We start from the raw sequence: 72,089 nt of genomic DNA on the forward strand, positions 1-72,089 counted from the left end.
TAGATCCTCTGGAGTTGAAATACGAAACGTTACATTAATCAATACACCAATTGCAATTAAATTTGTTTAAAGGAATAATAGTGGTCCTCTTTACCTGATTGGGGAACATCACCTTCCTGATGTTGTCTACCCGAATCATGCTCCACTTGGTCACCACTGACTACATGCTTTAAAATATTAACAATAAAGGTTACATTAATTACTACACTAATTTTCAATTTAAGATGTTTAATTTTATTAATAATTACATAAAAATTTTTGAATAGAAAATGAATACCTCCACTACTAGGATGCACATTCGGACCTTCATGTACAAGTTTTGTTCCATGATTATCATGCTGCATTCCAATGTCATGCGCAGTGTTATCATTGCTTGCTTATTTTAAAAAAATATAGTCACTTTATGTTGAAACTTAACATCAAATAGATTATTGGTTAAGTATTAAATTTGAAATAATTTTCATTTAGCTTATTTACCATTGTGACAGATGCATCAGAATCTCGTGTTTTCCCACTCAATTCTCGTAGTCGTTCAGCCACGACTATATAGCCTTCCTAGTAGCCAATTCTCTTGTCATCTTCTGTGGGCGCTCTATTGAATTCAGAGCCCTGCATTTTTGCTTAGTATTGTGAATTTTGCTTGTATTGTTTGATAAAATAAAAATTGTTTACAATTTATAAATATTTTGATGTGATACTTAATTTACTGATTCTTACAATTTGTGCGGCAAGTTTCATATAACCACCAGAGCCGAGTTTGTGTTGCCCATGATTTTCTTGTCTTGCCTTGGTTGCCTTTGACCTGTCACTCAATCTATGAAAAGTTTCAAATATGTTAAATTATATAAATATAATGAATAATTAGTACATATTCACATTCTTAATAGTATCACATACCTTATTCTGGCGTCTGGTGGTGTATTTCCTTTTTTCCTTTCAATTCTCTCCTTTGCATCCAAAATCAGGTCCTTTCACTCCCTCTCTGGAATCATGGGGGGATGCTCATACTTTACGTTCTTCTCTAAATGTGTCCTGTATTGGTCCCACACATACTTTAGATATGTGCCAACATTTTCTAGGAGCTTAGTCTTGTCGAATGTGTCATTTCCAAACAACCCTACCATACAGTTTGTGAGTTCATCTTTTAACTTTTTTTCTTGGTCATTCCACCTTTAAAGCAAAAACAAACCTGTTAGATTTAGAAATAAACTGAAGCTACCTTTGATATAGTTCAAGAAATGGATAAAAGGAAAACTATTATAGCAATGATATGAAATCAAAATAGTGGATAAGGGTTAGTTCACGTATGATGTTCCACCTTTTACGTACAGTGGGCCCAAATATCTGCAATGTAATGTCATTAAGATTTTTATAAAAAATATCATTTCCTGCAAAAAAAACATGGGATCATTAGTCCAAAATGAGTGACTAGTAAGTAAATTATAATTAGACTATATATAATAATAATTTTAAAGTACCTGGAACCTTCTATATCTTCAAGGGAATCAATTCTTTGTCTCTCACCACCAATGTGGCCTGCAACGTTCCTGTACTAGGAATACAGGAAGATCTAGGAAATGTTGGTATGTTATCACCAATGGTCGCCTCTGGCGCATCCTCATGTGCATCTTCTACCACAGTAAATGAATCCACTATGAAATGCCTCCAAGAAAGAACACTTCAAGGGTAATAAATACATAATGAAAGAGAGAGAAAAAGAGGGATCTACCACCAGTGGGCGGGTCAACATGAGCTGGTACAACAGACGATGTGTGCATGCTACGTGTTGCCGACATTGCAGTCAGCAATACAGTTGGGGTTGACCTCAGAGCCATGTCAGCACCTGAAGAGTAATACATTAAATATATAAAACATTAAAAAAGCAAGTTCACAAGTCCAAAGGAGTGGTTTTAATATATAGAACATGGTCATCACCTGAACTAACCATAATATCCTAATCATCGCCACCAGGATGATGAGGCCTTATAAATTTCTATAAAAACAACACATACATATTTTAGTTAATGACATAAAAGAGAAAAAAATATAAACCATTATTGAACTTTTGTTATGATTAAAGTTTTCATTACTACTTACTTGCAAGTTTTCCACTGTCCACAACAATAGTTGCACCCTCTCTATTATCTCATTATTCTGAGGGCTTATGGTTGCCAAATCAACAATCTCTTGGCTAATTTTTCTAATATTCTTTTGTACCAATTGTATAGGGTTTGTGCTAAGTGCGATGTCATCAGCGCATAACACTGTCGAGCGCCCTACATCCCTATGGAGGTGCTGAGGTACTGTAGGATCCTTTCCCTTATCTTGAACATCTGTCTATGACAAGAATATAATTAACACTATCAAAATTACTTCAAAACACTCAAGAAAAGATCATAGTGTAACAGTTTGCTTCTATCTAATTTGTACAATTACAATGAGGTTTGACTGCTCTGTAGAAGTGTCAGGACCTACACCCCTATCTATGCTATGTGGTGGATCCATGTGGCCCTGTGACAAAGAAAAAATATAAAAATGTTAGTGAAATGAAACCAATAGACTTAGCAAAAAAACTTAATAATACAATGGTTTATTGGATTCATTAATTGGAAGTTGGCTTAAATGGTATATATATAGTACGTACCACCCCCATGATAGTAACTTTGTTTTTATCTATACGATTCAAATTATAATCGATTAGCAGCTCTTCCCCTGCACTTATTGATTTCATCGCACATACAAACACACAATTTCCCTCACGTGCCTCACATATGCAATTGGGTTGCTTATTAGTTGACCCGGGTCGTGTACTATTTATAAAACCTGCAATATTCAGCCACTCATTTACTTTGATCATTATCTTTTTGTTGTATATAGTTGGCTGATAGTGCATGCCTACGCATACTTTTTTTATATCAAACAATCTGCATCCAATCATTATAATTGTAACAAGGTCCAACAAACTCCATCAATTCAGCAACTTTGTTGTAACAGACCTTTATGCTGTCCATGGAAAATAGGCCCAAACCATGTAACGATGAAGGTGCTATGCCATATATCCTCTCATTAACACATAAATCAGTGTTTATTGGAGGAAGTTCCTTGGGTACACATTGTTTCAGTAGATGTTTGTACCTCAAGGGCACCTTAATATCGCCTTTGGTCTCATCATCATAAGAACATGACCCCCCTTGAGCAAGAAAAAATTCCATGCATTTATTGAATTTTCTTCTAATCTTTTGACCTCTAGTTGATCTCCCTATTTGAGATCTACTACATGTCTCACTTTCCTCTTCTATTCTTGCATTTCCCTCACTCGAGGAAGACACATCTGACAAATACCTATTTGGTGATACCTGTGCACCATCAAATGAGAGAGTTAGTTGGTAATGAGAGAGATATTTTGCAAATGAGGGTAATATTGACGAAGAAGTCGGCCATAAAGTTGATGTTGAGATTAAAATTTGAGTAAGTCCAACTAGGGCCTCAAGTTTTGATAACTGTATTAGATTTGCTGCTAATGTTGAGGTTTGAAAAACTGCGGAAGTTTGTTTTTCTTGTAATTTTTTTAAAATATATTATTTCTATAAGGTGTATTGACTTATACCTGTCAATCCATGAGACTGTGTAGGATCCTCGTCAAAGGGGTTCAGGTTCCTGCACCAACAATTAAGCATCATAAGCATTACATTTGTAATTTGATAAACAATAAATACTGCAGTATCATAAGCATCATAAGCATCACATATGTATCATCATATATGTAATTGAGCACCATAAGAATCACATATGTATCATCATAAACATGTAATCCATCACATATGTATCATAAATCACCATCCATCACATAGCTAATAAGTAGTCCATATTCCATAAATAAATGCAAAGTTCAAAAAATGTCACATGTATCATCATAATCATGTAATCTATCACATATGTATTTTAAATCACCATCTATCACATAGCTAGAGGTGCATCATGAATTAATTAAGTAATGGCATTAGAATTCAAAACATATGAATTATTTATGTAACCATATAAGTCAAATCAATTTCTATCAAGATATCAATATTAAATAGATAATATAATAATCGCATCTCATACATTTCATTCATGTCATTGATCTTCTTCTTCATCCAACTCATCATCATGACCATCATCATCATCATCATCATCATCATCATCATCATCATCATCATCATCATCATCATCATCATCATCATCATCATCATCATCATCATCATCATCATCATCGTCATCGTCGTCGTCATCGTCATTGTTGTTGCCATTGTGTTCATCATCGTCATCATCATCACCATCACCATCACCATCACCATCACCATCACCATCACCATCACCATCACCATCACCATCACCATCACCATCACCATCACCATCACCATCACCATCACCATCACCATCACCATCACCATCACCATCACCATCACCATCACCATCACCATCACCATCACCATCACCATCATCAACAACAATGGCAGCATCATCATCATCAACTTCTTCTTCATGTACATTTCCGTCAGGAACATTATCGACTAACTGTCAATCATAATCATCATCTATATCATCTTCTACTTCTTCAGTATCTTCTTCTTCCATCATATTATACATTATCGGCCTTCCTCTTGGATCATGTCTAACAACAAATGACCAACCCGGTTTATGTGGAACCTCTGAGTAAAATATTTGCTCACATTGACTTGGAAGAACATAGGGCTCATCCCCAACTCGTTCAAATGATCTTGTATTAACCATTGTAAATCCATTATGATGTTCGATAACAGTTCTATCAGGATCATTTTTATTCAATTGTAGCCTATACCATTTGACGACGAACATAACTAATTTGAAGGAATTAAAGTCACACTCAAGTATATCATCCAAAATGCCATAGTATCGATTTTGAGACTCTTGAGGATGTATGTTGTTTCTAGATGAAATATTGGTCACCTCAAAGACTGCAGTTATCCTAGAATCACAAGTTTTCTTCGTGTCATCCAACTGTTTGATGCGAAATTTATGATCATTGTAGCACATAGCCTTGTGGTGTTTGACCTGCAATATGTCTAATATATTAAAATTATTGCATCATGAGTTGATAAACATACAGGTGATTAATAAAATTATACGTACCTGTTGATCTCTTAAACCATATGCTAAATCAATTTCCCTTTGTGTAACATTGGAATCTCCATTACGATGAGCTTCTTTAACCAATGAAGCGACACCATCCCATGTTAATGTGCGACCAAAATGTTGACATCATTCAATCCACACCATCATCCAATCAAGATTGCTTGCAATATACAAATGTAGCGCATCCCACTCCTGACCAACTATACAAATAATTAATAGACCACTTACAATTGATTTATTTAGAAGATGAAGAATTAATTTACTACAATAACATCTTATAATTACCTCACATTTCTTCAATCTACCTTTCCCCATCAAGTGCTCCCCTTCGAATTTATTAATGGGGTTGGGATCCCAAATGCGATCTACGTGGATTTTGGTATACCATATATCCCTCCACCATAGAACCCTCAGGATGTGCTCTTTGTTGAACCAAAGCCTTCAAAAATTTCAAGTGCCTCTCAACCATCCACATTGACCTAGTGTGTACAAGTGCACACAATTCGATCTCCTCAACTTGGTGTATGAAGTAGTGTTCTTGTGCACTGAAAAAAGTTGAAGGTAGACACTTTTGCATTTCACACATTAGATGAGGGATTTTTCTCTTCCAATATTTTATATCTTCCTTGTGGATTTCTTTAGATGACAACCACCTAAAAGAGATTGAAGATGCAAAAATATATAAACGAGACTTTACAAAATAATATACAATATATTGCATAACAAGTAAAAAAAATGGAAAATATAATATCTATACAACAAATTGAACAAACATCACTACTTACCTCATGTATTTTCCAAGATCATATATGACTTGCTTGATATTATTGTCGAAGTGGTCTGGGAGAGATAGAGGTAAAACATACTGCAACAATTATAAAATGATCTTTTCATTATTTTCTAACATAATACAATGAAAAGTACATGCACAGTATACAAATATATAGTAAATACACAAGAACGTGAATTACCTTAATGAAGGTATGCCAATCATGCGTTTTCATCCTTGGCTTAAATTCACCCTTCTTTGATATGAGATTGTTAATGTTCGCAACAAATCCTGTGGGAAATGAAATTTTTCATATGACTTCTTTTATAGAATTGCTTTGCTACTCTGTTAATAACCAAGGAAGGGCACTTATATTAATCTGATCTCCATTGCTATTTGATTGAATGACATTTTTCATTGCATGATTGGATTCCATAATGTCACTACAAATTTTGACAATTTTTTCTTTATCACACCTTCCATCCAATATTTTCCATAATGTCTCTGTTATATTCTTTCCAATATGCATTGTATCAAACAAATGCACAATTTGTAGCTGTTCGTGGTAAGGCAACCTACTAAATTATCTTGGTAACTTTTTATTCCCTTTTGAAGGTGGCCATCCATGCCTTGACGACCTTCAGTATCATCAATTACATCATCAGTAAACAAAACACGATAGAAAAATTCAAATTCCAAACATAAACCATTAGATGGAATGACATTACCTTGATGATTAATTCTATTATATTCCAACTTCCATAAGTGAGGAGTCATTCTTCATGGCTTTGATGTAGTCTCTTCTTTCCGATTGAAAAGATGTTTTTCAGTATTCCGGTACTTATGATTTTTGTGAAGGAAGTGCCTATACTCATCAAACACCTGCTTTCCTAAACTTTTTGAATGATGGGATTTCATCTTTGGACCACAAATTGGACATGCAAATTTTCCCTTTGTTTGAAGACCTACAAGATAATGTATAATTTTATTAAATCTATTAATTTTTATACTTATAATTATCATGCGCAACTTGAACACTATAACGTACCACAAAAATGTGTTAGCCCTGGGACATCATGTATTGTCCATACAAGCATTGCATGGAATTGAAATTGTCTTTGTCCTATTAGTCTAGGGATGTCATACATGGTCACACCATTCCATAACTTCAGCAACTCATCGATAAGAGGCTCAATATATACATTCATATCTTTAACTTGGAACTTGCCTAGTGGAATGAACAAAAACATTACATAATTATTATGACCATTTTACTACAATATTTATAATTAAATGCAGATGACAATTAAATGATAAAATACCTGGAACAATCATTGCCAACATTATGTGCTCCCTCTTTATTGACATCCATGGAGGAATATTATTGTTGATAACAAAAATAGGCCACACCGAGTAAACAGATCTCAACTCTCCAAATGGATTGACACCGTCCACTGCCAATGAAAGCTTGAGATTACGAGGTTCTTCTTTAAAGTGTGGTCATTTTTCCTCTATGTCCATAAATGCTAAACCATCCGCAGGCATTTGAATAATGTCATCTTGACTTCTATTGCATGCAGGGTAATCCATAAATTGTGCCAAGCTAGTGCACCTGAAAAATCATTGCATACGTGGAATAATGGGAATATAACGAAGAACCTTGCGAGACACCTTTTTTGTTATTTGATCTATTCGATATCTACTGATATGACATTCAGGGCATTCTATTCCAAATTCATGTTGCTTATGATATATAATATGATCATTGGGACAAGCATCTATTATTTGATACTCCATTCCAATATCTTTCATAATGATAGATAATTCTCGGTATGAGCGAGGTAGAATATTTGATGGTGGTAAGAAAAAACTCACCTATCAATCTATAGCAAAAAAAAAGTTTGAGGTGTTAATATAAAGAATATTAATGGTACATGATTCACCATTTATTAACTATAATGACATGTATGACACACCTTAACATACGTGAGATTGTTATGTTGGATAAACCATTCATAACCTTCAAGTTCCCCAACAACAATACAGAAGAGAGAAGAGTTGTTTGGGAGCCTTTGTAAAGGGGCTCATATGCCTTCTCAAGAAGAGGTAAGTCATGAACATCAAGGTCATCCTGATCATCATGATTAGCTGTGCTAGTACTAAATGTGTCATGGATCCATGTATTTGTACCATCATCTTCAATTGTGTTTTCTAGTGCATGATCGTCATCTTCCATGGGATCATTATCTTCAGCTTCAATATTCACACCTCCATGTTCCTCCACTTCAAAAACCATATTCTTCGGGTTGTGTTGGTCCATATCATGTGCCTTGGGGTACTCGACCTATATAAAAATGATCAACATAAATAAACCATGATCACGATCTCATTATCAAGTGATTTCTTATGTATATAAATTGTTAAAACGATATAATGAACAACTTACCAGTGGATGATAATCATGTCCCCCTTCAATGTGACCATGCTTCCTACAATGTTTTTAGTTGTTTTGATTAGAAGTCTTCTAGTCTTTAAGCCCTTACAAATTTTGCAAGGACAATAACATTTCCCATCACCTTTTCTTTTCAAGTTTGACCATAATCTAGCAACCATCTCCTTATTTTGTTCTTTGCTGATATTATCTAACATGGTCTTCCTTCACAAGCAAAAAAACCAGGCTATGGAAACTTCAGTGCAAAAGCTTCACAAAAATTGCAAATCGAACCAAAACCATTTAACTCTTCTTTTTCATCTTAAAACATTGAACTTAATAGAGAACATATTTAATGTAGTTGATTGTGTGAATTTCTAAGCATTGTGTCTACAAATTCTTACTAAAAGTTTTCCTATTGCAGACTTTCTGAGAGACATTTTTGAGTATTCTAAGCCTTGGTTCTTGTATTTTCATTGGTGATAAGTTGGAAACTTTATGGTAGACATGTAGCCAATCGATCTAATTTTGACAAGTTATACACCAAGCAAATAGGCATCTAGAACTAGCATTGTTTGCAGCTCACCGCTACCCTATGCCATGGGTATATGAGTACCTAGAACTCTAGTTTAAGCATCAATCCTGGAAATGATCGGTATATGACTACCCAGAACTCCAGTTTAAGCATTAAGTTACATCATTATTGACCTTACTTTGGGATGCTATGTATGAGATTGGAACCTTTTGTAAGGTGTGATCAATGTGCTATCATAAATGCAAAGCTAAAACCATTTTGATGAGATCATGATTCCACTAATACTATTTTGCCTTGTTAATTTGCACCCACAAAAATGATAGAACTAGATATAATATGCCATCAATGCCCATATACCGACAATGCTCAAGATGAGCCACTTAGAGGTAGAGTTTAACCACTTTCCATATAGGTATATTATCTCTAACCTCATTTTCCCTATAGGCAACTGATTAGGTTCATTTTAGAGTCTTATTTCCAAAGATGTACCTCTATATTAGCTTTTTACTTTATTATTTGCCTATTTATGCTTAATCTTGTCAATTTTCCATAATTTTACTTAGTTCTTGCATCTTCAATGAAATTATATCTAATCATATCCAATCACATCAAAATGGAACAATTAATCATATTGCTGGTCTCTCGTAGAGGAATTAAATTGAACCAAATTGACTATTCCCAATAAAATGTTTTGAAATGGTGAATGTATAAGTTTGTAGTTTACTTTCCTAGACTAGGACCCCATTTCTTCAACATTTCACTATGAAAGCATAAATATTTTTTCTTGAAGAGAACATCTTACAGATTATGCTTCAATGTATAACACATTTTCATAATCAATCATTCGACTTCACATGGATAAAAGAATTCACATATTCTAAATCATGATCTGATGATGTGAACAACTCATATGCAACTATATGGCATGCAAAGCATTTATTTTAACATACACTTATTCATCCACATTGCAAGGATAACAATACAAGGCTCACATATTGGTCTAAGAGGATGCCATGGTCTCACAAAGTAACCAAGAACCATATTAAATGATGGTCTTGAATCCACACACAACTAGGGAGGATCCATACGATTATGTATGACTTCCCCCTTGTTTGTTTAATGGGATTAGCCTCCAAGACATAGCCATCAATAATCACTAATAATGTACAAGTGGATTGTAGCTACCCATACAACAAACACGTACCCCTATCCTCAAATTTTCCCAATGTTTGATTCCTTATATACACTCATCCAAGGTTATCTACGTCAATCTTGGTGAGGAATCACATCACAACAAATAAGGCAACATTTAAAAATAGCAAGAGTTTCACTAAACTACCAAAGATCATAAATATGGAAAGAAAGAAAAAATAGTACCAATAATAAGTCAAATAAATGTGTTCAATTCCAATAGAAATTCAAACATAGCCACAATAACTACACAATAGAGAAAACTCACAATAGTGATTAAACTAATTCAAACAAGATAAAATAAAATTGTTGGCCCATGCAATAAAGATGAGAGATCATCAATAATTGAAGGAAACTTCACAATCCTTAAAAGTGCACATTACATAACTATACGACTAGAAATTGTGGCTAAATAGAGTGAAGATTCATCATGACTCCAATAATAGTCCCTCATGTGTGTATTTGTGGCATGAACACAAAAACTCCCACATGGCATGGCCATGTACCTAATGGAGAAGACATGCCTAGGCTACATGCCCAAAAAACATGACTATAATAATAGTCCCTCATGCATGCATTTGTGGTCTGCACACTACAAATCCTAACATATCATGGCAATACACCTCATAGAGAAGACACACCTAGGACCACATTGCACATAGAAACGTGCCTCACAAAGAAGACATGCATAGGGCACATGCCACATAGCAATGTGTCTTATGGAAAAATGTGCATGCATGTCACACACCAAAGCTATATGTATACATCATGAGGCACATTCATATGTTATCAAACACAACCTATTGTATCTAACATGAGTTCCTCTCTACATGTGTGCAAATATTCCAACACTAATCACCACTAAGAAGGAATAATATAAAATGCATCTTCAAATATTTGTGTGTGTGTGTGGAATTGTGTCTTTGAACCCAAATCGCTACCATCAACAACATGTAGCCATCACCTACACTATATCAAAACATAAGTATGGTGTGACATCATATCTATTTGCATAACTTCAAAACACATGCGAACATGAAAATCATCATAGCATGACAAAAATCAATCTCCACATGTTGGAACAGAGATATAAATAAGATAATAGGGTAAGAGGAAACCCATACCAAGAATCACATACCAACTATTAGAAATGCCATCAAGATAAATGTAGGATAGGATACCACTATGAGCCATCCAATGGTCCATTCTATGAGGAGAACTAGGGGATACTATCTTTCAAAGGTGTGGTCAATAGAGATAATCCCTACTAATGCCACAATATGTCACCATAGCTTCTTGAGTTTTCCATTCTTCTACTTAACACCACATTTATTGAGTTCCTCAACAGCGAGGTTGGTTCTCAATAGGATGCACAAACATGTAAACACACAAGCATGGTTTCATCATACTTGTACAACAATACAAATTTATTTTTCTAGTTAATTACTTAGTGTAAAAATAACTCCATTACATAACATAGGGCAATAATCACCATAAGTTTTCAAATAAACTACCCAAACATCAATTGGAATTACCCTTTCTAAGGTACAAACATCATTTATTTATAAATTCAAAATTAAAATAATCACAATACATCCAAATAAGTTCAATAGTGCATGGAAATAGACAACATGATCCATAATTAAACCCATAAATTACCCTAATTGGATATGTTAATAAAATGGTGTCTCAAATAATAGAGATTATGTTGGACCTATAATAGAGATCTGGACTTTGTTTCATCATACTTGTGTCCAAATACACCATCCATAGATAGGTACTCAGTACCACAATCTCATGGGTACCATTTTAGCTGAATTTACCCTATATTTAGGTGAATCTACCCTTGTATCATTCCTTGATCTAGTATGTCATTCCACCAACTAATAATTTTTCCATATTCTTGGGAGAATACACTATCCCTTAGGTGGATATGCCATATCCTTAAATGGATCCTCCTTGTCATCATCCTATGTCCTCTTTTGGTTAAGTCTTATCCCTTCATCTTTAGGAAAATCCACCTATCCTTATGTGAATCTACTTTCTATTAGGTGAATCTATTTCACATAAATCATTTATCTTATCCATCTTTCTTACGCAAATGGTGAATTTTTCCTATCCTTAGATGACTACACTCCCATTTAGGTGAATCTATCTAGTTTTAGTCTCCTTCCATTATTTTGTCCAAATTTGTATCCTCTAGTTTACATGAATCTACTTGTTCTTAGGAAAATCAACCCTATCATTCTAAGGAAAATTCACCTTGTCATCATCCTTAATCATCTACCTTTCAAGAGTATAGTCCATCCATCCTTGGGAGAATCTAACATATTATTGAGTTCAAATCCTCATGAAATACAGTCATGTTTATCTCAATGATGGCTCCAAGTGCATCTACTTATTGCTTGATCTTCATGGTGATGGGATTCACTTTCATGAATATGATGGGGTGTTCAGCAGAACAATATGTGGTGGGGGACGATAGAGGATGGGATCCTGCCTCAAATTTCAAAGGATGGGCTTCCCGCAAGATCTTCCATGTTGGAGATAATCTCTGTAATATTGCCCTTCCCTTGTTATAAATTTGTTTAGAAATTTTAGTAAGCCCTTTGATTAGGGTTTATAGGTTATATATGTATGGATGCTATTCGTTCTTTCATATCTATTTAAATCCCATCTGTAGATATTAGATTGGATCTTTCACCATGCCCTATGCCATGGTGAGTGCCTACTTTTAGATCTTGTCAATCTCTTTTGAGTAGCTCTTTTAATCGACTTATGGCAGTCAAAATTGGGTTTGTTGAGAACTTAAAGAATAGATCTTTCTTCTAATGAAAATTTTAGGTTAGATAAAGTTTGGCCTTTGTGCCCAGAAAAATGATGGCAAACAACTACATTTTGACATTTGACAGGGTTTGCTTATGCTTCCTTTCAACAAAGCGTATTGGAGCTGAAGAGCCAAGAAGAGTTTGAGAATTGTGATGTGAGCAATCCAATCAAGCTATATGATGGAGGGCTTGATGTTGTCCCAGTCATTGAAATGGGTGACAGATAGTTTACAAGTGGAAATGCAGAAGACTGTCAATGTGGAATGAAAGTGCACATTAACATTTTATCTGATGGACTCGACAATGGCCAATCTGACAATTTCAATATAGTTTCAGATGGGCTTGACAATGTGGCCAAAGATTTGGGTTTAGATTTATTATCAGATGGAATGGAGCATTATATTGCTACTTCTGCTAGTGATGATTTGATGGAGGAGGGGGCAATAAAGGAGGTAATTGTTGAAGGGCCCACATCATCACGAAGGCAATTATTTGATTGCCCTCCATCAATTCTCATAAACCTCACACTCTCCATTTGTGGCACTATTAGCACCATGCTTATCTACGCCATGCTTTAGCTTATCAACTCTTTGTTTGATTAAGAACATATATATATGTATCTTGTACAATGTTTGCCAACATCCTCCTTGCATGTGCCAAAATAGGAGCTTTGGAACAAGGTATGGACATCCATCAAAGCATAATCAAAGGGGATTTTTTGTCAGAAATTAGTTGCAAATGCTCCAATAACAAAAATTGCAAAATGGGGTAGCATACACACGGCATGTGAACTGTATGACGGAATACCTCAAAGAGATGTCATTTCCTGGAATTTTAAGATTGCAGGATATGCAAAAAATGGATTAATTCTCAAAAAAAACCAGTTGCCCTTGATTGCGAAAAAAAATTAGTTGCCCTTCATTGAAAAACAAAGAGTTCCTTTGATTGCAAAAAAAACCTTACCTTGCTTCTGCAGAGATCGCTCTGTTGGGGGGGGCAGGGAGGCAAGACGGTCGCCGCTTGCTTCGGCCGGTTTGCTTTCAAAATGAAAATGCGCTGTGTTTTTTTTTTAAATAAAATGCCCGAGGTCATCGGAATTCCGACAAACACGGGCATTTTTAAAAAAAAAATCAAATTTTCACACATTGCTCCTTGTCCGTCGGAAACCTCCGTCGGAATTTGACCCCAAATGTATTAGTGATTAAATGAAGAAGAGGGATTTCCCCCATGACCAATGGTTGTAGGAATGACATTTTGAGTTGATGTAGCCATGAGTTGAGAAATGCCACACAATATATTAATTTCATTCTTATCACTTTGAATCATGCGTTTAAGGCCTTTAATTAATGGAAGAGCTTCACTATTAGGGTATTCTTGGAACATCCATTGTTGAAAGTTATCAAATTGATTGTCCAATTTTGAAATTTGATCTATGGAGACCCTAGTTAAAGCTTCTTTTTCATCATGGGATTCATCAATTGGATAGATAGGTACATGATTAGGGTGGGAAGCATTAGCATTATCTTCATAAAGATGTCACCCAAATTAGGCTCCATGTCCTCAGTAATTAAATGTTGGGAGGTCTTAATTCTAATGCTTCATCTAATGGGGATATTATCGGTAGGACTAATAGTGGTAAAACTCATCTAGTATTGGGAAAATTGAAATTTTGAATTTTGAACAAAGCCTACCAAAATTGAGTAATGCAAAATTTAAGAAAATAATGTTTAAACAATTTGAACTTTGTTGGAGGAAGGTAATGACATAATTTCCAAAATAATAAATGAAAGTAAATTGGAAATTTAAAATTAGGGCCAAGGCGATACCACTTAATTTTAAAATTGATAAAAAAAAAGATAATTTTTAAAATCAGGGTAGATTATAATTAACCTCTTAATTTAAAAAAATTTCTTAAAATTTGAAATGTTGAATTTTGAAGATATTTTTTTATTTTAAAGGTATCAAAAATCGACAAAAGCAGCCAATCTTCTGGATTTAGGATATTAAATACAGTCATAACAGTCTCCCGAAATTTTGGGAAAAAAGTCGATGACCATGGCGAAAATGCGCACGGTCCAACCAACTTTTTTCAAAATTTTTAGGGATAAATATTACGATGATTTTAAAGCTAATCTAAAAAAATTGGTGGATTTTACAATTTCTAGATAGGCAAAATTAAGCTTCGAACATGAAAATAGGACCCTATTAGGGTTTTGAAGAAATAAGGGAATTGGACTGCAAATTTGAAAAGGGTCAAACCTAAAGGGGAGGGACACCTTGGAGAATGTTTAGAAATCTGAATTTGAATGAAATTGATTGAAATTTGTAAAAAATCCAATTAATTTTGAAAATTAGGGTTTTATGACCTAACCACTTAATTTTTGAAATTTGAATTTTGAAAAGAAGAGGGAAATTAAAAATTTGAATTGTAGGAATGAAGACAAGGGTTTGAACAATTAACTACTTAGTTTTGTAAAGTTGATTTTGCAAATTGAACAAAACAAGGATGAAATTGAATTTGACAAACAAAGCAATTTTCAGATCTAAGACAATAGAAAGCAAAACGCAAGTTCAATTTCAATTTTAAAACTAGGGTTTTGAATGAATTAACCACTAAGTGTGCAGAAAAATTAAACTTGCAATTTTGTTCAAAGGAAAGCATGCAAGACGTCGGGTTCACCAAAATGTAATTTTGGGAAAGATGAGCGAATAAGAGATCTAAAGAAAAGATTTTCTTCCCTCTGAGGAGAGATAAAAGTTTCACTTCGGATTTCCCTTCAAACACTTCATGCATTACATTAGAAGAGGGAGGAAAATGCACTACATTTAACCTTTAGAGAAGGAGATTGAATTCTAACTAATATAAGAATGGTAAGTTAATCCTCTCTTCTGGACTGAGATCTGAATTGATCGAATTGTGTACTTATGACCAACTGAAAAAGTGACAAAGATCTGATTATAACTCGAGATAGAAGTGTAGGATGAAGCTGTGCACCTGGATCTGGCTAGAATATGTCAAGATGAAGCTGTCTTGCAAATTTGAGAAAAAGTTGGCTGAACTGTGGTGAAAGTGTACACGGTCCTTCGAAAAATCCATGAAACGAAAAGGTTTTTTATTCCTTTGCAAATGGATTCCAAATTCAAAAGTACAACATCACCCCTACAACCTACACACAAAAAGGAGAGGAAAAGGGGTTGGGATTGGGGGTTTGCCTTTAGATCAAACCCCAGTTTTGGAATTAACCAAATGATGAAATAAATTACTTGTAAGTAAATGTAAATGAAAGACTGAAATGCAAATTACCTCAAGGGAGGTTGTGATAGAAATGTTAATAGAATTGCTTGTATGAAGTTGAATGTTGAAAGGGATCTCCTCTTCAATGGTTGAATCCTTGACTTGAATGCAACACCTAGCCTTGAAGGGAGACTTGAGATGCTCAATGTTGGAAATGAATTCTTGAATGCTTGAATGCTCTTGAATTCTTGAATGCGTGATCTCCTATATCTAAACTTATGCCAAATGGGAGGGAAAATGCAACTTATATACTCATCAAATGAACGGATTTTCCATCGTAAGCCAACACAGGGGGAGTTATCCTGCTTAATACACAATCACCAAAGGAAAATTTGAAGGGTTCCATCCTCAAAATAGGGCTAGGATAGGGGCTTCCTGCCCCTATCCTACCCTTTTTCCTTGGATAGGATGCAGTTCGGGCAACACGAAGGGCAAGAAAGATGCAGTTTTTAGGTGCTGAGCAAGTCTTTGGTCTCTGATTAGGCTTAGGAATTCGATTCGCATGGGTGAGAACCCTAATGTGGTCAAAAATTGTAAGGGTCACAATTTTATGGTGCTATAGGAGGTTGTGGTTTTTTATACTTTTTGGAGCTCTGGTTTAGCTTGGTGTAGCTCTTTTGTTGGCCGATACTTGATGGGTTTAGTTTATTGAGAGGCCTCTCTCTACTTCGTATTACGGGCTTCCTTGGTTTTTCTCTCTCCTTTTTTTTTAAGCTTCTTCATGGGGTTTTCTTCAGTCTTACCCTGTCTCTTAGCCTTGGTTTCTCCTATTGAGGTGGAGAATTTTTGTTTAGAATGGGATTTATTTCTTTCTCTGCCTACTAGTGTTCTTCTTCTTTGTGTATTGATGTGATACTATCTCCTATTTAGGTGGAGATCGTATATGTAGTTAATATTGGGAGGTTGTGCAAGGTGATGTGTTTCAAGGTTGGTCGCTCTATTCTTTTATCATTACTCCAATGGAGGTAAAGCTCTCAGATTGTGTAAGGGTTTTGTTGTTTGTTTGATGGTTATGGGATCCATTCTAAAACCCATTGTGATGGTTTGGGGAACCTATCAAAACCCTATGTTTCTTCTCTTCCATATGTTCATGGTTATTCTTGAGGAGTAGGTGTTGCCATCAATGGTTATAGGAGCCTTTTCAAAACCCATTCACCCAGATATTCTATAATTATTACCAATTTATTTTACTAGGTATTGAGGTTATGGAAGCCTTGTCAAAATCCATGTTTCAGGTTATGGGAGCCTTGCAAAACCCTCTGACTATGTATCTCCAAGTTATGGGAGACTTGCAAAAATCCATGGTTTTAGGTTATGGGAGCCTTGTAAAACCCATGGTTTTGTTGGAAACAACAATGAAGGAAGACTAAGAGAGGGGGTGAATCAGTCTTCACCGGATCTACAAACTTATTCACAAATACAGATCTAATAAACAACACTAATAAGAAAGATAAGAAAATTTAAAGCACAATACACAACACAAATATTTTTATGTGGAAAACCCAGTTAAGGTAAAAACCATGATGGAAACCTACCCACAGTAAGATGATATTCTGCAATAGTATGTGAAAATATTACAATGGGGAATGCACATGCATTCAGGAACACTGCCTAGAGCTCACTACTCAAATACAATGACCCGGAAGGTTAAAACCCTTAGGGAAGTAACATTGACTTACAACAAGATTTAGACTACAATCTGGAAGGAATGGAATACAATAATAGAATCTTCAAACACTTGATGATAGTTCTGGTTAAGCATAATTTTCTACTCTTCAACACCAATCTCTGATCAATCACAATGTCAAAAGATGAATCACTTCATCGCACATACACCACTCTCTGATAATGTAGACACAACCACTTATATCAAAATTACATGACAATATCACCCATATGTACAATTCATCAACCTTGACAACAAGGTCAGCTAAACCCTCAACTCACAGTTACATAATTACATCACATGATAAAAATATCGACCACCAAACAATTATGATAATTTACATGACATAAAATGGACCTAATTGAAATTCCCAAATGCTCAACTCCACCAGAAATCATGCCAAGAACAACTGCAACACGCTATACCACCAGAAATACTGCATAACATGAAAATCATCTCCGGTTCATGAAAACCACCAATAAGTTGCACAATAATCAATGTAGCTCATTGGGACAAATAGGAAAAAATAAGGAAACACCAAAAAGTACATTAAAATTGTTAGAAACAACTTCACCAACACCACTTATCAAATCCTCATTTGTCAACGCCTGAAACTGAAGAACACGACCAATCAGCAACTGTCACGAAGAAAGATAAATTGTAGAGCACCAAAACATGATCCATCTAAAATGAAGATACAAAAGACCATCCCAAACAATATACTAAAATCTCATCTTAATATCAGATCACACCAGAATATACCGAGCTTTGTAAAGCACTAATACAACAAAACAAAATTGCAAACCAGATCATAAGATCTTTTCAATCAATAATCATAGGAACCAGTTTCTTATCCAAAAAGAATGCTCCACTAGTAGTGCTCTTCTAGTCATCTACATCATGAGCCCAATCCGTATCAGTGTAGGCACACAACATGAAATCATCATTCATCAGATACCGCAAGCCATAATCCACAGTTCCCTTCAAGTATCTGAATATCCTCTTAACAATAGTGATATGATGAGCTCTTTCGAGTTAGCTTGATATCTAGCATCCATGCACACAACATGCACAATGTCCAACCTATTTTGAGTAAGATATATTAGTCCACCAACTATAGATCTGTAAAAACTTTGATTCTTTCAAAGATTCATCATTCTTAGACAATTACAGCTAGTCACCATAGGAGTTCCAACTGGTTTGGAGTCATCTAACCTAAACTTTTTTAGCAATTCCTTCACATATTTAGTTTGAGATATAAATATACCTTCTCCTGTCTATGAAATCTACAAACGTAGGAATAATTTCATCTCACCAATCATAGACATCTCAAATTATTTCTTCATGTCACCGATAAACTTCATAATCAAGTTATCATATCCTCCAAAGAGAATATCATCAACAAAGACTTCAACAATCAAGATGTTATCATTCACAATTTTAAAGTACAAATTACCATCAATAGTTCCTTTATTGAATACCAATTTCAATAAATATTTATCTAATCTAGCATACCAGGCTCTAGGGGATTGCTTCAATCCATAAAGAGCTTTCTTCAACTTACATGCCATGTCTCCATCATCTGATAATGAAAATCCATCAGGTTGCTCAATGTAGACTTCTTCCTCAAGATCACCATTCAAAAAGGCAGATTTGACATCCACCTGATATACCTTGAAATCTTTATAGGCAACATATGCAAGCAATAGTCTAATGGCTTCAAGTTTGGCGACTAGAGAAAAATTCTTCTCATAATCAATTCCTTCTTTCTGTTAATATCCTTTGCAAACCAGTCTTTCTTTATTTCTGACAACTTCACCGACTTCATTCTTTGTTTTTGAATACCCATTTAGTACCTATAACATTTTTATCCTTAGGCCTAGGCACAAGCTACCAAGTGTTATTCTTTTCAATCTGATTTAATTCTTCTTCCATAGCTCTCATCCAATTTTCATCTTTATAATCTTCAACAACATCTTTAGGTTCAATTTTCGAAATCAAATATACTTATTCAATAGCTAGCCTTATTCTAGTCATCACACCTTTATTTTTATCTCCAACAATATGATTTTTAGAATGATTCAATCTTACATACCTTAGATTCTTCTGATTGTTCTAATTTTCAAGTTCCTTCACTTCTTCACTGATAGTAGAAACATCCGGATTAACAGTCTCTACCGGATCATTTTTCTTTGGCTCTTCAACGTGAATAGTGTTTAAAACAATATGTTGACCATCATCATATCCACATGCTCTAATATCTTTGCCAAGGTTCTCATCCACATTCACATTTGCACTTTCCACTTTCACATTTGCACTTTCCACTATCTTTCTCAGTCTCTTATTGTAGCACTGGTAGGTTTTTCTCTTTGTTGAATATACCAAGAAAATTCCTTCATCACTTCTAGCATCAAACTTTCACATATCCTCATCTCTCTTGATATAACATTTAGTACCAAATACTCTAAAATATCTCATAGTAGGAACATGACCAAACCATATCTCATAAGGAGTTACCGGTATCACCTTTGATATGAACTCTGTTGAATGTGTAAACAACAGTGCAAATAGTTTCTCTCTAGTAGATCTTCAGAACATTTCCTTCAATCAGCGTAGTCCTTGTAGAATCCAAGATAGTTCTATTCTTCCTTTCAACAACTCGATTCTGTTGAGGGGTTCTAGGAACAAATAATTGTCTTATAATTCCATGCTTCTCATAGAGTGAACTGAATTCACTAGAACAAAATTCTTCACCTCTGTCAAATCTCAGACATTTCATCTTCAATCCAAATTCAGTCTCCACCTTTGCTTTGAATATTTTAAATTTGTCCAATGCTTCCGATTTCTCCTTCAAAAAGACAACCCACATCATCCTGGAATAATCATCAATTAGAAAAATGGAATATCTGTCACCCTGCAAACTTCTAACATTTGTAGGTCCACATAGGTTAGTAGTCATAAGATCTAGCATTCCATCAGATGTATACTGCTTGCTCTTGAAAGAAATTCTTGTTTGCTCACCCAACTGACATTCTTTACATACCGGATTAGTAGGCTTAACAATTTTAGGAAGATATCTAACACCTTGTGTAGAACTAATCTTAATCATTAAATCAAAATTTACATGACACATTCTCTTATGCCACAACCAACTCTCATCACTTTGAGAAATCAAACAAATTTTCTCACTGACATTCAAATGAAAAATGTTACCTTTAGTCTTAGTTCCATATGCAATCTCTATACCAGAGGCATTTAGGATCTTAAATTTTCCTTATTGAATCGTAGATCATAACCTTTATCAATCATCTGTCCAACACTCAAAATATTATGTTTCAAGCCTTCAACATACAAGACATCATCAGTATTATGCTTACCATAAAAAAAAATAGAACCTCTCCCATGGATCACACATGCTTTGTGATCTCCATATCTTACTATTCCACCATAATAACTTTCCATGTTCATAAAATTTCTTTTATCACTGGTCATGTGATGTGAATAGCCACTGTCAATCACCCATTCATCTTTCTCTTCAACTTTAGAAGCTAAAGCTTTCTCTTCAATAGCACAGCTAGTGGAATCAATAGGTGCATGTACATCTTCCTTAATGGAAATAAATACAACTTCATCCCCTTCAGATTTATCATCTATTGCACCTTCATCAACAACATAATAGCAATTCTTCTGATACCTATACTTCTAGTTAGACTTGTAAGGCTTGTCATACTTCTCATGCTTCTCATATTTGTCATTCCTATCATGATTATCAAACTTATCATGCCTCTCATATTTATCCATTCTCTTTGGGGATCTAGAAGCAAATTGTCCTATCTTATTGCGAGAGAAATATTTCAGAGCCAATTTTCCATCATACTTACTAGCTCCTTTAGGCAATCTCCAGGCAATCAATGCTTCAAGCTCATCTAGCTCTTTTTCTTGCTCTTTCATTTCCCTTCTCTCTCTTTCATATCTAGATATTTTGTACTCATCAGGATCATACTTCTTCTTTCCAAATATAGATGTTGATACTCTAAATGTTGTCTCAGAATTTCCGCATGACTCTCCAAACTCGCTTAGCTCAAAAGCAACAATCTTTCCAACCAACATATCTCTTCTCATTGTAGTCACACTCTGGATTTCATCTATAGCAGTCACCTTATGTTTATAAGAAGGAGGCAAAGGTCTCAGCACCTTAGCAACATTTTCATCTTCTTTAAGGGTTCCACTGGAACATCTGATACCTAAGACAAGATTATTCACCTTATCCATGAAGGAGTGTATGTTCTCATCATCTCCCATCTTCAACATCTCATACTTTCCTTTCAAACTCTATAAATTAGCAACTTTCACTTGTTTGTCTCCTTCATACAAGATTTCAAGATTCTCCCAGATCTCATGTGTGGTCTAAAGTCCCATTACATTTGTCTTCTCTGAATCAGTTACAACACTCATCAATGCTTCCTTTGCTCTAATATTATGTTCAATTTCCTTGATCTCATCAATAGTAATCGGTCCATTCAGAGGAGCAGAATAGGCATTCTTTGTAATCTTCTAGTAATCTTCTCCAAGACATTTCAAGTGCACTTCCATCTGGTTCTTCCATATAGCATAGTTACTTCCATCAGATCTCGGACTATCATTCTTAAAGATCTAACACCTATAGCTTCTATCTTGGATCTCCTCAAGCGGTTAGGATTCTTCCGAAGGATCTAGGTTTGATACCAATTGTTGGTAGCAACAATAAAGAAAGACTGAGAGAGGGGCGGGGGTGAATCAGGCTTCACTAGATCTACAAACTTATTCACAAATACATCTATCTGATAAATTGCAGTAATATTGATGATAAGAAAATTGAAAGAACAACACACAATGCCAAGATTTTGACGTGGAAAACTTGGTTAAGGGAAAAACCACAGTGTGAACTTACCCATAGTAAGATGATAGTCTACAGTAGTGTGTGAAAATATTACAATGGGGAATGCACATGCATTCGGGTACATTGACTAGAGCTCACTACTCAAATACAATGACTCGGAAGGGTACAACCCTCTAGGAAGGCACACTGACTTACAACAAGATTCAGACTATAATCTGGAAGGAATGAACTGCAATAATAGAATCTCTAAATACCTAATGACAATTCTGGTTAAACATAATTGTTTGCTTTGCAACACCAATATCTGCTCAATCACAATGTCGAAGGATGAATCACTTGATCGCACATACGTCACTGTCTAATAATGCAAACACAACCACTTATGTCAAAATTACATGACAATATCACCTATATATACAATTCATCAACCTTGACAACAAGGTTAGCTAAATCCTCAACTCATAATTACAAAATTACACCACACGATACAAAGATCGACCACTGGACCAATATGATAATTTACATGACATCACATCGACCTAATTCAAATTCCCAAATACTCAACTCCATCGAAAATTATGCCAAGAATAACAACATGCTATACCACCAGAGATACTGCATAACACAAAAATCATCACCAATTCATGAAAACCACCAATAACTCGCACAACGATCAATGTGGATCATCGGGGTAAATATGATATAATTAGGAAACACCAGCAAGAATGCTAAAATCATCAGAAATAGCTGCACCAACACCACTTATCAAATCTTCACCTGTCAATGTCTAAAACTCAAAAACATAGGCAATCAGCAACTATCACAAAGAAAGATAACTTGTGGAGCACCAAAACATGGTCCATCTGAAATGAAGATACACAAGACCATCCCAAACAATATCCCAAAATATCAGCTTAATATTAGATCACATCGGAATATATCAGAGGAAATACCGAGCTCTGTAAAGCACTAATACAACAAAACAAAACTGCAAACTGAATCATAAAATCTTTTCAATCAGCAATTACCAAAGAAAATCAAAGGAATATGTTGATATCAATGACAACAACATATCCTTAGCATTGGCAATGTCCAATAGTTTCAAGTTATGGGAGCCTAGCAAAACCTTTTGTCTATGTATCTTTGAAGTATTTAGTTAGATGGATTTGAGCTATTTGGTGGTTCAACCAATTCTTTGATGCTCATTTTCTAGTGTTGGGTTGTTGGTTGGTTGTTGTTAGTCTATGACATATATAGTTACAACAATTCTATTGTTGTGGGTTATGGATCCCCATAAAATCCTTCTATAAGGGGTTTCGAGTCCCCTCAAAACCCATTTTACCTTATCAAAAACATAATTGAAAACCTTTCACATTTTGTAATAAGGCTAGAAGTTATGAACAACAAGATGTTGAATTTTAATTATTTTTTTATAATTATTACATTCTAATAAATAGTTTAAGTATGAATCAAAATGAAATTGTAAAAATTAAAATATATTCCTATAATTATTGAAAAACAAAAGAATATAAAAGATAAAATAACAACTAAAGGAATCTCAATAGTATAGTAAAAAAATTATTAATTTTAATTGTAGAAAATGGAATTGGGTACTTCTTGTCTCCATTATATTTCAGTGGAGAACCTATGTAAAATTTTATCTTGTACCAAGTATATACGTTTGATTATTGATTACTTATATTGCATAGTTAAAACATGAAAAACAATAATAGGACCTATGAAAGAATAATTTTTATGTCAGATGGTGCATTACTATTTGGTGAATATGTTCCAAATTTATCAAAGTTTAAATAAATTCTATTATCGAAAACATATGAGATAGAAAATGGAGACAAAAAATAGAAAATAAATATCATAAAATTATTTAGTAAATCAAGGAAGAAAAATAAATTGATAAAAGAAAACTGAAACAAAGTAGAAAGCAGGGTTTACTTTACTGGCGAATATTCGTCAATGGCGAATATTTCACATTGGCGACCTAGAAAATGGTTAATATATTGCATTGATTGGGGGTGGCCATGTCGCCCAGACTTTATAAATATTTATCAAATGCATGCCCCAATCACCCATTGTTTTATGTATTTAATTGTATCTCTATCAAGATTTCACCAATAGAATCTTCGTTTTCCACATGGTAAATTCAATATTTTCGCCTACACTTTCTGAGGTTGTCTTAATAGATGAACATAATTCGCTAATAGCCATATAAATATTTATTGGCTAGGAGGACCCAATTCACCTGCCATTTTGCAGAAGCATATCTCTTAGTAAATCTTTCTCATAAATGCATGAGTGTGTGAAATTGCAAACAATCGTAAACCACTACTAATTACCAAATTGGAAGTCGTGCGTGGTGAGTGGATCGCAATTAGAGAATGTCAGTGACAAGACGTTAATAAATGTCAATACTTGATTAGCATAAGATTTGATTCATGCCTACTATCTCTAATTCCATTCCGAGGACTTTTTGGAGAACTAAGTTCTCTTCAGAAATTTGGGCCGAAATAAAACTTCAGCCATTGATATGCGATCAATGAACGGTTTTAAATCATTGATGGATTTTAGGTATGTGTGATGTGTTGATGAAGTCACACTTATCAATACATTATGTAGATTCTGGACTCGACGTGATGTTGCATTAATTAGATAACAAAAAAGGTTATTAATACATAACGAAAAAATACCTACACTTAAAATAATTTTTCCTTTGGAGTATAATTTTTTGCCCATACAAATATTTTTTCTTCCAAACGAAAAACATTTGCCTCCTCCATTATATATTTTCCCCACACAATAATAAATTATTTGCTAGTATTTTATGGAATTTTCAAACCCTAAAAATAAAATCGCCAATACAAATTAATTTTTTTTCCAAATTAAAAAAAAAATTTGCCATCAATTTGAAATTTTCGCCCCAAAAATAATGTCTGATTCGCTAGGATTTTACACTTTTTCCTGGGGGATGGTTTCTTAAAGTTATCCCTGGTAGAAAGTGACTATATGAATAAGATAATGATTGTCGAAATATTGTAATAGGAACATATATCACAATGTGTGAAGATAAATGAAGAGTTTTAGTGAAAATGTTTATTTAGAGAAAGACTCAAAATAAAACCCAATGTTGTAAGATTAAGAGCGTCTACAAGTTTAAAAACTATCTAAGATTATAATTTACTGTTATCTTAATTCAATAGGTAATACATCTATTAAAGGAAAAAAAAAACGAGTGAATATTTTAATCAATTTCATTTTTCTAGTTTAACTACGTATTAGAATAGTTGAATACACATACATTCAAGACACATTATGTTTGATTCCATTGTTTAGAAGAACTTGTGTATTTAATTGATACTTTAACTATAATATACTTATTACTTACTTTTAACTATACAATTGATAAAATGCAATATTGACTTCAAGACATTTTATTAAAAAAAAAACTCAACAAAACTAATTAATTAATTCATAAACAAGCTTAAACAAGAAAACCTCACTTATCAATAAAAATTAACAAATAACTAAATATATTTAACCCATTTCCCACAATTTTCATTACAGTTGACTAATACTAAAATAAACCTAAAAGTATATATATCCTTGACCATATTGCGAGGAAAGCAGTTTGCGATTATGTACATAATAAACAATCAAACTTTGGCGATGATGTCAGACGCTTACATCTTATATATACCGGCCCATATATACCCCACCGGCCTTGGCAGATTGTTTATTTTGAATCGTTTACTCAGCTTGGAGATTCCAAACGGCCGTAGGTGTTATATTCTACCACTTACTTGAGAAGTTCTCCTCAACCCACTTTGCTTGTCCACCATGTCTTCAGACATGCAAAATCAAGTTGATCTGCCCCTCATTGACATTTCACAATTTCAGTTCAACCTGGAGGGAGGAGAAGGATTAAATGAGCTTCAGAATCATCCCATGCTAGCCACAGTTAGAGATGCCTGTAAAGAATGGGGATTCTTCTCTATAGTGAATCATGGAGTTTCAATAGATCTGCTCCAACAAGTGGATTCTCTAGCACGAGACCTATGTTCAATGCCTGCAAAAGTTAAAGAAATGGCCACCACCTCTAATCCCGCCGAAAGCTACTCTAATAGAGAGTTGACTGAAAGCTTCTGTTTCATGAATATGCCTCACTCCAATTCGTTGGAGGAAATGTGTTACAAGATCTGGCCCGATGAAGGAAACCCTAAGTTCAGGTATGCTATTACAGCTTTTACCATTCTGTTCTGTAATGCCTCGAATCTAACGTCTAGTTTTGGTTATTGCTGTTCAGTGAGACATTTCGAACGTATGCCTTTTGCATGGCTGATCTTGCACGGAAGATCACTATTATCATTCTTTCCAGCCTAGGGTTGGACGTCAAAACATTCTACCATTGTGATTTCAAGGATTGCACAGCCACCATGCGTATTAACCATTACTCCTGTCATGGAAAGTCAATGGAAGATGAGATCCTAACGTCTCACACAGATATTGGGTGCTTTACAATCCTTAACCAAGACAACCAAGGAGGGCTCCAGGTTAGATGTAAACAAGGAAAGTGGCTCAACGTCAACCCCCGTCCCAACTCATTGGTTGTCAATGTTGCCGACACTCTCAAGGTGTGAAACTTTAAGATGTTTGAATTACTGTAATTTTTAATTTTGAATCCACATACTGACGTGAACAGAATAAATGGGTAGGCATGGACTAATGGGAGATACAGAAGTGCCGAACATCGAGTAGTTTACAAAGGGTGGAGAAATCGCATATCAGTGCCGTACTTTGTTTACTTTCCGGATATTAAGCAAGTTTATGCTCCAGCAGAACTTGTAGACGATGACCAACCACGACATTACAAGCCTTTTACTGTATCAGAATTCAAACACGGCTTTTATAAAAATTTTAGCTCCAAAGAAGTAAAACCGTCTGAATTCCTTGATATATACGCAGGCATATAATGCATTAGGTTTATCCTTAGGTATGTCATATAGACGTTCACTTTGTCGATAGAGTTCATCAAAATTGACGGAACACTCTGGATGAGATACGGTGCAAGGTACTTTGGTTGTTATTGTTGTGTGCGTTGACAGAAATATTTATATTAGTTTTCAGTGTATGTCAATATAATTGATGCAAATTGAGGTATTTTATTAAGTTATAAAGGGAAACGACTCAATATTTTAATGTAAAGATTAAGTTAAGGAATAATATTCTGGATTTTTTTCTCATCTAATCTGAATAAATAATTAATGACATTATTTATTATATATCTGTTATAATGGAATATTACATTTTCATAATATTATAAAAAGTTTGACTAAACGTTTTTGTTTTATATTAATTTCAAAATAAATAGAAAATACGAATATATTCAAAAAATATTAATCAATTTATCTTTTATATATATAATCTTTAAATTACTAAAATTAATTTCAGTTTTTTATGGATATGTTATAAACAAATTAACCAAAGTTGTTGAATATCTTAATGATTGTGTTGATCAACTCTTGCCACAGCATACCATCACTACCACATTTCTAAGTTCTTGTTTAACTTTGCAACCTTTCCTTCCAACTAACAACTCTTAACCTCTTTCTTAATATTTTGAATCTCTTGCACAATCACTCTCATCTTTCAAATTTCTCTACAATTTTCTTGGTTTGTTTCTAGTCTTCTTGCAATCATTGAGATTTCTCCAAGGCTAGCTTCTTAAGAGTCTAAATCTTACTCTTGGGTAAAAAGTCTCAATTATTACATGGATATAAATAAGGAAAAACAGAGGGTAAAATGTCTCAATTATTACATTGATATAAATAAGGAAAAATAGAGATACACATTGTTGAAGATCAAGATTATAATTTGATCTATTTATTCTGGTTACTATTTGTTTTGAAATAAAAATAATATCTTTAGATTTTGAAGCTTGTATCATATATTTCTTTTGGAAGGATTTGTTTGCATTCATTTTTTGGAAAAGTTTTCAGATTATTATAAAATAATTGAGCTTCTCTATCAAATAGATATGAAAAAGGTGCAAACATCTATTTAAAGTGGAAATTTATAAATTGATTTTATCTCTTATTCATAAATATTTTTTAATTTTTTATTATATAATGATATTCTTAAAATGTACTATTTTATAGACTAATCAGCTCCTTGCTCACACTAGATTGCATTTTGCAAACTATTGTTTAATCATTAATTCATCCAACTATTTTCTTATCCAAATAAAATTATCTAAAAATAACTAATGGCCAATACAAGTGTAGATAACACAAATCTAAAATATAACACATGGTGAGAATTTGTTTCTAATTTTTTAGGTAGACACAAGGTTTCATGTAAGATGTTGATTGGCATATATAGATAACATAAAGCTGTATAAAACATGGAGGGATAAAATTACACATTACAATTGAAACTAGTAAAGAGTCATAGATAATAGTCTTGTTGACTACCAATGCAAATATAGATTTGAATATGCCTAAAAAAATTAAATTGTAAAAGATCATACATTAGATATAGAATTCCATAATACTAAATGGTTTATTTCATTCAATATATAAGAGTATGTATATTTAAATTAAAAAAATGATGATTAATATTAAATTATTAATTCAAGATTGGTCTTTGTAAACAGTTTGGATAAGAAGCTATTAATTGTAGAGACAAGAGTAAAAATTTCTTGTAATTTTTTTTGAAGTGCATGTACAATATTTCTACCAAAAGATCATGGCTTTGCAAGCAAAATATTGCTGCAATGCCTCAACATCCTCTACCCTGCTATGGAGACTGTTATTTAGCACTTTTCTTGGCTCTGCAAATCGCTTCTCTATTCTGGCTAACAATCACCAGGCTGAGGGTCCCATTAAGGCTGTAACACAAACTCATGAACAACAAGCTTTCTTTGCAAAAACCAAATATGTGTTGATAAAAATGGATAGGGCTCCCCCTCCTCCCCGTGAAGGCAATGATCGGAATTGGCAGAAGGTTAGACACAGAAAACCCAAGCATTCAGCTAGGCGGGCACTCGGTCAACCAACAAGCCATGCCCGAAGATCTCAACATTGTCTGGAGGAGGGTTTTTCAAAACCTAACCATTTAAATAGCACCTTTAATTAGGATATCTTTCTTCCACAAAATTTTTCATCAAAATTTGTGAAGGGTAAGGAAACCCTTGGTCGTCATTCTATTCAGAATTGTCAGAATGCAATGGGTGTCAAGCATTTTGAGGTTGACTCATCAAAGAATCCTCCAACCACTAAGATAGCACCGGTGATTGAAATTGACAATCAAACCCTATCTAAGCATCAAAAGCATTGTAAAGAATGCATCATCTTTGCTCGATGGGAAGGTTGGGGTATTCCGCCTGAGAAAATTGTTGACTGGTTAACATCATCCTTTAAGGACTAGGTAAGAATCGATTTCCTTCTTGATAATTTCCTTGCAATTGAATGTAGAAACCTAGGTTTGAGAAATAGGCTTTTGTTTTGGGATATCTTAACATACAAGGGTTTTAGTTTAGAATGTTGGGAATGGCAGCCCCGTTTTTATCCATCCTAGTTAAAGCCTTTCATGGTAAATAGAGAAATATCAATTGAGAATTTACCAATAGAACTTTGTAATATTGAAATCTTAAAAATGATAGGCAATAAAATTGGGAAATTCGTATGTGTTAAAAAAACATCTCTTAAATTCTCTAACCAAATTCTTATCGTAAACATGGATATCAACATCAAAACTTTAGAAAACATAATGCAAAAATTTGATAACTTCAGTATAACCCTAGAATTATCCTTTTATGTTGGCCCCATTGGAGAAGATCTCCCTAAGATATATTCTCCTGTGATGAAATATCCTAGGTTAAATCATAAGAATTTTGGCGTCTCACTTGAACTCTTGGAAGGAATTGGGGGTTTTACTTTGGAAGGCCTTGAATCGAAAAAGTACCCTAAGCATCATCCCTTTGATCTCATAGAGGATCGATGCTTTGAATCCTTTCCCAAGGATCCCCTCATCAAGAATTCAAGCTCCCTATTGGCGTGACACCAATAGATGACTCCAGGATCAAAGATCTGGATTTAGAAGAAGGGGAGATTAGTGAACCTCCTCTTCAAAAGAATCAGCTAGGTTTAGCAAATAACACAACCTCTGGATTATACAGAAACCTGAGGATGATGAGCCCTCTAAGGTCTCCATCAAATGGTAATTTATTCCCCTCTGAGCAATCATTGGTGAAGGAAAGTTGTCCCCTAGCTGTGGTTATTGACTCTAGGCAGGTTCAACCATTAACTCTAGTTTCAGATAGGATGGCCAATGAGGGGGCAGAGGAATCTCCCCCACCCTTGAAGAATAACTCTTTGGTAGATGCAGAGACAGAGAATGAACAAGTAGCTAGGGAGATCAATATTATTGCCAACTATATTGGGGAAGAAGTAGTTAATGACCTAATGGAACAATTTGTGGATGAGGTCTGCGATTCTAAGGAACTGGATAGACATAGGGAACTCTATGTTAAAAATTTATTGGATAATGCCAGACTCAATTTGGAAATAGAAGAACCTTTTGTGGCCTTGGACAATCTGGAAAATGAAAACCCAAACATTCTAGGCATTCATATCTCTGGAGAAAGCAAAGACTCTCCCGACTGTGCCAAGCTCATTAAGAGAAGAGGTAGAAGATCCCTTGTTGATTGAAGAGCCAAGGATGGGGAAGCTAGGGGACAACCTAAAATCTCATCTCTTTTTAATGTAGGGAAGGGGAAGTTCCTCCCCATAGAACCATGAAAATCATATCATGGAATGTTAGAGGCTTCAACGGCCCTAACAAATAGTGCATGATAAAGAATTGTATATCTGAATCAAAACCAAACAAAATTTTAATCCAAGAAACTAAAATGAACTCATTCGAGATCGACCTTTTTGAGAAGAAATTAGGCTTTAGAAAATTGAAGCATTCCCTGGCCATGGGGGCTTCAGGAGGCTTAACAATCATCTGGGATCCTATATTCTCCTCATTTTCACCATCAGAGATAAAACAAAACTGGATAGGCGGAGTAGTAACATGATATAACAACAAGTTAAGATTTAATCTGATCAATGTTTATGGTCCTATCCAAAATAGGGACAAAGCCTTGGTTTGGTTGGAACTTGAGGCCTTCCCTGTTAATCACCCAAACGAGGTTTGTATCATTGGTGGTGATTTCAATGCCATCACTAAGGCAGAAGACAAAAGGGGAGGCAGTATCAAGCTACCCCCAATGGCTTTGGACTTCAATAACTAGATCAATAGGAATTTTCTGCTGGAAATTCAAACAGTAGAGAACACCTTTACATGGAACAATAGAAGGAAAGGTTTCTGCAATATTGTGGAAAACCTTGATAGATTTTTTATCCATGGAGGGCTTTTTGAGCTCAACTACACCATGGAAGTAGAGATCCTACCTTTATTAGGCTCTAACCACTTTCCACTTTAACTTAACATCTTGACAGATCACTCTCCTAGAAACTGTCCTTTCAAATTTGAAAGCATGTGGCTCAGGGATGACAACATCATCAACCTAATTCAACACTGGTGGAGTGATTTAGTTTTCTCAGCCTCAAAAATGTTTATTGTGGCAAAAAAGATGAAGCTTATCAAAAAGAAGCTCTTGGAGTGGAATAGGGAGAACTTTGGTAACATCTTTGACAAGAAACTCTTAATAGAAAGAGATCTTAAGGATGTTAATAAGGAAGTTTTAGAGAAGGGGATGAACGAATATCTCTTCCTTAAAGAAAAATCTTTACTTTCTGAGTATGAAAAGATTCTATCAAAAGAAGAGATCTTATGGAGACAAAAATCCAAGGAATCTTGGCTGAAAGATGGGGATCACAACACCAAGTTCTTCCATAATAGCACCAAGAAGAAGAGATGGGTTAACCGGATCTCCAACATTAAGAATAGCCAAGGAGCCAACCTGGCAGACCCGACTGATGTTGCCTCAGAAGCTGTTAGGTTCTTTGAAGGTGTCCTAAACAACGTTGATGGCTCCAACCTTAGGGGCCAACTTAATATTATTAACAATCTTCTAAAACTCATTAATGAAGAACACAATAAATTATTTCTTAAAAAATTCTTTGAGGAGGAGGTTAGATCCACCCTCATGAAGATGAATCTAGATAAGGCTCTAGGCCTAGATTGCTTCCCAACTAGCTTCTTCCAAAAATGTTGGGGTTTTATGGGGCCGGAGATCACGGAGGCCTTAGAGTGTGTCAGAAACTTAGGGAAGATTCTCAAGGAGATCAACAATACCTTCCTAGTTTTGATTCCAAAAAAAGAGAAACCAGACAACTTCAATGATTATAGGCCCATAGCTCTGTGTCACACCCTTTATAAACTCCTTACCAAAACCTTAGCATCTAGACTTCATAAACTTCTCCCTCTCATCATTAGCAAAGAACAAACAGGCTTTATGGCTGACATATCAATCTATGATGGGGTAATAATTTCCAAAGAAGCTATCCACTCAGTCCAACTTAATAATGCTCCAAGCATGCTAGTCAAATTAGATATCAGTAAAGCCTATGACAAAGTTGACTGGTGCTTTTTATGCAAATGCTTGGAAGCATTTGCCTTCTCCAAATCTTGGATCAACCTAACTTTTGAATGTATCTCCACTCCTAAATTCTCTATTATGATTAATGGAATCACATAGAGGAACCTTGTTAAGGAACTACATCTCCCCCTCAGAGGAAGGGGTGGGGTGGCAATGGATAGACAGAGAAAATGAGGATATCCCTACAGGGGATAAATGCAAACTCATGGCAATTCTTAGAACAAGGAGCATTTCCTTTGGCCTAAATAAGGATAGGCTTGTATGGGATTGCTCCTTGAGTGGGGAATATAATTCTAAGGATGGGTACTCTCATATCACCAAAGCCCACCTTAGACCCATGACAAAGCTACCTATGAAACTCTGTTGGGATAGGTACTACCTACCCAAGGTTGGAGTCTTCACTTGGCTTTCTCCCCAAAACAATCTCTTGACGATTGATAAATTCAGGAGGATGGGGTATGAGGGACATAGTAGACATCCTCTCTGTGAGATGAATAAAGAAGATCTAACCATCTCCTCCTCAACTGCACCTATGCAAACCATTGTTGGGTCTGGTTCACCAAGAAACTTGGCTGGTCCTCTGCCTTTCCCCAATCCATTTTAGGGATGCCTAGAGCTTGGCCTCTCCTTAGATGAGGCTCTCTTTTTCAAGGATTATGGATCTCTCTTCCATCTTCAATAATGTGGGAGCTGTAGAAAAAGAGAAATAGATGTATTTTCAAAAATGAGAAACTAGAGGTGCACCGAGTAATCAATAAAATTGAGGCTGCTATCATTGAACTCATAAAAAGTTAGATCTTCTTAGGTATAAAGAAGAATGCCACTATAACCTATTGGAATGAAAAGATGAAAGGTCTTTGGGAGGTTCTATATATCACACCCTTTGTTGGGGATGGCCCTAAGGGAAATCTTAGGAGAAGAGCTGATTGTAGATGGCATCCTCCAGGCGAGGGATGGCTAAAGTTAAACTTTGATGGGGTATCCCAGGGCAATCTAGGAGTGGGAGGCATAGGATGCTCTGTTTAGATCTGGGAAGGCAAAGAAATAGCCATTTGGGCATCCTCTGTAGGCATCAAATCCAATAACTGGATGAAATTGATGGACCTAGAGGAAGGCCTGCATCTTTGTAGGAAATTAGGAGTGAAGTATTTGGATATTGAGGGGGATTCTGCTATTATTGTCAATACTCTTAAAAAAGGTAGTATGCCCAATTGGAGACTCAACACCCTATTGTCTTGAGCCATTGAGCTATGCCAAGGGTTTGAGAGGTTCACAATCAATCACATCTATAGGGAAGCTAACAAAAGAGTGGATGAGTTAGCTATCATGGGAGCAGATGACATCCATCTCCCCCCAGACTTCATTTGAAGCTCTTCAATCACAAATATATGCTTATACTTATCCTGTCAATCTCGGAAACCCAATCAGATTATAGCACATTGTAAGCCCTCCAGTCTCTCACTTTCACTCATTTTAAAAAATATATATAACAAATAAAATACATACATAGATACATACATACATATATATATATATATATATATATATATATATATATATTTACATATAAATAAATAGGTTTATTGAAAGGAATAGTTTTGTATATATGCGAATATACATATACATGTATTTATGTTTATATATATATATACCTATATATATAATTATATATATATATATAGACATATATATGATATATATGTATATATATAGATAGACATATACCGATCCAACTTCATATATAATTTAGGCAAACTATCAAGCATTTATCCTATTTTGATTCATCAGCAATGAAAAATAAGTTTTAAGACTAGTAGGAGGCAATTGCATACAAGAATAGGCATATGTATATAAACATGCATGCATATTTCACCACATCTGAAATATGCATACATGGATATATAGGTATTACTATTCATATATACATTGCTTTCTACTAGGATTAAAATTGACCCAGCCATTAAAATTCCACCCTTTTTTGTATATGCCATCTAAATTTAGTAAACCTCAGTTGTTAGGAGGAATGTGTCTTGTCGGATGGCATACGTTAGCATCTCCTCCTCGATCAGTACCTTAATGATGACACCCTAGTAATCTTGAGGTGATGCTCCCTCAGTGATTTGAAAGTTTGAGTACCCTCAGCTTAAAGGCTTAGGCGGTGGTAATAATGTGTTAGAACTTTGGAGATCACAACTTTTGCATCGTGACCCTCCGATCTTGATCCTAACCTGCTTTATGCTCCTCTCTTCAACTTGACTAGCTTCTCTTTACGAAGCATTAACTTGCCAGCTCTATTTAGGCTGCTAAGATGGGTGCCTTGTTCATTTCTCATTTAGCTCCGATGGATACCCCTCTTAGGCTTCTAGGGCTGAAACGATAGATGGCTTTTGTTGGAGAGATCAAAGAGGAGAGAATGAAAGGCATTCTAGCCCAACAGAATCCGTTGATTATTGGGGTTGTGATAAAAACTCTAGGGAAAGACTTTATCCCGAATGAGGACCGAACTAGAGAGAACCTTGACATTGCAGCAATGTTCCTAGCTATCGCCATGCATTTAGAGAAAAATAGAGAAATAGTGGTGAACCTATGTAAAAAGGTCTTCAAAAAGGATGTCTTGGGAAAATTAGAAAGGGTGGTGGTCAACATTAATGAGGAGCTTACGACACCCAAGCCTTGGGACTATGATGTTCTAATCAAAAAGAATAAACTAGTGCCTCGATTCCCCATCCTGGTTATTGAGGATCCCATGGCCTTTGAAGCTTATCGTCTTGTCAGAAGTAGAAACTTCCTCTTCCTCTCATGGAGTCTTCAAGTCAAAAAACCCCCTCGAGAGAAATGATTGATTAACTACCTTGAAGCTGAAAATATCATAGTAATCTCGAATAATATGCCAATTCCTCCCTCTCCTGCAGACCTCTCAACAGTAAAGCTAGAGAATTCCGGCTCCACGAACCCTCACAAGCAAGGAAGGAAAGGTTGAGGCTCCTCCAGTATGCAAAGCCTCCTGGTCTTTGGCACTTCGGGTTCTTGGGTTGTGATAAATGTTTAAGTTGGCCCACTAATGGGGGTCTGCCTCTGATGTTTCTTTTGTCTCCATCGAACTCTCTATGGTTTTTCTTTCTTACATACTATACATGCTAAAAAGACCTTTGGATGTTTTTTATACATATTTTCGAGATCTAGTTATGTTGTCACTAATTTTTGACTGATGGGTTTAGTTAATTCTCTGCTCATTCAATTGTCTATCTCACTTTTTAGGCAATGTAGGCCCAACATGACAAATATATATATTTATATATAAATAGATATATATGTATATATAGATATATATGTATACATATATATATATATATATATGTATATATATATATATATATGTATATATATATATACATATACATATATATATATGTATGTATGTATACATACATATATATATATATATGTATGTATGTATACATATACACACATATATATATATATATATACATACATGTATATATATATATATGTATACATACATGTATATATATATATATGTATACATACATGTATATATATGTGTGTGTGTGTGTGTGTGTGTACAACATAATCTCAGCTATCTTTCAAAATAAGCTTATCTATGTGCAATATATGCTCTCTAGCATAGTCGGTTTGTGTCCTTTCAGAAATTTTCAAAATCCCCTAAGCATTATCATATTAAAAGTCACTCATTTTAGGGAATTCCGAGCCTTATGATAGGAAAGTTTATTTGATTTCAATTATTTTTAAATCTATGATGGATGGCAGGTTTCCCTGTTCTATTTAGAATTGGTTCTAGAAGGGCTGTTTTTTGGTTGAATACTGAGGTTTCTCCAAAAAAACCTCCTTCGGTGGTTTTGGCACTAGCCGAGCATTATGGTTATAGATTATCTTTGTTGGCTAACAACTTTTGAGATATTATGATATTATAGGTTGGAAAACTTGGCAGGTATGACCCGCTGTGAGAACTAGTTAAGTTAGCTTGTATATCTTGTGAAGTTTGAATTATGTGTTTTATTCTAACATCGAGCTGGGTTGAAAGGTGTTATAAGGTTCTTGTGTTGTTTAGGGGTTTGGTCAGTTCTATTCATGTATTTCAGGTAAAGATTGGACTCTCATTCAAGATCGAGGAGGGCAGTTGCAGAGAAAGGGCATCTTGCAGCTCATTGGAAATTGTGATGTTTCTATAAACACTCTCTTGTAGACCATCCTATACATATGGTTCAGAGAATCTTGCATCATCTCCCTTATTGTAATCTATCTCTTGTATATTTTTTTGATCCATTAATGGATCAGGGCTAGACCAAAGGGGCTAGACCAAAGGTTTTCTTTCCTCCATTCTTTCCTACCGGTGCCCACACTGAATGGAGGTGTAATTGTAATTATTTCTTATTAATAAAATTTCTTTGGCCTCAACCTTTTATCGATAAAAAAAAAAAATGCTTTAAATTTTTTTTTTTTAATTGAATGTGAGATCAATATTATGATGAGTGGATTTCTTACAAGATCTAGATAATAAGAGGAAGATATATATTTATTTCCAAATTCATTCTTACAAAAACTTATTTACTTTTTTTTAATTAAAATAAGTTTTGTTTTAAAAGGACCAAAAAAAAATTACATGAAGAGAGGTGTGGGATTAAGAACATCCAAAGAAGAGAAGTACCAAATAAATTTAGCAGAAAAATAATAGACATAACAAATCATAGCTAAGAGAAACTTATCTCGACTACAAAGAAGCTAGTTGTTGTAAAGAGAAACCCAACCAAAATCAAGATGGTTTAAAGAAATGGTTTCGATATCTTTGATCAATTTAAGAATCAAGGCTCTCCTCCCCTAGTCTCCTTTTGATGAGACAATGATACTCCGAATAAGCATCATTAGAAATGAACATATGAGGGGTTTGCCTATTATCTGCCACGTACTTATCCATGTTATTAATAAAAGAGTGACCTATATCACTCGGGCATCTTTTCTTATGACTATCCAAAGAATCTCTAGTTGAATCCTTTTGTATATTTGCAATCTCTAGAGGATATTTACCCCTAATATCCACCAAATGTTCATCCGTAATAGGAGAAGAGGATATCACAATAGAAGGAATTTCCTACTTTTCTCTCCAAATAAATTGGGTATTCTTATTGATCTTATAAGTAGTAAAAGTGTGAGCCACTTGACCAAATTAGTTACAAACAATCAGATAACTTTCAAATTCAATCACCTACACTCATTTCCTATGCTTAGTGGAAAGGGTGAGCTCAAAATGGATCATCTTATTATTTTCTATTAGTACATAAATTCTCATATACAATATAAATTCTCATATACAATAGACACTTCATGAATTTAGTGATAGGGTTAATATCACACAATTACCAAAAAGAGTTAGCAATGTAAGGATCTTTTCACTATTTCAAAGGTAAACCAAGTAGCCAAACCCAAACGAGGACCACAAAGTCAATCAGAAGGTTAAAAATAGGGGACCATTTATCAAGAATCCTAAAACAATCCTTAATATTTAGAAAGGGAGAAAAGGAAACAACTATTAAACATTCTAGTTACCTTGGCCTTTCAGATTCCAAACATGGGAGACCCATTTTTTGATAGTGTCAATATTAAGAACATTGCAAAGAAATATCCCATTAAGTGATCTCCTCAACCACTCTAAAGACTCAACAAGAAGAAAAACAAGAATTACCCCTACAATCTTCTTCACATAGATACAATCCCTAGGTAAAGAAGAAGGGATATTCTAAAGGAGAGTAGCAGTGCCTATAGATTGACCAAAAGTTCTTGAAGTATCCATACCAACAACCTCACCAACATAGTTTAAGATATCATTCTATAGAAATACTAGCCCACTAGAATCCATAAAAGACCTTAGGAGGTCAAGAGAAGCAATGGAGATATCCACTCCTCCATTACCTTCCAAAACCGCTTTATCATCATTCTTCTCAAATTCCAAAGGGACACAAGCCCCAACTTTGTCACAAAGTTGAACTTTCGTTAGTGGCCAACTAAGATCAATGAAACCAACCAGCTCTATAGAATCCACCCCACTAGCGAAAATAATGAGGGAGATGTGGGGTATTGGTACACAAAACAATATATACCATAGAAATCTCAACTCCAACCTTCTTAGAAGCCAAAGGGGTTGAAAGGAAGCTCCTGCGGAAGCCCCAATTGCAGGGGTTTAAGCCAGATAACAAGGAGACATAACAATTATAGATCCGCTCTTCCGAGAATAGAGTGCTTCGTTGACTAACAACTCCTTTCCATCACTGTCACAAAGATCGTCATTGGACAACCATTCCAAATTGCTAAAACATATGTAAGAAACAATGGCATTGGACTCCAAACGAGCATGGAAGTGGGCACCTAATTGGATGTCGAGAAGGAGCTCATCATTCTTAGTATCGTCATTACAATATTTGTCCTTTGCATTTTCCTCAAACACAACAGATCCAATGACAACTCCTTGGGATGAGGCTAGGTTTAGCTTGCTCCTTCCTTCACTCTTCATCTTGTCAACATTTTAAAACTTAAGATGTGCAAGTATGTTGATCTTATAATCTTATTTAACTATTTTGAATCCTAAAGAAATTCGTAAACTGGAAAAAATATAATTAATGAGTTTTCATATGTAACATTAAAATAATTATATATGTTGAAAATTGGTAAAATTTAATAAATATTTTGAATGGATCTTTATCTTTTCATGGCTTTTCATATATGATGATATAGTACCTCTTGTCATATCACGTACCCTTTTTGCATTTATACACCCTTTTTGTTGCATACTACATGTTTACACGAATATTTTAATGCATTACTTGAGATTATAAAAAAATTAGGTGCTTTCGAATAAATATTTCAATCATACTAGTTTTATGTATAAATATGTAGGCTTAGATATATTTAATTCATTTTTTATAACGTGGTAGATTGGTATAATTATTGGTTCTCTCAATGGTGTAAATATTGTAATACTAATTTATAGTGGATTGTCATTTTTTTTACTAGTAATTTGTTTGTATAAATTGATTGTCTTATTTAATATTTTTTTATTCCTTCGTTGAATCTTATGTTTTCTAATTTTATGATAGCTATTAAACATATAAGTGCAGTTATGTTCAATTTCATCTATTAAATGCATTATATTGAAAAATACATAATAGAACTATAGGAGCAATATAAGATATGAACAACAAGATGTTGAGCTTAAGACTCATTTTTATGATTATTAAATTGCAATAAATAATTTAACTATGAATATAAAGAAAAAAGATAAGAATTAAAAAATATTTAAATAATTATTGAAAAAAAAGAAGATAAAATAATAATTAAAAGAATCTCAGTACAAGAATAAAAAGCTATCAATTTTAATTATATGAAATTAAACTGGGCACTTCTTAAATCCATTTTATTTGAATACATAATTGATGTGATTTTATCTTGCGTGAAGTATATCGGTATGATTACTAATTACTTACATTGCATAGTTAAAACATGAAAACACAATAATATGACCTAGGGAAGAATAATTTTTAACTCAAATGGTGCACTACTATTTGGTCAAATAGTTTCAAATTTGTCAAAGTTTAAAGAGATTCTATTATAGAATACATTTGAGATAAAAATGAAGTTAAAAACTACAAGATAAATATCACAAAATTATTTAATAAATAAAAATAAATTAATATAAGAACAAATTAAAAAAAGTAGAAAATGACGATGAATTAAGATAATGATTGTTGAAAAAATGTAGTAGGAACACAAATCACAATGTGTGACGATAAATGAAGAGTTTGAGTTAAAATGATTATTTAAAAAAAAAAAAAAAGTCAAATTAAAATCCAATATTGTAAGATTAAGAGCATCTACAAGTTTTAAAAGTTTATAAGAGTTTAATTTACTCTTATCTTAATTCAACAAGCAATCCATTATCTAAAATAAATAACGAGAAAATCATCCACTCAATTACATTTTTCTAGTTTACCTAAGTAATAGAATGGTTGAATACACATATATTCAAAATACATTGTGTTCTATTCTATTCATTAGAAAAACTTATGTAATTAATTAATACTCTAACTATGATATACTTATTGCTTATGTTAACTAATATAATTTGATAAAATACAATATTGACTTCAAGACATTCTTTAAAAATATCAAGATTACTATATAAAATCATAAACACAAAAATAGATTAAAAATATATCTCTTATGAATAAAAATTTACAAATAACTAAATATATTTAACCCATTTCCCACTATATATATATATATATATATAAAATAAATTAATTTTTAATTTTGATATGTTAGAATTCTTACATAATTAAAAATCTGTTTTTAATATTGTACTACTACAAATTGCATCCCTATACAAATTCATACTCAATTAGGCCTCACTTTGGTGTTCGATCCTCCTATGCTTTGATTATGCCTCATTCTACTCACACAAGCTTTAAATTGCAATCCTCATTTCCACCTTGTTGTTCTGTCTATTGTTCAACCTTAATAGAATGGACAAGGGCACCCTAGGTGCCCTAATCCTTGTAGAAAGGTACCCTTGTGCAACGTAAAGGGGACCAATTTTGGATTCTTCTACAATTGAAAATTGTAGGTAAGAATTTGTTTCCTATATTGGCATTGTGTTGTCATTGATGTCAACCAGTATGGGATGTCTACCGGTAGAAGTGATGTATGTGCAACACTATGATGAAGGAATACAGGATGTGATATTGTGGATATCACCTAGTGCTACTGAACATCGGTAAAGGAAAGGAGGGTGACATCAGAGGTCATCTATACACAAGCTAGTGCCTGACTTGTATGATGAGATGGAGAAGTGTTGGGAATAGTTACATGTGATGAAGAGGTAGAGTGTTATCTGAATCACCTCAACACATGAAGAGAACAATCAACTGGTATGCCATGAGGTTGCAGAACAACAAGATCCCCACCGAAAGAAGTTTCAGTCATCTTGAAGGAACAGTCAGTGAAAGTCTGAAGTGTTTGTCACTCTAACAAATTGGTAGAAGAAGGAACATCCTTGATCAGGAAGAAAGGATGCATAGATGAAATCAGAGGAATTTGATATGACTGAATCAAGAGTGAGACTTGAGAAGAATGATGCCATGATGACATCTAGAGTGGTAACCAGTGTATAAGTCTACCGATTATATGAGCATACTAAAGACTTATCAGTCAGGAGACCGGTTTGATTTCCATTGATAGATAAGATGGAAAGAGATATGACAAGACAACCAATAGAATGGTTGAAACTAGAAAGGTTGCCAAACTAGCTGAAGAGAGGAACCGGTAAAGTGGGTTGGTTGGTGACTATCCCTTGACTGAGTGCTAGTGACAGCTAGTAGTTCATTGACCTGGAGTCAACATGGCAAACCAGTAGTTGGATAAGGATAGAATGTACAATGAAGGGGTTGTTGTAGGGGTTGGTCAACTTTAATGAAAAGTCACTCAAATCATGGGACGTGTTGCAGAAGGGTTTTAGAGGGTTGAGGCTTGAGGTCTGTGTGACAACTACGAGCCAGCTAAGAGATTGAGAAGATCAAGGTGATGAAGGAAACAACTCAACATATCTGTGTGACTTACCAAAGGATTTTAAAAAAATCACAAGGATTAAAGGGAATGATCAAAGAAGCATGACTATGGTGGAGAAATGCATACAGATGTCAGAAGGATTAGATCTTGCAAGATGTGATTGGATCTAGTTTGTCTCGAAGAAGGAGAAGAAACCCTAGCCGCCAGATTTTTGCATGTGTTCTTGGCGGGAAATCCATGCTATAAGAAACAATGGCCTAAGAGATTGTTTGCTGCTACTGAATAGAATGTATATTGAGTTATTTGCAAAGTTGTAGACTTCTGCAAGTAGAGACAAGATCAGCTGAGTGATCAACAAGTAAGAGAGGAATAGTGTATCTGGTTGAAGCTTTCAGCTGGTTGGAGAGAAGAACCGGTAGCGACCACACCAACAAAGTGTGAAATTGGTGTTGAGCAAAGACTGAGGTGAAAATGCACCAGAGAAGCAGCAGGTGCAGAATAGGAAGAAGAGTGAGTTGGTAGAAGAGAAGAGTACATCACCAACAGAGTAAGATATATGTTAGGGTTGCATGATTCACTTGTAACATGATAATAATTTACGTATTTGAAGTTTGCATTGTGAACACTGAGTTGTAGCTTGGTGCAGGGGTCGGTGCTCCTTTGGGTTGTAGCCCATAAATTTGTCAAGGGTTGTAGCTCCTTGGGTTGGTGTCCTAAAGTTAGGGGCTGTAGCTCCTTAGGTTGGTCCCCTAAACTATGTAACCATGTTTTATTGTGAGGTTGGATTGGAGCAGTAGTCTCCAGGAATATTGCTCACCAATGTTTTTCCCATATTGGGTTTTCCTTGTATATATCAATGTTATGTAGTGTTTCCTTGTGTGCATGCTTGAGTTAGCTTTCTGCACTAACCGATAAGTCTTCTTTGTACTTGATTTACATATTGGTGTCACCTATAGAAGAAATCCTGAAAGAAAAGTTTTGAGCACCACTGATTCACCCCCTCCCCCTCTCAACAGTACATTGTGTCTAACAATTGGTATCAGAGCGTAGGTTCCCAGGTAGAATAGTGTTCTCCAGCTTGGGTAGATTTTGGCCTATGGACACAATGGTTTGTTCAACATCTACATATGCTCTAGTTTTTGATGGCTCAAACTTTTTTATTTGGAGTTGTAGAGTGGAAGTTTTTCTATCCTCTTTAGGGTTCGATGTATGGATGTCAGTAGTTAAAGGTCTCCCCAGAAATATTAGTGTTCCTATTGGAAGTGTAGAAGAAATAAGAAACCTATGCAATGAATAAACCATGCAGCCTATTTTTAGTGCACTCACCGGTGATGTCTCTTCAGAGGTTGACAGGTGTAAGACAACAAAGAACTTATGGGAAAGATTGAAGAAGCTCTATGGAAATGAACCCTCAACCATAGATTTTATTTTTGAAGACGATATGAGAGACACATCTCATATCTTCCTGGATGAGGAAGATAGTGCTTTCAGTAGTCGCTGCTATGAAGCAAATTATGTTCAACTCCTGGTGGCTCAAGAATCTGAAAGAAGCTGGGCAACCACCTCTCCTCAACAAGATATGTTGGGCAGTTATGATAGTGAAGAGGAAGACATGGAAGAAAGATCTCACCATCTGGTCTCTTGTGATGCTATGGGAGAAGAAGAAGTTTACCTTTAAGGAGAGCTTGTAAATACATTTGTAGAACTCAATAGAGTTAAAAAAGAATACAAGCTATTCAAGAATCTGCTATTGTGGAACAGAATTGGTTAGTCAAATGCCTTGAGGAGTCAAAGAAATGCATCTCAGAGCTGAAGGCTTGGGCAAAAGACACCAAGGTATGCCGTTGTGATGATCTAGCCTTGCAGCTAGAGACAAAAGATAGACAACTTCAGTTGCTACTTGAAGAAAACAAAGAGGAGATCTCATCAGTTAGATGTGCTCCTCGAAAGAAGGTTGACTTGAACACAATCGGTGTGGACTTGCAAACAAAGATGAATATCAATTCTATAGGAAGGTACCCTCACATGAAGTCCAGAGATGAGTAGAAGATGATGGAAGAAAATCTCACCGGAAGCAGGAGGAAGAGGAAGCAACAAAAGAGACCTCGCACTGGCAGAGGACAAAGAAATTCTAGCACTCACAAGGAGAAGCCTGTGTGGGAGAAGAGGGAGAGAGAATATAGAAGAGCTGCTCAGAATGAGCAACCATGGGTCTCTTCACAAAAAAGAAAAGATGGGGATGCAAAACCGACAAGATCTCCTCATACATTGCCATGGAAACAAGTACGTCATATGCAATCATTTACCAGTTACTTCCTTACCTGCAAAGTTTATGGTCATAAGGTAAGGGAGTGTAGAATGAGATCTAGAAAAAATAATGTACGATCTCATAGAAAACATGCTGAGAGGAAGAATGTATTGAGAAATAGATACATGCATGTTCCGTTTCCCAGTTATGCAAGGTGTGGTTGTCATAACCTAAATAGATCTGGACTTGGAGAATATGAATGTAGGAAGAGGAACCTGTAGCTACATGGAGGCCAAAAAAATGGCCATGCTCTACAAAAATGTGAGAGCGCAACATATGGAAAGCAGAGATCTGCATGGAACCAGAAGAGACACATTTCAGGAAGAGTTAGAGGTACACTGATCCCTATTTCTAGTCAAAGATGCAGTAACAAGCAGAGATGGTCAAACTGGTATGTTAGAAGATTTCCCAAACATGAAGTTGGGATGGATGTTGTGTGCCACTATGGCACCACTTTCGATTATTGTGAAGGAGCAGAAAGAGAAAGGTCTCATCAACAGAAGAAGGTAAACCTTGCTTCCCAAACTAAAAAGGGGAAGAAAAGTCAGATCAGACAGGTATGGAAGAAGAAGACCATGGATCAACACTATGCATTCAAAGCACAAGTTGTATCTCCTAAAGCCTAAAGGAGATGCAGGTTCTTAGGGGGAGTAACTCATCAAAGTTATTCACTCACCCCCTAAGTAATGAAGGCAACGAGAAGATCATGTTGTTGCCAACATAAAGGTAGAAGATGACAAGAGTGTGTAGGTATCTCCTTGACTACACACCTACAGATCATTGATGGATCACCACTGCATGACTCAAAGAGTAATGGTTAACAATTGGTATCAAGTGTTAACCGGTATGTACAGGATGTTATCAACGTGTATGCAAAACAAGTTATGTAAGACAATGAAGTTGAAAATCATTGCAATAACCCTTGTAGCAGGGAATGTTGAGTCTAGAATGTCTCAGGTAGTATTGGAAAAGACCTGAATGACATTTATTGGCCCCGTGATTGTTCATGCAGGCATGCATGCTTTTGGGCTAACTAGTTTGTTTTTCTGGCATGATGATAATATTGTCTGGCATTGTGTAAGATCCAAGATCATGTCTCAAGCTGTGTTGGTTATAATGAAGTTCTGGTACTACACCTAACCAGAGATGAGGACCTAAGATGTATAACTCAGGGGGAGTTCAAGTGCTCATCGTCAAAAGTCCTATGATGAAGAACTGGTTGGCTTGAACCGGTAAGAATTGTAACTGCCCAAAACTGAAGGAGATGATATTTACAAAGTGTTGAAGGTTGATCTGCAGAAGAATAATATTCACTAACATATCAACAATTGATAGTATATCAATTCATGTCGGTTGACGATTATGCTCCCTGCCTCAAGTGTTGTGACTTGAGAAGATGTAACAACCAGTGACTAGATAACAAGTGGTGTCAAAGGAAGTGTTACATCAAATGAAGATAAAGGGGGAGAAAGTTTACTATCAATGACAAGTGGATACAAGGAGAAATAATATTCTAACAGTGCCCTTTGTCATTTTGTCAAAGGGGGAGAAGGATACTCTAGTATGTCAGATACTACAAGTGTTGACATCAATGCCAAAGGGGGGAGATTGTTGGCATTGTGTTGTCATTGATGTCAACCGGTAGAAGTGATGTATGTGCAACACTGTGATGAAGGAATACAGGATGTGATATCTTGGATATTACCTTGTGCTACTGAACACCGGTAAAGGAAAGGGAGGTGACATTAGAGGTCATCTATACACAAGCTATTGCCTGACTTGTATGATGAGATGGAGAAGTGTTTAGAATGGCTACTTGTGATGAAGAGGCAGAGTGTTATTTGAATCACCTCAACACTGGAAGAGAACAATGAATCGGTATGCCATGAGGTTGCAGAATAACAAGATACCCACCGAAAGAAGTTGCAGTCATCTTGAAGGAACAGTCAGCGGAAGTCTAAAGTGTTTGTCACTCTGACAAACTAGTAGAAGAAGGAACATCCTTGATCAAAAAGAAAGGATGCAGATAAAAGTAGAGGAATCTGACCTGACTGAATCAAGAGTGAGACTTGAGAAGAATGATGCCATGATGACATCTAGAGTGGTAACTGATATGTAAGTCTATCGATTATATGAGCATACTAAAGACTTATCAGTCGGGAGACCAGTTTGAGTTCCATCGATAGATCAAATGGAAACAGATATGACAAGACAACCAGTAGAATGGTTGAGACCAAAAAAGTTGGCAAACTGGCTAAAGTGAGGAACCGGTAAAGTGGGTTGGTTGGTGACTATCCCTTGACTGAGTGCTAGTGACAGCTGGCAGTTCGTTGACCTAGAGTTAACATGGCAAACCCATAGTTGGATAAGGATAGAATGTACAATGAAGGGGTTGTTGCAGGGGTTGGTCAGCTATAATGAAAAGTCACTCAAATCAAAGGATGTGGTGCAAAAGGGTTTCAGAGGGTTGAGGCTCGAGGTCTGTGTGACAACTACGAGCCAGCTAAGAGATTGAGAAGATCAAGGTGATGAAGGAAACAACTCGATAGATCTGTGTGACTTACCAAAGGATTTGCTGAAAATCACCAGGATTAAAGGGCATGATCAAAGAAGCACGACTATGGTTGAGAAATGCATATAGATGTCAAAAGGATCAGATTTTGCAAGATGTGATTGGATCGGGTTTGTCTTGAAGAAGGAAAAGAAACCCTAACCGCCTGAGTTTTGAATGTGTGCTTGGCGGGAAATCCATGCTATAAGAAACAATGGCCTAAGAGATTATGTGTTGCTGCTGAATAGAATGTATATTGAGTTATTTGCGAAGTTGTAGACTTTTGCAAGTGGAGACAAGGTTAGCTGAGTGCTCAACAAGCAAGAGAGGGATAGTGAATCTGGTTGAAGCTTTCAACTAGTTGGAGAGAAGAATCGGTAGTGACCACACCAGCAGATTGTGAAATCAGTGTTGAGCAGAGAGTGAGGTGAAAATGCAGTAGAGAAGCAGTAGGTGCAGAATAGGAAGAAGAGTGAGTTGGTAGAAGAGAAGAGTACTTCACCAATAGAGTAAGATATATGTTAAGGTTTCAAGATTCACTTGTAACATGATAATAACTTATGTATTTGAAGTTTGCATTGTGAACACTAAGTTGTAGCTCGATGTAGGGGTTGGTGCTCCTTTGGGTTGTAGCCCATAAATCTATTAGGGGTTGTAGCTCCTTGGGTTGGTTCCCTAAAGTTAGGGGCTGTATCTCCTTGGGTTGGTTCCCTAAACTATGTAACCATGTTTTATTGTGAGGTTTGATTGGAGCAGTAGTCTCCCACAATATTGCTCATTGAGGTTTTTCTCACATTGGGTTTTCCTCATATATATCGGTGTTATGTGATGTTTCCTTATGTGCGTGCTTGAGTTAGCTTTCTGCACTAACCGATAAGTCTTCTTTGTACTTGATTTACATACTGGTGTCACCTATAGAAGAAAGCCTAAAAGAAAAGTTTTGAGCATCACTGATTCACCCCCTCCCCCTCTCAGCAGTGCATTGTGTCTAACATCCTATGTCGCCTTGCTTTAAAATTCAAACACATTTCATGAAGTGAGGTATAAAAGCAAGCCTTACCCTCTCATTTGAGACAATTCCATCACCTCTTGATTACATATTTCAAGTTCAAATTCAAATTCAAGTGAGAAAATGATCAAGCATTATAAAGATGATGAAGGAGAGGTCAAGTATTCGTATTTCAAGCATTCAAGATGGCATCCATGATTGAGATATTGTGAAGACATTTTTAAATATTTAAATTTTACATGACACATCAATACTTTTATGAAAACTTTAAAGCAATATTTGTGAAGTTTTAATATTCCACTTTCAACATTTAAATTCGAAATCTTGCCTCCATTCTTTTTAAGGCATGCTTTATATTTCAATTTCAATTTGATTCTAATTTAGTTAGAGGGTAAATTTTAAACCCAAGGTTTGACTTGAGAAAACCCTATCAATAATACAATTTTTCTCCTACTATGTTTAGGTTATAGATTTAGAATGAAAATATTACAAATTTAAGAAGAACATACCAAGACACATAAGTTAAACTTTCACAGAAGGAGAAATTAGTGAACAAGCTCAGCCCAAGTGAAACTGTCTAACACTTCTCTAGTGAGACTTTATAGAAACTTTCATAATGACATCTTGGTTTTAGAAAGATATCTATTTTCTATATGTAAGCTCTTGAACAATGGATCCCAAAGAAAAATTGCTTGATAAATTCAAGAAGAGATTTTAGACATTGGTTCCTCTTTGCTTCCTCTTTTCAGATTTGTACTTGATGTCTACATATTTAATCTGAGATTGTTTGTGCATGTTGATTACTATAAATTTCACATCTTTAGACTTACATGTTGCATTTAATTTACATCTTTCCATAGCTTATTTTCAACTCCCAATTTTAGTACTGAATTTACCTTATGCTCAATCCTTTTCAATCATATTTGAGATTGAACCAAGTGGATCCATTCTCCTCCTAAATGTAATAATTGAGGAAGTAGGTTTAGTTCCTCACTTGGATGCATAAACTTGTTAACCCTTTTTCCATTAATACATTTTTGGTGAATATGACATAGTAATCACATTAATTTTTATTTTTATTTTAAGAACTAATTTGTATGGATTTTATTGATTCACATTTACAATCATTTCTGAAATATATGATTTCTACACCGTTATTACATAAATTTTAAAGCCTAATTCACAAAAATTCTAAATATTTTGACAAAATTAACTTACGTATTGTAATACTCCTGATTTATATGCTCACATATGATTGTTATTGCATATTAGTTTTAGATTTAGAAGAATTCAATGTTCAAATTTATCATACATATTGCTTAATTAATTTGTTAGTCAAACATTCTGTTGGAAATTGAATTGTTTAATAATATATTTTAATTACATGAGGTATCGTGAGTACAATCTATATCATAAGCTTTTCCTTCTTTGTCTATAAGTTTCATTACCATTTTTTCTATGTCCAATATCTTGGTGAGAAGAATTTATAGACTTATGGCTTCCCAAGGTTTAAATACCAAGGGTATTGAGACTAGGTTGACTACCTATTCTGTGGGAACTTGGGTGAATCATCTATTTTTGCATAAAACATACCTAACATTATAGAGAACCATTCCCCTCATGCGTAAAAGCACAAATTTGTGTCACACTTTTAGAAAGGAAATGGTCAATGTTGATACAACTTTTTAAATTGAATCAATAGAAAGTGAAATATATGTTTTGAATTTTTAAATGATGTAAAATAATAAAATGTATATCTTTTATATTTTATTTTGTAATTTTTAAAAAACTTTAAAAAATTATTTAAATATACTTTCTTATAAAGTAAACACTATAATTTAATTTCTCATTGATGGTATGATTGTTTGGTCCCAAAGACAACTGAGAGGGCGGGATGAATCAGTTGTCAAATAAATTTAAACCAAAACAACTTTAATCAACCTTAATGCTTAATATTGGTAAACCAAACTTTATGTCAGTAGATAGTTTATTAGTTAATTGCAGTACCGGTAAAGATTAATGCATGAAAGAGAAAGAAAATAACATCCACAACACATAACACCAATATTTGTACGTGGAAACCCTGTAAGGGAAAAAACCACGGTGGGAAACCTTACCCACAATCAGATGATACTACTGTAGATAGTATGTGTATACAAACGGGGTCTGCACATGCAGAAAGGCCAAGCGCCTAGAGCTCACTACTCAATCACAAATGGGACCCACACTGACTACAATTGGATGGTTAAATCCAATAATGATGTACTGCTCAGAATAGAATCTTCATATGCTGGATTCAGTACCAGTGTAGTTTTGATTGCTCTTACAAAAACCTTGCTTCACCATAAAATGATGTCTGTGTGTATAGCTCTTCTTCATCTCACATATACCTTCTTACAATTCCTTTTCCCAATCGCATATTGATCTTACAAATAAGGTCTTACATTTATATCATAACCTAAGACCAATTTTAGTAGGTCGGCTCTAAAAGATATTACAATAAAACAATTACAAGTAAAGCAATAACCAATGCAATATCCAATTCAACATGTCGGCTTAATGCATTTACAATAACAACAAAATCATCTTCAAAGTGTGTTGTGCTAACCTAGAATAGATAAGCCTGTCGGTGCTTATTCTAGACCTATTTGCCGGTAACAACAAATATGCAAATATGAATAAACTAATGAACAAATCTCCAAGACAAAGTGTCCAAACGATGTCTTCGACTTAACCAGATGTTTTCCATGTCATTCTAAGTGCCGGTAAACAATATATCCTATCGGTGTACTAGATATCAGTGACTGTACATAAAGTCACTTGCTTGCTGGTGAACATTTCCAATTCTTCAAGGTGTTAACCAGAGTTGATAAGTGTTAATAGGTGTTGACATGAATGACAAAACCATATCAACATATCCAAAATACCAACAAGCTCCCCCTTTGGCATTGATGGCAACATAAGATGGAAAAACCATCAAAGTGTCAAACTAGAAATGCCAACTATCAAAAACCAACAATCTCCTGAAAGAGATCATAACCAGAAATCAAAATACAGATACAGAGAGTAAGAATCTCTCCCCCAATGAATAATCTCTCCCCAAAAGATAATGTGTTTTTCCATATCAATCTCTCCCCCTTTGACATTAAATGCCAAAGTTACTACAAAACCAAGTTCAAGTACAAAATACCAACCAATTTCAGTATACCAACTACTCCCCCTGAGAAGTAGCTTTCCTCATCAAAGCCAAAGTAAAAGATTTCTCTGTTAGTTCTACCGGTTGATGACAAACATCAACTGTCTAAGTCTCTACCAGTGGGGGTATGACCCCAAGGTGATCTCTGAGATATTCAAAAGTTTCCTTAGGCAAAGGCTTAGTGAAAATATTTGCAATCTGCTCTTTAGTATTCACATAAACTAGTTTTACTTCTTTTGCTTCAACATTCTCTTTTAGAAAGTTTAATTTGATAGAAACATGTTTATTTTTAGAATGTAGTACCAGATTCTTTGATATATCAATTGCTACAGTGTTATCACAATAGATAGTTATAGGTTCCTTGCATTTTACTTTTATGTCCTTCAACATTTTCTTTAGTCATAATACCTCTGTACAGTTAGTTGCTGCTGCAACATATTCTGATTCTGCTATTGATAAAGATGTGCAACTTTGTTTTTTACTCAACCAAGAAATTAATCTGCTACCAAGAAAAAATGCTACGCCGGTGGTGCTTTTTCTATCATCTATAACTCCTACCCAATTTGCATCTGTGTATGCACATAATTCAAAGTTTTCATCTCTAGGATACCATAAACCAAGATTTGTAGTGCCTTGTAAACACCAAAAAATCCTTTTTACTATCGATTCATGATTTTCTCTAGGATTACACTGAAATCTTGAAACAATACATACTGCATTCATAATATCAGGTCTTGTTTGTGTCAAATACAATAAACCTCCTATCATAGATTTATACCTAGTCAGATTAATAGGTGTAGATTCATCCCTTAGTAATAATTTGTCATTTGTAGTCATAGGTGTGCTTACCGGTTTAGTGTTTTCCATCCCAAATTTCTTTAGTAACTCCTTTAAGTACTTGGATTGGCTTAAGAATATACCTTTTTTAGTCTGTGAAATCTGCAATCCTAAAAGAATTTTACTTCTCCAATCATAGACATTTCAAATTCTTGCTACATTTCAATAGAAAAGTCTTTACATAGTCCATCTTCTCCTCCAAAGATTATATCATCAACAAAAACTTCTATAACCAAGATGTCATCATTAGTCACTTTATAGTATAAGTTGTTGTCAGCATTACCTTTAGAAAAACCAATCTTTAAAAGATATTTATCCAATCTAGCATACCAAGCTCTTGGAGTTTGCTTCAACCCATACAAAGCTTTTCTTAACCTGCAAACCATATCTTTGTTATCTGTCAAAGAAAATCCATCAGGTTGCTCTATGTAAACTTCTTCTTCAAGATCTCCATTCGGAAATGCACATTTGACATCCATTTGATATACTTTGTAGTTCTTATGTACTGCAAAAGACAAGAATAATCTAACTGTTTCAATTCTAGCTACTGGTGCAAAGGTTTCATTATAATCAATTCCTTCTTTCTATGAATATCCTTTACACACTAGTCTTTCTTTATTTCTGATTACCTTACCATCTTCGTTAAGTTTTTTTTCTGAAAACCCATTTAGTTCCAATTACACTTTTGTTTTTAGTCCAGGGGACTAATGTCCATATGTTATTCTTCTCAATTTGTTCTAGTTCTTCTTCCATAGCTTTAATCCAGTGCTTATCTTCACATGCCTCATTAATTGATGATGGTTCAATTTGAGAAATAAGATATACCTCTTCATTTGCCAGTCTTCCTCTTGTCATAACTCCTTGATACTTGTTCCCAATTATCTGAATTTCAAGGTGGTTCAATCTTACATACCCGAGTGTCTTTGTTTGTTGTTGTTCTTCAGTTACAGTGGAATTTTCAGATGATATCAGTGTAACTAGATCTTCATTCTATACCGGTGGGTTCAATGCAGGTTCATTTCTTAGTATTTTTGTTGCCGGTTCAGAGTCTATATACCTTGAAGTTCCTCTAAATTGTTCATCAATCTTCACATTTGTACTTTCAACAATTTTTTGGAATCTTTTGTTAAAACATCTATATGCTTTTCTCTTAGATGAATAACCAAGAAATATTCCTTTATCACTTCTAGGATCAAATTTTCCAATATACTCATCTCTTATAATATAGTATTTACTTCCAAAAATTCTGAATTATTTAAAAGGAGTAATACCAAACCATAGTTCATGAGGGGTTTTACCGGTTTCATGTTTGATGTGAACTTTTTTGAATGTGTAGACTATTGTGCTTACTGTCTCTCTCCAATATACATGTGGTAGATTTGCTTCTGATAACATACTTCTTGCTGCATCCAAGATAGTTCTATTTTTCCTTTCTACAACTCCATTTTGTTGTGGTGTCTGGGGTGCTGATAACTATCTTCTGATTCCATTCACTTCACAAAATGTATTAAATTCTTTAGATATGAATTCTCCTCCTTGATTTGATCTCAGATATTTTATTTTCTTACTGGTTTCATTCTCTACCATTGCCTTGAACAGTTTGAATTTCCCAAGTTCTTCTGATTTTTCTCTGAGAAAAGTAACCAAACACATCATAGAATAGTCATCAATGATTAGCATGAAATATCTATCACCTTGTAAGCTTTTAATTCTAGTTAGACCACATAAATTAGTATGAATTAAGTCAAGAGCATTATTGGATTTTTCTAGAATACTTTTAAAAGATGCTCTTACTTGTTTTCCAAATTGACATTCCTTACATACCGGATTGTGAGGTTTGACAATTTTAGGTAAATCTCTAACTGCCTTAGTAGTACTAATTTTTACCATGCAATCAAAATTTACAGGACAGAGTCTCTTATGCCATAGCCAACTTTCATCAATATGTGCAATCAAGCATGTCTTTTCATTGTTATTCAGATGAAAGATATTACCTCTAGTTTGACTACCGGTTGCAATTTCCAAACCAAATCTATTCATGATTTTGCATTTACCATTTTTGAATTGTAACTGAAAACCTTTTTCAACTAATTGACCAACACTCAAAATATTATGTTTTAAACCTTCAACATAGTAAAAATTGTCAGTATTGTGCTTACCATCAAGAGATATTGTACCTTTTCCTTTGATCAAACAAGCTTTATCATCTACAAATCTTACTAGACCTCCATTGTATTCTTGAAAGTTCAAGAATTTACCTTTATCACCAGTCATGTGATGTGAACATCCTGAATCAATGATCCATTCATCCTTAACTTCAACTTTAGCTGCCAAGGCCTGATCTACTGGTTCAATAGTAGTTGTTAGTTGATCTTCTATTATAGCAACAAAAACCCATCCATTGTCTATCAGATCCTCATCATAATCATCAATGACTCCTTCATCAACAAGATCACAAGATTTATCTTTATTCTTCTTAAATTTGTATCTCTAATATTCAGGGTTAGGTTTGTATGTTCTTCTATTTTCTTCTCTTAGTCTAGCATGTCTATCAGGGCATCTTGAGGCTATATGACCAATTTTATTACAGTTAAAACATTTAAAGGGTGCTTTACCTTCATACTTACTTCCAATTGGACCTTTAGGCATTTTTGTTGCAAATTGTGCTTCAAGTTCTTCAAGTTTTCATGCATAAAAGGCTTTCCAATCAGACTTGTCAAATGATGGTGTAGATGATGTTGATGCCTTAAAAGCTAAATTTGTCTTTATAGTAGCAAAAGGACCAAATTCCTCAATTTCAAAGGCTAAAAGTTTTCCAATCAATGTATCCCTAGTTACTGATGTATTATGCATTGTTCTTAACTCATTTATAGTAGTAACTTTCATTTTGTATGCTGGTGGCAATCCTCTTTAGACTTTTGAAACAATTTCATCTTCACTCAAGGTTCCTCCATAATATTTAATACCCAAAACAATTTCATTAACTCTTTCCATAAAAGCAAAAATCCTTTCATCTTCTTCCATTTTCAGATTTTCATACTTGATCCGAACACTTTCAAGTTTTGCAATTTTGACTATGGAATCACCTTCATTTAATGTTTCCAAATGATCCCAAATAGATTTAGCAGTAGATCTATCTGATAATCCCATGATTTGTTGATCTGATAATGCACTCAAAAGTGCTTTTGTTGCCTTGCAATCATTCTCTTCATCTTTAGTCAGATTGGTGGATTAGGCTAACTTTGAGTAGGAGTAGTATAGCCATTCTTTGTAACTTCCCAGATGTCCTTTCCAATGCAATTTAGATGTGTCTCCATTCTGATCTTCCATATCCCATAGTTGGTTCCATTAAGTTTAGGACTGTCCTTCCTGAAATAGTTAGAAGACATTGGATCTCCTCAAGTTGTTAAACTTCTACAAAAAGAGGACTAGGCTCTGATGCCAATTGTTAGGTCCCAAAGACAACTAAGAGGGGGGGGGGGAGTGAATCAATCGTCAAATAAATTTAAACCAAAACAACTTTATTAAACCTTAATGCTTAATAGCGGTAAACCAAAACTTATGCCAGTAGATAATTTATCAGTTAATGACAGTATCGATAAATATTAATGCATGAAACAGAGAGACAATAACATCCACAACACATAACACCAATATTTGTACATGGAAACCCTGTAAGGGGAAAAACCATGGTGTGAAACCTTACCCACAATCAGATGATACTACAGCAGATACTATGTGTATACAAATGGGGTCTATACATGTAGAAAGGCCAAGCACCTAGAGCTCACTACTCAATCACAAATGGGAGTCACACTGACTACAATTGGATGGTTAAATCCAATAATGATGTACTGCTCAGAATAGCATCTTCATATGCTAGATTCAGTACCGGTGCAGTTCAGATTGCTTTTACAAAAACCTTGCTTCACCTTCACATGATGTTTGCATGTATAGCTCTTCTTAATCTTGCATATACCTTCTTACAATTCCTTTTCCCAATTGCATATTGATCTTACAAATATGATCTTAAATTTATATCATAACCTAAGACCAATTTTAGTAGGTTAGCTCTAAAAGATATTAAAATAAAATAATTACAAGTAAATCAATAACCGATGCAATATCCGATTCAACATGTCCCTTAAATGCATTTACAATAACAACAAAATCATCTCTGAAGCATGTCGTTCTGATTTGGAATAGATAAGCCTACCGGTGCTTATCCTGGACCTATTTGTCGGTAATAACAAATATGCAAATATGAATAAACTAATGAACAAATCTCCAAGACAAAGTGTCCAAATGATGTCTTCAACTTAACTAGATGTTTTCCCATGTCATTACAAGTGTCGGTGAACAATATATCCTGCCAGTGTACCAGATACCGGTGACTGTACATAAAGTCACTTGCTTGCCAGTGAACATTGATATTTCTTCAAGGTGTTAACCAAAGTTGATAAGTGTTAATAGGTATTGACATCAATGATAAAACCATATCAACATATCCAAAATACCAACAATGATGAAAGAATAAGTATCCAGTAGAATACTAAGAGGGCAGGATGAATCTATATACGGAAAAACTAATACCAAATTCCCAAACTCAAATTCAACCACACAAAGTAAACATATCTCAGTCAAGAAAAATATTCATAAGAATACTTGACATCAACCGGTTTGACTGTTTTAACAACTTAACAGTAAATAACTTAAATCTTGTAAACATCAACAATTCTCTCTTAATGCTTCCAGTTATCATGCCTTATTAGAAGTTAATCAAATCAACAAATAAGATCATAACCACAAAAAAATTCATCACTTGACACATGTTTATACGTGGAAAACCCAAATAGCTAAAAATTATGGTGAGATGAGACTCACAAGGATAGCTATCTAAACTCTTCTGAAGTTCGCACTGTTAGGAGCCAAGCCTGTTAAAGATTTACAATAAGCCCTATTAAGAACTAATTCTGATTAGGAATCACCCAGTTAAGGGATTTACAAATATGCCTTGATAAAAAGAACAATAACCTGTTAGGAGTAACCTCGTTGGAGGATTTAAGAATCCAAGCTAATGGACCACCTTGTTAGAGGATTTAATAAGTAACCAAGCTTGTTAGAGCTTACCCAGTTAAGGGATTTCACTTCTGCTGTAACTATTAGAAAACAATAGGTTTTCTTGATTTGTCTAAATGGCAGTACATTTGCTTGATCAGATCCTTTTAAGCTTCAATCTGCCTTACTCAGAGTGCAGATCCATTCACTAGTTAGACAACTACACACTCAATAGCTTTTTGCCAATCTTGCCCACAACCATTACAAACAACTTCATCGACCTTAAATACAAATCAATTAGGTCAGTAACACAACAAAAACCTAATTCTCATCATCAAGATTACAACAAGCTGGTACAATCTTGACCATTAGAAATCATAGAAATCTCTTCACATTATTCAATGAAATTCCAACCGCTCCATGATCACTAATTCATCAGACTTTGTAAGTCATCATGCATTGTGCATTAGATACAATCCACTTTGATCCTTCCCTAGACAAAAAACAAACGTGCCAAAACAATTTGAACTGATCCTCATACAATGATCACACATGTCTCCACCATTACCGCTCATCAGATAATAAACTAACAAACTTAATCAGTTAGGGTTTAACAACTAATATGGTTTACGGATTACATTGCTTAGAAAGGTTTAACCCTTTACACTAGTTTACTAGTTCAACTTGCAAAATTAGCATACCAGTTTACAACATCTGCCACAAATCTCTTCTTATCGATTACTAGCCAATATAAAAAACAATAATATCAGAAATAACATGAATACCATTATTGGTTCAATTGACATCAATGACAACATATCATTAATGCAATCTATATGCAAAATCCCAACAAACTGCAAATGCCAACAATCTCCCCCTTTGGCATTGATGGTAATACAAATTTCAATGCCTCTAATTGTTGCTGAGATTGGTGAATAGGAATCTTGGTTTACATTACCAAGTATTCACCTTGCTCTATCTGTCTTCAGCCTACTACTGGTTCACCTAATTAGACACATAATTCTTCTCCCTATTTGATAGCAATGCCAAAGTGAAAGTAAAAACATACAATTTTTCTCTCATTGTGCATCAAAATCATACTGCAACTTGATGCTCCCCCTATGGAATACATCCACTTATTCATCAATCCATGTAAAATTTTGCAAGTGGTTCAGGGACTGATGCAATCAACATTGTGCTCAATTAACTCGATGAAGAGGGACAACGTGCAATTGACTTCTAAGATACGCGAAAGTGGTCTTAGGCAGAGGTTTGGTAAAGATATCTGCAAGCTACTCCTTGGTAGAAACATTCTCCAAGATAACATCTTTACTTTGAACTTTTTCCCTCAAGATGATATACTTCAAATCAATGTGCTTAGTCCTTGCATGCAAAACAAGATTATTAGAAATGTTTATTGCACTTGTATTATCACACAAAATCTTTATTGGTTTTTAGATTTTCATCTTAAAACCTTCCAAAATGTGCCTCATCCAAATAGCTTGTGTGCAATTCATATAAGTTGTTACATACTCAACTTTAGCACTAGATTATGAAGTACAACTCTTCTTTTTACTACTCCATGAAACTAACCTTCCTCATAGAAAGAATGCTCCACCAGTAGTACTCTTTCGATCATCAATATTTCCTACCCAATCAACATTTGTGTATGCCTTCAAGTCAAAATTTCCACCATATGGATACCATAGCCCATAGTCAATAGTACCTTTTAGATATCTGAAAATTCTCTTGGTTGCCATCAGATGTGCTTCCTTTGGATTCTTCTGAAATCTAGCAACTATCCCAACTAGATGGGCAATATATGGTCGACTGTGAACAACATAGTGTAATTTCCCAATCATTGACTTGTATTCCTTTTCATCTATAGACTTAGATACATCTTCCTTGGATAACTTACAACCTATAACCATTGGGTTTCCAACTGATTTACAGTCACTCATACCAAAAGTCTTCAAAACCTCTTTCACATACTTAGATTGAGTAATGAAAATACCATTTTCATCTGTTGTATCTTCAAGCCTATGAATTTTTTTATTTCCCCTACTAATGACATCTCAAACTCATTCTTCATTTCATCTGCAAAACAATTACTCATGTCATCATTACCTCCAAATATAGTATCATCAACAAAGACTTCACTGACTAGTATTTCATCTCCTTCAGACTTGAGATAAATATTGTTGTCATCATTGGTTCTAGCAAATCCTATCTTCATTAGATGTGTATGAAGTTGTTCATACCATTCTCTAGGTGCCTGATTTAATCCATACAAAGCTTTATGCAATTTGCATACCATGTCTTCCTTATCTATCAATGCATAACCATCAAGTTGCTCTATATAAACCTCTTCTTCCAATATCCCATTCAAAAATGCAGACTTAACATCCATCTAGTATACCTTGAACTTCTTATGAGTTGTAAATGCAAGTAATGTTCTGACACCTTTCAGTCTTGCTACTAGTGCAAAAGTTTCTCCATAATCCTCTCCTTCTTCTTGTGTATAACCTTTGCATACTAATCTTGCCTTGTTGCGAACTAAAACATCATCTTCATTTAACTTGTTTCTGAACACCCATTTAGTACCTATAACATTCTTGTTTACCGGTCGGGGTACTAGGGTCCAAGTGTTGTTCTTCTCAAAATGTTCCAATTCCTCCTCCATAGCTTTAACCCAATGATCATCACCAAATGCCTCCTTAGCACTTCTAGGTTCAAAGGTGGATACCATGCAAGAGTTCTCTCTTATTCTCCTTCTAGTTAGTACTCCACAATCCTTATCCCCGATAATCTATTCAGGACTATGATTTAGTCTCATATACCTAGGAATAACATGATCATTCTCTTCAAGTTGAGCTTCTTCATTATATACTTCCTCTAAAGTTTATTTGTTCCGGTTGAACAAGTACATCAGGATTTGCTTTACCGGTTTTTGATTTAACAGTCTCAACTTCCAAAAGCAAAATGCAAGGATCTTCATCCTTCTTCTCTTAACTAGTTCCTTCTGAGACTTCAAGACATTCATCTACATGAACATCAACACTCTCAACAATTCTCTGTGTTTGGTTGTTGAAGCATTTATAGGCCTTACTCTTGGTGGAATAACAAAGAAATATGCCTTAATCACTCTTCGCTTCAAAATTTCTTATGCAATCACCTGTTTTAATAAAACATTTTCTTCCAAATATCTTAAAATAGTTAACAACAGGTGATCTCCCATACCAGTATTCATAAGGGGTCTTGTCCTTACCTCTTTTCACCAAAACTTGGTTCATTGTGTAGACAGTTGTACTTACAGCTTCTTTCCAAAATATTTTTGCTACACCTCCTTGTATCAACATAGCCCTAACAGCTTCAACTACTAACCAATTGTTTCTCTTTGCTATACCATTCTGTTGTGGTGTCCTTGGTGCAGAAAGTTGCCGCTTGATACCATTCTCACCACAATACTTAGTGAATTCCTTAGAAGTAAATTCACCACCTTGATTTGTTCTCAGACAATTTATCTTTTTGCCACTCTTTTTCTTAGCTAAGGCCCTGAATGCCTTGAATTTACCAAAAGCTTCATTCTTATCCTTCAAGAATGTGACCCACATCATCCTTGAACAATCATTAGTGAAGATCATGAAATATCTGTCACCTTGAATGCTTCTTGTTCTTATTGGTCCACATAGATTTGTATGAACCAAATCTAACAAGTGCTCCATTGAGAAGGACTTGCTCTTGAAAGTTGAAGAAGTCATCTTTCCTAACTAACATTCTTTAAAAAGAGCATTAACCGGTTTGTCTAGCTAAGGCAGACATCTTACTGTCATAGACTTGCTTACTTTAACCATATTATCAAAATTAATATGACAAAATCTCCTATGCCAAAGCGAGCTATCATCTATTTTTGCAATCAAACATTTGCTAACTTTAGGATTAAGATGAAATACATTACCTCTAGTCTGTTTCCCAGTTGCAATCAATTCACCTTTGTGGTCAAAGATTTTGCACATACTATTTGTAAAATCCAGTGGATATCCTCAGTCATTAAGTTGTGCCACACTCAAAAGATTGTGCTTTAGACCTTCAACCCAGTAGACATCATCAACACTTTTCTTCCCATTAAGAGAAATAAGTCCCTTACCTTTAACCATGTAGGGTGATTCATTGTGAAATCTGACAACACCACCATCAAATTCCTTCAGGGAAAGAAATTTTCTTTGATCACCGGTCATGTGATGTGAAAAACCACTATCAATGATCCAATCATCAGAGTTATCCATCATGGATACTAGTGCCTTCTGATTTGATATTTCTTCCTTAATAGCTACAAACACAATATCTTCACTAGCATCATCATCAGATTCTTCATCAGTAATACCACTATCAATAGCTATAAGACAATCTCTCCTGCCTTTACCCTTATACTTCTTAGATTTGTCTCTCTTGTATTCATTTTCACCATTAGGGAAATTAGCTACTATATGACCAATCTTGTTGCATGCAAAATATTTTAAAGGTAGCTTACCTCTATATTTACCAATGCCTCTAGGTAGTCATTTTGCCAACAGTGCTTCAATTTCCACTAAGTTGTCTTCATCATCAACATCTATGTTGGATCTAGATTCATAACCATGGCCAATATCTCTTCTTATTCTCACATATGGGTTAGAGACAAAAGCTCTGAATGCAGATTCTGATTTATGTACATTACCATCATAGCCATTTAGTTCAAAAGTAGTAAGTTTGCCAATTATAGATTCAAGAGTTACCTTTGTCTTGTAAAATGATTTCATCTCCTGAATAGCTACAACTCGGATAACATAGACTAGTAGCAGGGTTATCAGTACCTTACTAATCACTGTGGCATCTTCCACTTTCCCTCCCACACTCTTTATTTCACCATCTCTTTAATCCTTTGACCGTACTGCTCGATATTCTCACCTTCAGACATTCTCACATCATTCTCATGTCATCAAACTTTCCACTTAGACTCTTCAATTTTTTGTCATATGTACTTCATATTCAGTTTCAAGACCATGAACATCTACATATTCAATAATAGATGGGAAATTGATAATAGCCTCTAATGCTTGGTGATTTTCTTGATGTTCTTTCTTCTAATCATTAGTCAGGGTTCCAGTAGGTGTAATATACTTAGTTCCTAAATGATCCCAATACTGACTACCAAGACTCTTAATGCAAATCATCATTTTGTCACTCCATATTCTATAGTTATCTTTGTTGAACTTCAGACCTTCTTTCTTCATCATGATCTATAAGATCTTTTCCTCAAGGGGTTATGATTTTCGGTTAAAGAGGACTTGAGATGATATGATACCAATTGATGTTATGATGAAAGAATGAGTATCTGGTAGAATACTAAGAGGCGGGGGTGAATCAATATATTGAAAAACTAATACAAAGTTCCCAAACTCAAATTCAACCACACAAAGTAAACATATCTCAGTCAAGACCAATATTCATAAGAATACTTGACATCAACCAGTTTGACTATTATAAAAACTTAATAGTAAACAACTTCAATCTTGTAAACATCAACAATGCAACATATTCATCTCTTAATGCTTCCAGTTATCATGCCTTACCAGAAGTTAATCAAATCAACAAATAAGATCATAACCACAAAAACATACACCACTTGACACAAATATTTATACGTGGAAAACCCAAATAGGTAAAAACCATGATGAGATGAGACTCACAAGGATAGCTATCTGAACTTTTCTAAAGTTCTCTTTGTTAGGAACCAAGCCTATTAAAGCTTTACAATAAGTCCTGTTAAGAACTAATTCAGATTAGGAATCACCCAGTTTAGGGATTTACAAATGTGCCTTGATGAAAAGCACAATATCGTATTGGGAGTAACCTCACTAGAGTATTTAAGAATCCAAGCTAATGGACCACCTTGTTATAGGATTTAATAAGTAACCAAGCTTGTTAGAGCTTACCTAGTTAAGGGATTTCACTTTTGTTGTACTTGTTAGAAAACAACAGGTTTTCTTGATTTGTCTGAATAGCACTACATCTACTTGATTAGATCCTTTTAAGCTTCAATCTTCCTTACTCAAAGTGCAGATCCATTCATCGGTTAGGAAACTACACACTGAATAGATTTCTGCCAATCTTGCCAGTAACCTTTACAAACAACTTCATCGACATTAAATACAAATCAATTAGGTCGGTAACACAATAAAAAACTAATTCTCATCATCGAGATTACAAACAAATCAGTACAATAATGATTGTTAGAAATCATAACAATCTCTTCACATTCTTCAAGAAAATTCTAACTGCTCCATGATCACCGCTTCATCGAACTTTGTAACTCATCATGCATTGTACATTAGATGCAATCCACTTTGCTCCTTTCCTAGACATCAAACAAACATGCCAAAACAATTTGAACTTATCCTCATACAATGATCACACGTGTCTCCATCATTACCGTTCATCAGATAATAAACCAACAAACTTAGTCAGTTAGGGTTTAACAGTTGATAGGGTTTATTGGTTACAGTACATAGAAAGGTTAAACCCTTTACACGAGTTTACCAGTTCAACTCACAAACTTAACATACCGGTTTACAACATCTTCCACAAAGCCCCTCTTACCGGTTACTAGCCAATATAAAAAAAAACAATATTAGCAATAACATGAATACCATTACTGGTTCAATTGATATCAATGACAATATATCATTAATGAAATCGATATGCAAAATGTCAACAAACTGCAAATGCCAACACTCATAAAAATCTGAAATTGAAGTTACACGAGGTGTCACACTTTATATAGAAAATTTTACCCTTTTTTCTTCATTTTTTTATATAAGATATATATTCTAGAAAATTGACTCATTGATCTATAAAAGCGTATTTTTACATTTAAAAAAAAATACTATATATAAAAGTAGGAGTTCTTGAAACATTGAGTTAAATTTTTTTTTGGCAATTTGACCCAAAGTGGTATAAAATATACATTTACTAGACAATTCTAACTGAAAAAATTGTGGTCATATATAAGATAGGTACAATTAATCTCTATAGACCATATGTTTGACTAAAATTAATTTTTAGTTAGAATTACTTAAATTCACTTGTGTTGATAAATTGGCCTGAAACTTGACACAATTTTGTGCTTTTACTGTCATACTTCTCATGATGAGGATGACTCCTTAATTTTATTAAATATTGACCAATTTGGAAAGCTTGACAATTATTTGGATAGGCTTCAACAATGGATGGATCAAGAACACTCAAATAGTGAGGCAATACCCTTGATTTAAGGCTTGAGGAGAATGATTACAAGTGATGAAAATGGTGTGGAAGTGTAGCATAGCATTTCTCATATTGTTGAATATAATTTTATGACAATAAAAGGTTGTGTTGAAGTACGTAACCACTCTTATCCTAGAACTGAAGTTGATAATTTTATTCCTATACCAATATTTTTCCCTAATGTGCCTACATGTACATCTTCTATCATAGCTTCCTCTACACAAAATATTAATAATACACATATTAGTAATTGGGGAAATCCTAACAATTAATAATCATATGTACCTACTTTCACTAGCCTTTCATTCGTTTCTTGACCATATCCTTTACCACATATCATAGTATTCCACCTTCCTATTCTCATGATGTGCCTACTAATCATAATGCTACAAATCCATCAAAATTTAACATGTCCTATTCTAACTCATTTATTGAAACCACTACATACAATTTAGCTCAAAGTGTCTCATCCTTACAACAACTATTGTCTTCTTTGACCCAATAAAAATTCAGTGTCCCTATAATCAATATATTGCTAGCCCACTTTTTGATGACATTGTCCACACTGTTGTCCCACAATACATGGAAGTTACCCTTTTGGAGTAATACAAATAAAAACGTGACCCCCAAACTAATGTGATAACATTTCAATCATTGTGTAGTGACTTCTCTCATGACAATAGACTCATGGAAAAACTATTCACATGTACATTAAGAGATAAATATTTGAAATGGTTTTCTTCCTTACCACCTTGATCAATTTATTATTTTAGTCAATTGTGTAGTACATTTGTGCAACACTTCTAAAATTATATTGGTCAAGTTGTGAGGCCCTACCCCGACCCATCCTAGCTTTTCAATGATTTTCATGTTGGAACTATTATGGATGCTTTATTTTTATGCATTATGGATATAGAACTTTATATAATCCCATGAATTTGATAACATTGATATATATTGATGCTTCATTTCTATGCTTTGTGGATATAGAATTTTATATGATCCTAGAATAGGGTAACATTGAGACAATGTATGTAATTATTTGATTTGTATGACTTTATTATGATGCTAGAAATATATTTGCACATCTTATGAATGGATTAAATTATGAGGGTTATGATGAATTGCTTATGTGAATTGCTTTGATATGTGGCAAGTTGTATTGTATAATGTCAATTCTATGCAGAGTGATTGAATTGTATTCTTAATTATGTATTTTATATTATATGAACTTATTGGAATGTACTAATGTTTAAATTGAGATGCACAGGAAATTATCCATGTGACCATGGAAATATTATGGAGAATCAAGCCTAGGCCTATGTGCATTTGTAAAACTAGGGGTTGTCTATTTGGAGAGAGAACACCTCGTATGTATTGTATTTTATTCGTAAACATAAAAATGTTTGCATCAGTGTAAATTGTATTTATTAAATTGTTTAAATCATTCAAGGGACAATTGTCATGTGTATTTGTGATGTGGAATTATTTTTTGTAGTGTCACCTAACACGTATGTTGTATTTTGTGTTGCCAATTGTCATGTCACCCTTTTGTAGAGATTTATTTTTCTTTAATTGTTATATTTCCTAATTATCCGTGAAGGTACCAAGAAACCTAGGATAGTGAGCCACAAGGAGGGTGAACTCAGAGTTCACCCGCAGGTTAACTTTAGGTGGACTTTCTATGGGTTAACTAAACTCCTAGAGTTAGTTTTAGAGAATTTTTATTAGGCCTCATGTAGTACCTATGAGTGAAGGGCAAATTTGGCCATGTGTCCTTCCCCTAGGGCTTGTTTAACCACCCAAAAAAGTTCTTTTCCCAAGATGGACGAATTCCATCTATAGGAGTGCCATCCTTGGTTAGATAACCTTCTTCATAGGTGTAATTCCTTTTTCCCATTTCATTCCTCTTCTAGAGGTGCCTTGTTTAAGGAGTGTGTAAGACCTGGGGAAGACCAACCAATGGGAGTCCCTCACTCTATCCAAGAGGTTGGAAGGAGTGAGAGAAGCCTTCTTAGGCTAGGGATTGAGGCTTAGTGAGCTAATCACCCACTCTCCTTCTTTGGAGATTTTGGACAATTTTTAAAGGAACAAAAAACCAATTGGAAAATAGGAAAAATTTGGCTAAGTGTTGCAGAAAAGTTTTGGTGGATTGGGCTACTCTTCTCCAAGCTTTCCCTAGAATACCCTTGGCAGATTGAAGGTAGGTGCATTATCTTGCTTATATGTTAAAATTTGTTTATAGAATGCTTGAATAACAATATTGTAGTTTTTTTTCTTGCATTGTATTTGTGAAGGCTTTATTTGATTCTTTTTCTATTTCTATTTATGCATTTTGTTGTGTTTGGGAGTATCCAAGACTATCTTACCCTTGGGAGGGAAAAATGGTCTTGGGAGTGGAAGGAGTTTGACAGCCTTAGAGTGAGAGGCTCTCATCATGAGAGTGATCTCAAGGGTTTGTCCATGTGACCCTTGCTGCATAGTTTTGTTTATGCATTCGGGGGTCATAAGGGGACCAAATATGGCATGTTTGCCTTTGGGGGTCATAAGGATATGGGGGTTAAGATGAGTGTTGTTGTGTTTTCTTGGATGCCATGAGTTTCTTGTGAGTTACTATCTAGCAGATCTCCTCTAGGGTACTTGGTGCACTTCCATCCTAGTAAAACATCACATTATGTGATGAAGTTTCAGCTTGGGAAGGGATTGTGTTTGTTGTGTTTTGTTTTTTCCCTTGTTTGTTTATGTTGCTTGAGTGTAACCCATCAAGGAATTGGTTCTCCAAGCTCAGGGGTGGCTTCTAGTAAGCCTAGACTGGGAGGTGAGCACCCCATGGTCATAGCCTTATATTTTGCATTCAAGTTGCTTGGAAAGAGAAAAGAAAGCTAGAAGTAGCAGATTTTACTTAGTAGAAGATGTTATTGAGTTACATATTTTACTTAGTTGTAGAAAGAAATAAATAAAAATGTAATTATTGTAATTGTTTTGAAGGATATAAATGTGTCATTTATTTAAGTCCTCATTCATTAGGAATGAGAGAATAATTGGGTATTTTACCCATTTGTAAAGACTGACAGCTTGAGTTCATACCATTCATATAAGAAAAGCATTTTTTTATTAGAATTCTATAATACATTATGCTACTGTTGATTTTATTTAATTCTGTCTTAAAATGAAATTTGTTGTTATTTATCTCTGCAATTTTTGTAAACAAATGAAAGATGCGGAAAAGAAATGCAGTGTGTATTTATGTATTTTCCTGCAATATTTACATGTTGATTGTTTACTATCATTTTATTTTTCTTAGAACAAAAAAAAAGAAAAAAAAAAGCTTTTAGAACCATGTAAATCTACTTTTCCTATAAGATATCGAACTGAAGCTAAAAATGCCCTTACAGTCCTATTTTATCTCTGTCATTTTTTCTTTTGTTTATACATAGCAGAAAAATAGCCTATAAACAAAAGAAATAAAAATAAAACCTATTTATAGTCCTTAGCTTGCTATTAGTATAACTGTAAAAAAAAATATATATTGCTGTTTAAAAAAAAAAAAAGAACTACATGTAGATCTAGTCTTGGACAATGAAGGTTTAAGTTAAACTAATTATGAATAATTAAATCCTTTCAGAAAAGAAAATACACAACTAAATCTATCTAAGGGTTGCCTGTACATTTCTAACATACCTGCATGCTAATGTATAAATTTATTCAAAAATAAATAAAGATTTCTAACCCTATGAGTTTGGATATGCATATATATATATATAGTTCACATTTTAAACCTTGTAAAAAAAAAAAAAGAAATAAACAAAAGGTAGGGGGCATCGGGCCAAACCACTGTGTTTACACACAGTGGACGGTGCGGGAGGTGCCGCCACTGTGTGTAAACATAGTGGACGGTCCACGGCCACCACTGTGCTTACACACAGTGGATGGCATTGAGCGCCACTGTGTGTACACACAGTGGATGACATCGACTACCACTGTGGGTGCACACAGTGGATGACACCGCCTGCCACTGTGTGAAACACAGTGGCGACCAAGGGGAGCCTGCATTGTGAAGCCCAACCTCCCTTCAACCTCTGCCCTTCCTTTCGGCCTCCGCCTTTCCAATCGGTCGCTGCCTTGCCCTAGTTCAGCCCTGCATAACACACAACCTACACACACAAAAAAAAAAGGGGGGGCGGGGGTTAAGATTTTTAGTTGGATAAAATATGCAACCCTAATCTAAATCAAGATTAGTGTTTGCATTCAAATAAAGAGACAAAAATATTAGGGTTAGCTAATAATATAAAAATAAAAGAGAGGAATTAACAAGTGGTTTTTTAAACAAAATATAGGAGAGGATAATTACTCAACCCTAGTTAGGGTTGTGAGATTTAAAATATAAATTAAAATAAGAAGAGGGGGGAAATACTTTTCAAAATTTGAAAAGAGATTTCCCTCATATAATTTTAGCCATATGTGTTATTGGTTTAAAACTCCTTATTTGATTTCGGAGAAAATTAATTTTTAATATAGTTTATTTTATAAGATTTAAAATGGAGATTAATGTTGTATGGTTACATTAATCGCATAATTGATTTAAATTATTCAACTAAGGAAACTATAGAGTTATTTGATATATTCAATTAAATATGGACGTTAAGTCATATTTTAAATTGGGGAGAATTTATAATTGAAAATTATTAATTATTTTTATGAATTTTTAGCCTATGAGGCCAGTGTTGGCTAGATTATTTATATCAGCAAATTTGAAGGTTTAGGGGAAATTAAAATTGGCTATAGCATAAAATTGGATTTATTTGACAAATGACATTATGGAATTTGAACCCCTTTTGGTTAGATTTAAATAATGAAATTAATTAAATTAACTAATTTAAAATGCGACAACCCTCTTGGGAATAATTAATCTCCATTAATTAATGTCTCTTATTTGATTTAGTTGATTATTACAACTTTAGAAAAGAATTCTATTTACATCCTAGTTAAGACAAGACTTAATTGATTCCACTTTAAATGTAGATTATTTTGAGAGTTTAGGTGTTTCAAAAAAAAAAAATTGTTCCATTTTTAGCCCAAAAAGTTTGGGCATGATATTCTGGTATCAGAGAAAGGTTTCCAACACTAGGAACCTTTCTCCATTACGTTTCGCTTCAATTATTTATTTAATTAAATTTTTCCCTGAAAATTATTTATTTATTTTATTTTCTCATAAGGATGCCTCTGACTACGTGACAAGCTCATAAGCGCGGAAGGGGTCCTAAGCGTACATGTATGGCACACAAGGATGTTGATAGGGAGAAACCGATTCTAGAAGGGAACCCAGAGGCCCCTCTTGAACCACCAGTTGACCTAAACTAAGACATCTTTTTAGCACTTCAAAACCTGATTGGGATAGTGCAGGATAGGCTTCCAGTAGTTGACTATCATGCAGATAATCAGAACTCAGGGAGCCATAGGTCAGAAAATAGGGAATGGAGTAGGAGTCCACCTCCTAATCTCATAGAGGGATAGGCTGAGCATGAGCTTGAGTCCGTTGATCTACCCGGACCACCTCAAGTAGCAGCACCTATGTACTTTGAGAGAGCACGTTGGGAACCAGGAGATCTGATCAGAGAGGTTTTGCGCCTCCAACCACCATCTTTTAGGGGCTCTACCGATGGGGTAGAAGCTGAGGCTTGGCTTTTGAGCCTAGATCGGTGCTTCACATTGCATTCTTACAAAAGCAATCCGAAGGCATGAGTTGCAACCCACCTTTTGAGAGGAATGACCTCCACATGGTGGAGACAGGAGGAATATAAGTGTGGCCTAACTGCAGACACCCTCACATGGGAAATCTTCATAGAGAGGTTCAAGGAGAGATATCTGTCAGAGCACTATAGTCAGCATAGGATCAATGAGTTCCATGACCTCCAACAGAAGGGTCTCTCAGTGACCCAGTATGAGAGCAAGTTTATTGAGCTCCTACCTTATGTAGATTACTTGAAGGATGAGAAGCTTCTTGTTAATCATTTTGTTAGGGGACTGAACACTGGGATAGCAAGGCCAGTGAGGATGGCCACTCTAGGAAGCCTTCGGGTTGCTGTGGAGAAGGCCTTTATAGCTGAGGAGATTAAGGTCAGGCCACAGGACATGAGGGATTAGTTTCAAAACCGAAACCTGACACCCCATTCTTTCGGGTTTCAAAAACCCCACTAGAAGGGCAACCATAGAAATGCATCTGAGTCCTATAAATCCCCTCCTCCATAACAGTCACAACAGAGTCAGAGACAAAGGCCCCCTTAGGGACAGCAGGGCTCCAAGCCCAAGCAGTGGTAGTCACAAGGTCCTAGGCATGACCAGAGAGCACAAGGTACATACACACCTCTGGCATGGACTCAGTAGTCCTCCAGGGGTGGGTACAGTGGTTCAAGTAGGACAGATGGGCAGCCTTTCTCTAGGCCTCAAGGTGCACAGTTTCAGGCACATGGTGCTTGTTTCACATGTGGAGCCATGGGGCACATGGCGAGAGATTGCCTATAGGGTCAGATGGAAAGTAGTCAGAGGATGATAGCACAAAGCCTACAGTTGGAGATATGGGCAAGTCCCATAGAGTCTTTGCAGTGCTTGACAACCGCCAACCAGAGCACCAGGCCACAGTCATTGAGGCTGCAAGTATGATCAGAGGTATCGATATTTCTATATTATTTGACTCAGGAGCGACTGACTCCTTTATATCTCCATTGGTTGTGGAGCGTTGTAGGCTAGTGGCAGTTAGGCAAGGTGTCAGCTGGGAAGTGGAGTTAGCTTCAAGGGCTAGAGTGCTAGTGGATTCAGAGGTCAGGGGATGTCCGCTCTAGATTGGTAATACCACCACCTTAGT

At 34.9% G+C, this 72,089-nt stretch overlaps 1 protein-coding gene across 1 annotated transcript; it reads left to right on the forward strand.

Moving 5' to 3' along the window:
• Nucleotides 1-13,171: 13,171 nt before the first annotated feature.
• LOC131057187 (gibberellin 20-oxidase-like protein) lies at nucleotides 13,172-27,733 on the forward strand. Its single transcript, XM_059210470.1, has 4 exons — nucleotides 13,172-13,360; nucleotides 26,661-26,989; nucleotides 27,067-27,313; nucleotides 27,476-27,733. The coding sequence occupies exons 1-4, from the start codon at nucleotides 13,172-13,174 to the stop codon at nucleotides 27,731-27,733; spliced, it is 1,023 nt and encodes a 340-aa protein (XP_059066453.1).
• Nucleotides 27,734-72,089: the final 44,356 nt, after the last annotated feature.

This window comes from Cryptomeria japonica, chromosome 8 (assembly GCF_030272615.1).
Source record: "Cryptomeria japonica chromosome 8, Sugi_1.0, whole genome shotgun sequence".
Classification (NCBI taxonomy): Eukaryota; Viridiplantae; Streptophyta; class Pinopsida; order Cupressales; family Cupressaceae; genus Cryptomeria; species Cryptomeria japonica.

Excerpts from the sequence above, each read along its gene's own strand:
- LOC131057187 (XM_059210470.1), top strand. The coding sequence starts at position 13,172 with ATGAAAGTGCACATTAACATTTTATCTGATGGACTCGACAATGGCCAA. Across the intron at positions 13,361-26,660 it reads AGGAGGGGGCAATAAAGGAG|TTCAACCTGGAGGGAGGAGA; the intron begins GTAATTGTTGAA and ends TCACAATTTCAG. Across the intron at positions 27,314-27,475 it reads ACAACCAAGGAGGGCTCCAG|GCATGGACTAATGGGAGATA; the intron begins GTTAGATGTAAA and ends ATAAATGGGTAG.